This window comes from Carettochelys insculpta, chromosome 2 (genome assembly GCF_033958435.1).
Source record: "Carettochelys insculpta isolate YL-2023 chromosome 2, ASM3395843v1, whole genome shotgun sequence".
Lineage (NCBI taxonomy): Eukaryota > Metazoa > Chordata > Testudines > Carettochelyidae > Carettochelys > Carettochelys insculpta.
The window spans coordinates 5,635,183-5,702,427 of NC_134138.1; the positions used below are offsets into that span (position 1 = coordinate 5,635,183).

The following is a 67,245-nucleotide window of genomic DNA, read 5'->3' on the forward strand; positions in this document are numbered from 1 at the left end:
GGCAATGGGTTTTGTTGCAGGGAAAAGTTCCAGGATTAGTATTTCTGTGGTTCTTTGTGAGAACTTTCCTGAGGTTAGGTGGTGTTTGTAGGAGACGTTACCCAGGAAAGCTTATGACCTGATAAATGTGTTAATCTCGAAGGTGCCACAGGACTGCTTGTTCTCCGAGATTACTCTGCTTCGTTTAAGTTGGTGAAACACCGTGCAAAACCAGGCAGATGGCACCTTCTTCTACAGGCCTCTGCTACATTTGCCCAGTGTGTGCACCCTAAACACTCGTTTAAAAACTCATGACCAACCACCTGATGTTTTCCTGCCCTTTGCATATTCAGTGTTGTTGTTGCTGGTTTGCAGTTCTGTTTGCTCTGTGTTGCTTTATTACTGCTTTCGGCGTGTAACGTGTTCAATTGAGCGGACGTCCCACAGGAATTATATACGTCAGAGTGAATGCCTCTTGCTGTCTTTCCAGCATCAGAAAACACTGCATCCAAAATTTGTGATGAGAGCATGACTCTTTCTAGTTGATCCAGAGGTTTGTTCAGCATCTTAAAACTGAGCAACATAGGCAGATAACAGGCATGCAAGAGGAATAGTTTTGTGAACTGCAAAAGTCCAGAGCCTGGTAGCATTTTGGCAGAGGCTTCGGGTTTTGAGAGCAGCTTTCCTGGAAGAGTTAGTGGTCTGTGGTAGAAGTTGGTTATTAAACTGGGCCTCTGGCGGGCATTTTTATGTTCTCGCTTAATGGCCATGTCTGTATTTACAAAGCTGTTTTCAACATAGCACCTCTGGTGTGTTTACTAGCATGGTGTGATGGGGTTCGGGGGTCCCCATGCACTGCACCCCATCTGCAGGCAGGAGTGATTCTCACTCAGCAGGTGGAACAGGAAGTTTATGAGGCAACAGATGCCCATTTTCTCACAGAAGCGTCAGTACAGCAGTCAGAGACAGTCCTTCCAACCCGTCCTGGGGAGAGGAGCCCGAGGGGTGCCCCTCTGGGGTGTAGCTCTGCCCCTCGCCAGGCTGGCTGCCTTCCAGCTCCCTCTCCCCCCAGCTTCTAACTGCTGCCTCCAATTTAAACCCAGCTCGGCTCCACCCTGCTCTTTGTTCAGGGCTGAGGTGTTACCTGCCAGCCTGGATTATAGCCCCAGGGTCATCTTTACCTGCTGGGAGCTGCTCTGCTTGTCTCCCACATCCAGCCTGAGTCTCGCCCATGCACTCCCCCCACTCCAGCACACATGGGTCGTTAGGAAGGATGAAAACATACTTGTATGCCATGGGCAGTGTTCATTTTCTTTGTGGTTTCATGGTAAATGCTGTAAGCAGGGCACCTTGTGGCTTATGCCTTGTTGTAGCATTTTTCTTCCCTAGCTATGACCTTTTGAAAAGTTTATGTCAGTTTTGTTGGTGCCAATGGAGATAGTAGCACACAACACTGGTGCCCGTACCGAGATTCGATCTGCCCCCCTGACTGTAGAACATTAGGGGCAGCACTCCCCTGGGATCTGAAATATACGCCGGGTGACAGGGAGAACCTGCCAAAGCCGCCTGGGAGACAGGGCTTTGGAGGGGGCTGGGGGCTGCGGCCCATGCTGACAGGAGGGTGGAAAGGCGTCTTGTGGGAGGAGGCTGGCTGGCAGGTTTCCCTACCGCCAGGTCCTGTTGCAGTGTGAATGGCGGGTCGGAGCCGCTGACGCTTGGCTCGTTTGCCAAACTGCGGCCAAGACATTCGGCTTCCCCGTGCCTCGGTTTCCCCGTCTGCGAAATGGGGGCGACGAGGCTCACACAGGCGGGCTGGAGGGAAACGTTTGCAAGCGCTGGCAATAGCTCTGCCCAGGGAGCTGCAGAAGGCCAAGTGTTACGTATCCTTTTGGCCTTCAGCGTGTGCTCCATGGACTGCCTTGCTGCCGAGAGAGCTCGCTGCAGGGCCCCCGGGGCAAGGCCAGGACACATGCACACTCTGCTGGGCGCTGAGCGTGGTGCTGGGGCTCCGGCGTCATTGATCCCACAGAAACATCGTGTGCAACTGCTGAGGCTCCTGCCCAGCGACCTCCTATCGGGGGCTTCTCTGGGCAGAGACAGCCGGTTTCGCCCAGGTGGGGCGGCTGAGGCCTGCTGAGGCTGGGCAAATGGCCCCATCCAGCCTGAAGGAGCTGTGGGGGGGGCCTCATCTCAGGGACGCCCAGGGGGGCTTTGCCTTGGACTTCCCGGGGGCCCAGGTTTCACCCCCTGGAGCAGGGCAGCGGAGCCCTGCGGGCAGTCCCAGGACTCCCTGGCTCGCGACCGACAGCGACACCCAGCGGTCCCAGGCACATTGCCCTCCGGTGCAGATCGCAGTGTTACGGGAGGCTTAGCTCACCGGGTGCTGGGGCCGGCCAGCTTGTCCAGCCCCTCCTTCCATCACTGCCCCCCCGCAGTGCCCGGGAAGCACGAGGCTGGGACCGGTGCCCTGCCAGGCAGGTGCAAAGACAGCGGCTGCCTTGAACCCCCCTTCGCCAGCCCGGTGGAGGTGCATGGCGTGGGGCCTGGCTCCCAACAGAGCTGAGCCCTCTGCTGCGCCCGGCAGAAAGGGGATTTCCAAGGAGCACCAGGGAGCTGCCCCCTCTCACGCAGGACCCCATGTGCCCCCCCAGCCCCAGCTGGGAGCCCTGATTCGCCGCCAGCCCATAGAGCACAGCAGCCCCATGGCCCCTGGCACGGCTGCTCCCAGGCCCAAGGCGTGCGGGTGTCCTGCAGAAGAGCTCTCCTCCCCAGGGCTGGCCAGCAGCAGGGGGACAAAGAACGGGAGCGCTGCAGTATCCGGTGCAGCCCCAGCCCCAGGGGCCAGCCTCTCCTTCCAGAGAGGCACAAGGCTGCAGCCCTCTACAACCTCAGCAGGGACTGGTGAGCAGCGTGTTCCGGTGGCAGGGCCCAGGGTCTCTCCAGGCGCGGTGCTGCTGGGGCGGGTGGAGCTCAGGGCTCAAGCCAAGGCCCCAGCAGGCTGTTGACGCAGGAGACGGCCTCGCCAGGGCTCTCAGCAGCCACACACGCTGGGAGCGTCGGCCTCCGGCTGCAGCGCCTGGAGGCTGCTTCTCCGAGCCTCCCTCCTGAGGGTGAGCGGCTCCACCACGGCCTGCACGCACCTGGCCACGTTCTTTCCTGCAGGGCGAGAGGAGGCAGCGGGCAGCAGCAGCCCCATTCTGTGCCAGCCCCCCCGGCGGCAGCCCCTGGTGCTGGTGAGTTCCACCACAGGGTGGCTGCCTCGCTCCCCAGCATCCTGCACCTTGGGGAGGCAGCTCCTGCTGCGGGGAAGCTGCTCTGGGGAGTGGCTGGCCCGTTCCCCAGCCCCCATCCTCCACTCTCCATCACTGGGGCCCCCAGCCCCATGCTCCAATGGGGAGCAGTGACCTGGAACAGCAGCCATAGGGCACTGTGGTCCCTCGCAGCCCGGCCCTACCTGTCTTGGCCGACACGTGAAAGTGCCCGGCCAGGCTGTGCTCCAGCACAAACCGCTCAGCCGTGTCCTTGGGCAGGTGCAGCTCCAGGTCCGCCTTGTTCCCCAGCAGGAAGATGGGGGCTGCGGGGGCAGAGACGGGGAAGCGTGAGGCCTCGGGCCAGGCTGGGGTTTTCACTCTACGCGGGGAGGCTCAGGCAGGGCCCCCTGCCCAGCACACCCTAGGGAGCCCTGGGCGCTCGGTCACACTGGCATCCACACCCCAAACTGCCCCGGCCCTGCCTCAGCTCCCACGCCAGCCCCCTGGGGCCCACAGCTCAAGAGCCTCAGGGGCTTGGCTCAGGCTGCACCCCCCCGATCCCCGATGCCAGGTTCCAGCGGCTCACCTGGGAGCAGAACCCCGGGGACGGCGAAGCCCTGGTATTAACCCTGGGGAGGTGGGGGCCCATTCCTGCTCCTTCTGACAGTGCCCCCAGCGCCCTCGCTGCCTTGGGGAGCTGCAGCCGTAGCGAACGAGGCAGGGCGCTCAGCACCAGAGCTGGGGTTTGACCCTGCACGCGTAGCCTGCGGGGGGACCTGCCCCCCCCACCCACCTGGCCGGGCAGCTCCGGCACCGGGCGCTCACTCCTCCCACTGTGCTTCCTCCCTGCCGCCCCCTCGGCCGGCAGTGCCCCCTGAAATGGCCCTGCATGTCCCCCACTGGCCAGGGCAGAGCTGGGGCACCAAGGGCCAATCAGGTCCCTGGGCAGCCCCTGGAGGCCAGCACCCTGGCAGCCCTTGGGGATCTGTGCAGTGCCTGAGCCGGGCCCCGAACGGGGCCTGGGGTGCCCAGCCAGCGGCCTGCAAGCGCCGGCGATTCTGCCTCGTGGCGCCCGCTCAAGAGGCAGGCGCCCTGGCAGAGCCGCTCCTCAGGCCTGTCTGCCCCTGCAGCACCCAGCCGGGCCTGGGGAACCCGGGGTGGGGGCAGCACCCGCACCCAGGGCTGGAGCACCCAGCAGCAAAACCAGTGAGCGCTGAGGGTCTTGGCAGGCAGGAGGAGCTGGGGGGTGGGTGGAGCCTTGAGGAAGGGGCGGAGCTTCAGAGAGCGAGGTGGGGGTGATGCACCCGCCCAGAAGAAAGTAGGTGCTCAGGGCTCTGCCAGTGCTGTGGGGAGCTGTGCAGCGCACGCCGGCCCCAGCCCCAGCCCCAGCACTCCATGGCAGCAGGGGGCTGCAGACAGCAGAGCTGTGGCCGGGTGGCTGTTAATTGACAGGGTGTGCACACACCCCCGTGCACAGACCTGCACACAGACACCCATGTGCACATGCACGAGCACACCTGCACTCGCACACCCCCATGCACATGCCTGCACTTGCACACCCCCGTGCACAGAACCTGCACTCACACCCCCGTGCACATGCCTGCACTCACACACCCCTGTGCACACACCTGCCCATGCACACACCTGCACTCACACACCCCTGTGCACACGCCTGTACTCACACCCCCGTGCACACGCCTGCCCGTGCACATGCCTGCACTCACACACCCCTGTGCACACAGGCATTCTTTCAGCAGGGCGGCTGATTTGTCTTTAATGGGTTTCCTGGCTCTGTGAAAAGCTGCCAGTGGAGCCTTGTGCAGGACGTGGCCTGGAGCCCAGGGCTTCATGACCCGGGCCAGAGCACAGCCCAGCCTGCCAAAGACCTGGGTGGCACATGCTGTACACCAGCCCTCAGGGCGGTGCCTGGAGGCGTGCCCCATCAAGGGAGGGCAGCTATGGGGGGGGCTCCCCAAGGGGCTCAGATGCTAGGTCCCTCCCTGGGGATCCTCGGCACTGGTACAACGCTGGGGGGCACAAGGGTGGCAGAGGGGAGGGTGGGCATAGGTGCTGGAGTGGGCCGGAGCAGAGGCTTTGCTCAGGGGACCAGGACCTGGTATGTGGGGGGCAGAGCTGGTCAGTGGGGGGACACAGGGCACTGCGGGGCCTCCCTGGGATGGGCCCGATTTGGGTGCAGCATTGCCACTCACCTGCCTGCTGCAGAACCCCATGGCCGGGGCAGCCTGTGAGCCAACACAGAGCCGCAGCGGTGCCAGGCAGCCTGCAGACCCCAGGGCAGCTCTGCCAGGGACCAGGCGAGCAGGTGGCTGCCTCCAAGCCCCTGGTCCCCCAAAGGCAAGGGCAGCCCCTCAGCAGTGGGATTGGAGCCTGCCCAGTGGCTTCGCCCCCTCCAGGCAGTGCTGCCCGCCCAGTGGCCCCGCCCCCTTCCAGGCAGTGGTTCCCACCCAGTGTCTTCACCCCCCCCCCTCCAGACAGTGCTGCCCGCCCAGTGTCTTCACCCCCCCCTCCAGACAGTGGTTCCCACCCAGTGGCCCCGCCCCCTTCCAGGCAGTGGTTCCCACCCAGTGTCTTCACCCCCCACCCTCCAGACAATGCTGCCCGCCCAGTGGCCCCGCCCCCTTCCAGGCAGTGGTTCCCACCCAGTGGTCCCGCCCCCTCCAGGCAGTGTTGCTTCACCCAGTGGCTCCGCCCCCTTCCAGACAATGCTGCCCGCCCAGTGGCCCCGCCCCCTTCCAGGCAGTGGTTCCCACCCAGTGGTCCCGCCCCCCTCCAGGCAGTGTTGCTTCACCCAGTGGCTCCGCCCCCTTCCAGACAATGCTGCCCGCCCAGTGGCCCAGCCTCCTTCCAGGCAGTGGTTCCCACCCAGTGGCCCCACCCCCTTCCAGGAAGTCGTTTCCACCCAGTGTCTTTGCCCCCCCTCTAGGCACTGCTGCCCACCCAATGGCCCCACCCCCTTCCAGGCAGTGGTTCCCACCCAGTGGCTCCGCCCCCCTCCAGGCAGTGTTGCTTCACCCAGTGGCTCCGCACCCTTCCAGGCAGTGGTTCCCACCCAGTGGCCCCACCCCTACCTTCTGGGCAGTGCTGCCTGCCCACGCAGACCCAGTGGGGGAGGCTGTCGAAGGAGAGCTGGCTCTGGACACTGTAGAGCAGCAGCACGGCGTGGGCGCCCCGGTAGTAGCAGCTGCTCAGCGAGAGGAACCTCTCGTCGCCGGCCGTGTCCCACAGGGAGATCTGCAGGCAGCAGAGAGCACAGCCGGAGCCTCCGCCAGCCTGGGGAACTCCCCGCTGCAGGAAACTGGCCACACGCACCATGGCAGGGTAACGGTGGAGCTGTCCGGCTGCAGGGCTCGGACTGCCTGGCTCGTGGGGGCCATATGCTGCTTCGCCCCCCAGGCAGCACTGCCCAGACAGCTGGCCTCCCCCCAGCAGGACACCGGCTCGTTTATGGAGCATCAGGCTTCAGCTCCAGCCCTGGGTTTGCTCAGTGGGGACCACCCAGGCTCCCAGCCAACCTGAGCCAGGAGGGCGGGATGCTGTTGCCTAGCGACTCCCCAAGCTTAGCAGCCCTTTGGGGTGTCGCTCCCCAGGGCAGCAGGGCTCAGCCACGTGGTGCGGCTGCAAGAGGCCTGGCTGGGGCGGTGGGAGGGCCAGACCCGCGGCACCTACCTGCACCAGGCGGGGGGCCTGGGGGCGCCCGAGCTGCACAGTCTTCTCGCAGATGCCCATGTGCTCGTGGAGGGTGTGGGGCCCCTGCAGGAAGCGCCCCACCCGGATGCGGTGAAACAGGGTGGTCTTCCCCACCCCAAAGTCTCCCAGCAGGATTAGCTTGAACTCGGGGCCCGCCGGAGGCACAGCTGCCATCGCGGAGCAGGGGCTGTGAGCGGCCAGGCCTGGCCCATGGGCTCCATTCCTCAGCAGCCCCACTGGGGGATGCGGGCAGGCAGCCCTGGGAGGGCTGCAGCTGGCAGGAAGGAGAAAGCAGGAATGGAGCACGTTTCCCCGGCTGGGGCCTGGGCTCCTGTCTGCAGATCTCAGCCTGACAGATGGGGCTGGGGAAACCCAGGGCCACCCCCTGTTGGCTCCAGCCCTGGGGGCCCTGCTCACCCCATCCCAGGGAGCCCGAGAGGACTGCACCCATGGACAGCGTGTGCCGCTAGCTCCGCCCAGGGCAGGAGCAGGTTCCCAGCACCTCCCAGGACACCTCAGGGGTCCCTTGGGAAGGTGTCAGCTCCCCCCGAGCAACAAAGCTCCCTAGCACCACCCTGGAGCTAGCATGGCCTGCCGGTGAGAGCACCCCAGTCCGCTCCCTGCAGCCCATGCCTCACGCTCAGCCCCTGGCTCTGTGGGTCCCCAGGTGTACCATGGCAGGGCTCACACAGTCACCGCAAGCAGGGCCTGCACTGATCCGGCCTCTGAGTGGGGTGTGGCGATTCCAGGGGGAGGGGGCCGCGTGAGCTGGGTCGTGGCCTTGCCTGGCCCAGGCAGGTGCAGCTTTCCACTACAGGGACTGCGTGGGGGTGTGACGGGGCCCCCAGCCGGAGCGTTTGCCTTGTGCGTGGGGAGGGCTGGGGGGCTGGCCGGCAAGGGGACGCTCAGCAGAGCTAAGTGGGGTCTCTGACCTCAGCCAGGGTCTTGCTGCGCCCGCAAGGGGGAGCCAGGGCACTTGGCACTCCTGCCAGGCACTCACCATGCCGCGGGCGGGGCGGGTGGGAACACGGGCACAGATGCCCAGCCCCCCTTCTCTGTAAAGCCTTAACCGGCAGAAAGTCCAGGCTTCCCCACCCAACCCTGCCTCCCACTCCCCGGCCTGGGCCCGATCCTGCCCCGTGCCTCAGTTTCCCCAGTGCGACACGGAGACGACCCCATCCCACCCAGCAGAGCCGCATGAGTTAACACCCATCCAGCAAACAGCTCATGTCAGGGACAGGAGAGCTGCCACCCCCTGCACACTGGCTTGCCGGTCTGGCCGGTTGGACCAGGTGTGGGAGGGAGGTGATCAGCTGCCCCAGCACCCTGGGCCTTGCTGCAGGCAGCACCTCCCCTTGCTGTCAGGGAGCTGCACTCACACGCAAGAGTGCCTGCATGCGCCCATCCCATCCCCCTTGGTCTGTTCTTCTCCTGCCTTCCCCGCTTTGCCCTGGCACGGCAGGGAACCAGGTGATGCAGGACCTGCAGAGGCCCTGGAGGCAGCTGAGGCTGCAGCTCAGGCCTAGCACCTCTGCCGGGGAGGGGCTCGTGGTGCTGGCTGTTGCAGCAGGGATCAGCCTGTACCCCCACCCGCTGCCCTGCCCAGCTCTGAGCTGTTGCCCAGGCTAAGAGGCCTGTGTCACCCAGCCCCCAGTTTGCGCCACTTCTGGGTGGAGCAGGGCAGGAGACATGGGCTCACTGACCCCTCTGCGCCTGCCCTGGTGCGTCCCCGCACGCTCAGCCAGCCGTTGGAGGAGGGTGTCCAAACACGGTGTTCTCCGGGCAGCCGCTCTGCCAGCGCGCCCCAAGCGGGCCACAGGCTCGGGATAGGTGCAGCAAAGGAGTCCACTGACACTACTTCCTGCCCTCTTGAGCCAGGCAAGGCCTGGTGAAGGGCTGCCTTCCCCAGTCTGCCCCAGCGGGATGGGCCGAGAGGCGAGCGGCCACCCGGCTCCTGCCGGCAACACCAGCAGCAAATCCACCCCACGCTCAGCGCTGCTAATTCGGCTCCTTTGGCGCAGACGAGCGGCAACAGACAGCGACTTACCTGTCCTGTAACGGCTCTTCTCCCAGACGTGGCTGCAGAGCGGTTGCACTCAGGTGTGTGCGCCTGTGCACATGAGCCGGAACAGCTCACCTAGCGGCACGCCACTAGGCGGGGCTCTGGCCCTTTGCCTCACAGCCCCTCCCCAGCTCTAAAGCTGCTGCACCCCCTCTCAGGTCCTTGCACCAGCCCAGGCGGAGGCCCAGAGGGCACAGGGTGGGCCGTGGAACAATAAACTTCCTATTCTACCTGCTGAGTGAGAGTCACTCCTGCCTGCGGACGGGGTGCAGAGCTTGGGGACCCCTGAACCCCCCCACATACTCTCCTTTGCATTTCGCTCTGCTCCATTGAATGTCAATTATTTATCAGTTCAGTTATTTAATAAACATCACGCTTCCAAAAATCCTGTTGCAAATATGAAATGCGTAACGCGAGAAGGCGAAATCCAGACACCAGAACTGAACGCTGCGTGTGGAATAGATTTAGGGCTATGAATCGTTAGAAACAGCTGAGTTGAGCATATTTTGAACATGCATCTGTGCCGGCCCTTCAAGGCGGTGTGTTCTGTGGTGGATTTGCACCATGAATGCATTTGATCCTTGCTTGGTTTGTTGTGCGCTCTGCTATGTCACAAACCTCTCTCGTAAGACCGTAACCACAGTAAATGTAAGTAAATGTGGTGTGTGTGAGAAATCGAGCAAGCTGAAAGCAAGCATGCCTGCCGGGGAACTGTTAAGTCTCATTGAAGTGCACCGTGGTGCTGAAAAGCTTGGGAACCATTGGTGCAAGAGGACTGACTCCGCTTTCATCCGCTCAGCCTGAGATACAGAGGTGGCGAGCGAGCCCTTTTGAGACAACACACCAGCTCTGAGGGCATTGCTCTTCCATGCCCCTGGGACTGGGAACCACTACAAGTAAGGGAAGAGAGATCTTCCGGCAGACATTTTGCCTCTGGTTCAGAAGCAACCCGGTTGCTTTACGTTTCTTGTCTTTGAAGAACTGGGTGCAGTGGGGATCGACCATGAAGGTTTATAGTTCACTGACTAGCTTAGCCAATGCGATAGGTACAAGGAGGGCCATCCGCTGGGAAGCGGAACCAACCAGCACGTCCCTATTGGCTCAAGCACTCAGCACTGTTTCCTTCACGGGTGGAAAACGGCCGTGGCTCTTGGAGTTCGGTGGAGTGTGTCCTCGTGGGTCTTTGGTTCCGTTGACGATCACCAGAAGGCTGCCTGCATGTGTGTTCAGTGATATGGGCCCAATGATGGCACGAGGTTCCCCAAACACCACAGACCAGGTAAGAATCGAAGGTGCCTGGACAGTGTTCATTGCCAAGCAAGGTACAAATAACAGTTAAGCACCTGCAGCGATGGACTGACGCAGTCCATGGGAATCCCACTGCCCCCCTAGCTCAGACAAAGATGGTCATAAGAACTTAAGAATGACCAGTGGGGTCAGGCCAAAGGTCCATCTACCAGTGTCCTGTCTGCTGACAGTGGCTAATACCAGGTGCCCCAGAGGGAGGGAACCAAACTGGTAACGATCTCTCTCCTGCCATCCATCTCCAGCCTTTAACAGAGGCAAGGGACAGTATTCCTTACCCAGCCTGGCTAATAGCTAGTAATGGACCTCACCTCCACGAATTTATCCAGATCTTTTTGAAACTCTGTTACAGTCCTGGCCTTGACAGCCTCCTCTGACGAGGAATTCCCCAGGTTGACTGTGCACTGTGTGAAGAATAATTTCCTTTTATTTGTTTTAAACCTGCTGCCCATTAATTTCATTTGCTGTCCTCTAGTTCTTATATTATGGGAACAGGTAAATAATTTTTCCTTGTTCACCTTCTCCACATCGCTCATAATTTTAATATGCCTCTATCATATCCCGCCTTAGTCTCCTCTTTCCTAAGATGAAAAGTCCCAGACTTTTCAATTCCTCATCATAAGTGACCCATTCCAAACCCCTAATCATTTTAGTTGCCCTTTTCTGAACCTTTTCTTATACCGATATGTCTTTTTTGAGACAAGGTGACCATATTTGTATGCAGTATTCAAGATGTGAGTGTATCATGGTTTCATATAAGGGCAATAAGATATTCTCTGCCTCATCCTCTGTCCCTTTTTCATGATTCCTAACATCCTGTTTGCGTTTTTGACTGCTGCTGCACACTGCATGGATGTTTCCACAGAACTATCCAAGGTGACTGCAGGATTGCTTTCTTATTACCCATAGCTAAATTAGCCCCCATCACATTGTACATACAGTTGGGTTTTTTTTCTAACGTGCATTACTTTATATTTATCCACATTAAATTGCACTTACCATTTTCTTGCCCACTCAGTTTTGCGACATCTTTTTGTTATTCTTCAACTCTGCTTTCGTCTTAACTATCTTGAGCAGTTTAGTATCATTGGCAAACTTTGCCACCTCAGTCTACCCCCTTTCCAAATCACTATGTATAAGTTCAATAGGATTGATCCTAGGACTAACCCTTGGGGAACACCACTAATTACCCCTCTCCATTCTGAAAATTTACCATTTATTCCAACCCTTTGTATCCTGTCTTTTACCTAGTTCTCATTCCATGAAAGGATCTTCCCTCTTATCCCATGACAACTTAGTTTACGTAAGAGCCTTTGGGGAGACCTTGTCAACTGGATCCCCCTTATCCACGTGTTTCTTGACCCCTTCAATGAACTCTAATAGATTAGTAAGACATGAATTCCTTTTACAGAAACCATGTTGATTTTTGCCCAACAAATTATTTCTTCTGTGTGTCTGACAATTTTATTCTTTACTATGGTTTCAACTAGTTTGCCTGGCACCAATGTTAGACTTACTAGCCTGTAATTGCCAGGATCGCCTCTAGAGCCCTTTTTAAATATCAGTGTTACGTTAGCTATCTCCCAGGCATTGGGTACAGAAGCTGATTTAAAGGATAGGTTACAAACCACAGTTAACAGTTCCACAATTTCACATTTGAGTTCTTTCAGAACCCTAGGGTGAATGCCATCTGGTCCTGGTGACTTGTTACTGGTAAGTTTATCAATCAGTTCCAAAACTTCCTCGAATGCCACCTCAGCCTTGGACAATTCCTCAGATTTGTCACCTACAAAGGACGGTTCAGGTTTGGGAATCTCCCTGACACCTTCAGTCATGAAGACTAAAGCAAAGAATTCATTACGTGTCTCCACAATGACTTTGTCATCTTTGTGTGCCCCTTTGGTATCTAGGTCGTCTAGGGCCCCACTGGTTGTTTAGCAGGCTTCCTGCTTCTGATGTCCTTAAAAAACTTCGTTATTGCTTTTTGAGTTTTTGGCTAGCTGTTCTTTGAACTCCTTTTCGGCTTTCCTTATTACATTCTTACACTTAATTTGGCAGTGTTTATGCTCCTTTCTATTTTCCTCGCCAGGATTTGACTTCCACTTTTTAAAAGATGCCTTTTTATCTCTCACTGCTTCTTCTACATGGTTGTTAGGTCACAGTGGCTCATTTTTGGGTCTCTTACTGTGTTTTTTAATGTGGGGTATACATTTAACTTGGGCCTCTGTTATGGTGTCTTTGAAAAGTTTCCATGCAGCTTGCAGGGATTTTTCTTTAGACACTGTACCTTTTAATTTCTGTTTAGCTAACCTCTTCATAATTCCCCTTTCTGAAATTAAATGCTATGGTGTTGGACTGCTGAGATGTTCTTCCCACCACGGGAATGTTAAATGTTATCATATTATGGTCACTATTTCCAAACAGTCCTGTTACAATTGCCTCTTGGACCAGATCCTGCACTCCACTCAGAACTAAATCAAGAGTTGCCTCACCCCGGCTACATCTACATGTGCCCCAAACTTCGAAATGGCCATGCAAATGGCCATTTTGAAGTTTACTAATAAAGTGCAGAAATACATATTCAGCGCTTCATTAGCATGCGGGCGGCAGCGGCGCTTCGAAATTGACGTGGCTTGCCGCCGCGCGGCGCGTCCAGATGGGGCTCCTTTTCGAAAGGAAGCCACCTACTTCGAAGTCCCCTTATTCCCATGAGCTCATGGGAATAAGGGGACTTCGAAATAGGCGGGGCCCTTTCGAAAAGGAGCCCAGTCTGGATGCGCCGCGCGGCTGCAAGGCGCGTCAATTTCGAAGCGCTGCTGCCGCCCGCATGCTAATGAAGCACTGAATGTGCATTTCAGCGCTTCATTAGTAAACTTCGAAATGGCCATTTGCATGGCCATTTCGAAGTTTGGGGCACGTGTAGACACGGCCCCCTTGTGGGTTCCTGTACCAGCTGCTCCAAGAAGCAGTCTTTTAAGATATCGAGAAATTTTATCTCCACTTCTCAGTCTGAGGTGATGTGCACCTGGTCAATATGGGGACAAATGAAATCCCCTACCGAGTTTTTTTTAATTTTGATTGCCTCTCTAATCTCCCCTAGCATTTCATCGTTACTATCACTGTCCTGGTCAGGTGGTCAATAATATATCCCTACTGCTATATTCTTCTTAGAGCATGGAATTTCTATCCATAGAGATTCTATGGAACATTTTGATTGAGATTTTTACTTCATTTGATTCTACATTTTCTTTCACATGTAGTCCCACTCCATCACCCGCACCACCTGTTCTGTCCTTCCGATATATGTTGTACCCCAGTATGATCGTGTCTCACTGAGTGCCCTCATTCCATCAGGTTTCTGTGATGTCTATTGTACCACTATTCCCCTCTACCATAAGGCGCTCTAGTTCACCCATTCATTATTTAGACTTCTAGGATTTGTGTATAAGCACTTTAAAAACTTGTCACTATTTATTCATCTGCCCTTTCCTGCTGCATTAGATTCTTTTTGATGTGATTGTTTATTTTCCAGTCCAGCCCATAATTTATCCTTTTCCTCTCCTCCTGACTAAAACCTAGAAAATCTCTATCAATAGACTCTCAAACGACTCTCCTCTAAGAGCAGCCTCCGTCCAATTCACATGCTCCTCTGCAGTGATTAGCTTTCCCCATCTCTTAGTTTAAACACTGGTCTACGATCTTTTAATGGTGCCAACAGATCCCTCAGGAGTACCTGAGGAGCCACCGGGCCAGTCAGCACCAATCCCTGCCAAGAATGACTCTCTGCGAGCTGGAGCGACGGTGTTGCGATTTACAGGTGGTCTGGGTGATGCCCTCCAAGAGGTCACCTCTGAGCTCTGCCGCGGCACATTGCTGGGCTGAAGCTTTGAAGTCGGCGGAGGAGCCACTGTCATCTCCAGCGTTGACACGTTCCCATGGTCTCAAGTCCCTTGCTAACCCAACCTTCCCCTGCAGCACCTGTACTTGTGTGTCCCTCTTGCAGGTACAACAAACACTGCTGGGAACAGCCCCTCGCGTGATGAGCAATGCTGAAATCCAGGTGAAGACAGCTGAGCAACTAACCCACCAGTGCTGCCACTTAACTATTACCATGAAGTTCGCAACAACTCCGAGAGAAAAGGGCCACATTTGCTGTACTCAGCCGGTAGCTGCAGGTGGTGAGGCGCTGAAGGGAGTCAGGGTGACGCCGCTTGTATCTAGCCAGGGGAAGGGCTACAAGGCAATGGGGATAAGCATGTCTCCTTTGGGTGCTGCCGGGCTGTTTCTGTGATGTGGGTGCATTGGGCCTGCACACACTAGGGTGTAATGCCCATAAGTGCTGGAAGAACCCCGAAGAGCCAGCCAAGGCCTGTGCGGTTGGTAATGGAGCAGGAATCCCATCACTCCCATCAATCCCGCCTCTTATAAGAGGACTGGACTAGGCAGGGACTCATGCAGTGATCCTCTGGTGACTGGCAAGCTCAGCAGAGAGCACTCCACACCAGGCACCCCACGGGCAGAGCTGCAGGGAAGGGGCACGAAGTGGTGCAGAATTTGCCCGACTAATTTTATTGAGAGAAAAACTCAGTTGCTGCTCTTGATATTTAACCTTCTTTGCGAAGGAGAGAAGAGTTGTAACCTTCTTCCAAAAGCGTCGAACTGTCCCGTGAATACCCCAGTGGCAGGAACAACTGTACAAGTGAGACTTCTCTTTCCAGTATTCACTACAACTATAGACACACAACTGGATTGGGGCCACTTGGCACTCTCACCTATGCTTTGGGGGAGGGAGGTCCCGCCAGCTGCTCTCCCCCACCCTGAATGGGCAGCCTCGGCAAGGCCTCAGGACACAGCCAGCCAGCTGGCAGGACGCCCACTTCCCTGCAGTTGATTTAGAATTAAACCACAGCCCAAGTGCTTTAGGCGCTGGGCAGCCGAGGAGCCCATAAGAAAAGCAAAGCTGGCAGCAATGATGGCTGTTTGCACAGGGGGGTTTCAGGCTGGAGGAGGAGGGAGACACCTAGGTTCCCTACTCCTGCAGCAAGTCTCTTCCTAGTGTGAGTGGGCAGCAAGACTGGGGGAGAGGGGAGAGAAAGTGCAAAGGCTGAGGGAACAAGCCAGCACCGGTGCCCAGGCAATGACAAGGGGCTTGTCCCAGGCCCAGGGAAGCCAGGGGGAGGCCTGCATGCACTCCAGGGAGAGCTGGACCAGCCCCATGTCAGCTCTGGTACTCACGGACCACCCCGTCAACTGCCCCCTGCTGGATGTTCTGTTCTGGTTCATGTGTCCCATGATTTGCTGCTCGCTGGTGACAAGTCCTGCCCCACGGGGGAGCTGAAGCAGTGACGCTCTGGTCCTGGCCCCACTGATGCCTGGCACTTCCCCCAGCTCCAGCCACAGCCCTGGGGCCTTCTTACAGGAAAAGGCCAGGGAGAAAGTTCATGGGCCAAACTCACTGCTGGTGTAACTCCACCATAATGCATGGTGTCACACCTAGGGGGGAGTTAGCCCAGTGACTCTAGCTGAGCTAAGGAGAGGAGGTAACTGCAGAGCAGCAGCAATGTGCCAGGCTCAGCTGAGGCAGATCTTTCAGTCCAAGTCCTTGAGATCTTCCAGATGTTCTTCATGCTGGTTCGCCGCACCCAGAGGCCAAGCTGCCACAACAGCTTCCTTCTGAAGGTGCACACTGCATCCCGCTTGTCGGGTGTCTAACCAGAGAGCTGCGGCTGTGCAGCGCTTCGTCCAGCTCTCACCCAAGCAGAGACCTCCCGCCATGGGGCTTGTACGATTACAGAGATAGACACGCAGGGTGGAAGACACTTTATTTCAGCTACTTTTGTTTTTTTATTTGCCCTTTTCAAGGGAGGGAATGTAAAACCGCCTCGTGCCAGAGGCTTTACACACACGAGCTGGGGCATCATGAATGCAGTTCCCAAGGCAAGAGTGATGGGAAGTTACCATGCCATGTGGCCAACCAGGATGTCAGGGATGGTGCTTGGTCCTGCCAAGAGGGCAGGCAACTGGACTAGATGACCTCCCGAGGTCCCTTCCAGTTCTGGGAGATGTGTATCTCCAATTATCTTATTGTGGGGAGGGATCATTCAGTGGTTTGAGCACTGGCCTGCTAAATACAGGGATGTGAGCTCAGTCCTTCAGGAGGCCATTTAGGGATTGGGGCAAAATAGACGGCTACCCAGCACTCTGAGGCTGACAGTGGCAGGTGTTTGAGTCACACCTTGTGGAGTGGCTGAGTACATACAAGTTCCCCACATGTAACCCCGCTCCATTCTCATGCTTAATGCGAAAGGCTGCCAATGACTGGGCTAAAATTAAGCAAAGGTAAATGTAGGCTGGCCGGCAGGACCAATACCCTGAGTGCTGCCTGCCTCAGGGCCAGGCACTCTCACAACCTGCAGCTGCATCGTGCCGTGACCTGCTGGGAAAGGACTGGTAGGTTTTCCCATCACCAGATCCCTGGAGCCTACGACCGAATAGCCAGCATCTTCCCTGGGCAGAGACAGCAGGGGGTGCTTCACCAGCAGAAACTCAGTCACAGCACTGGAGGCCTGTAACTCCCTGGAAGTATGGTGTCAGCTGGATTTCAAGAGGGTACCACAGTCACCTAGTCTCTTCTTCCAGAGCCAAAGAAGGCATTCGCAGCAGCTGGCTGTTTTTCTGCCACACTGGGGCCCTCTCCAGAGAGTGACACCAGATAGGACAGCTCCAACATTTGGTATCCCCTTCTCCTCTGGCAAGTCATAAGCGGCTGCAGAAACTGACTGGGTGCCAGAGGGCTGCAGGGAGCGTAGACCAGACTGCAGCCTCAACATGAAGGTTAACTCTACATACTATAACTCTCAGCCCAAAGGCCCAGACCCACACTGGGAACTCCACAGATGGCACTTTGGTAAGTCCTCAGTCCAGCTCAAGGTGCTGTCTCTGTAAGGCCCATTGACAGGCTAAATTCCCTGCTGCCAGGAGACAGCTGAGCACAGCTTCCTTCCTGAGCATCAGCAGTCTCTCCGCCTTCACCCCCAGCAGGACACCAGCTGTGCTCAACGCCAGGCTGCCCAGTAGCCCACAGAAATCCATGGTGAAGAGGGAAAGGATGAGGATGGTTATGGAGGCCACCACAGCGACAGACTGAGCAAGCATGGCCCTGCTCTCCTCAGTGAAGTACCCCGAGCCCATGGCGAGCAGCAGAGCCCCTCCCAGGAGGATGTTGGCTGTGGAGTGGTCGCCATTCAGCCAGTGGAATCCAAAAGCCAGCAAAGGGAAGCCAATGACGGTGGAGACCCAGGTAGCAGACTGGGAATCTACTGCCACAGGAAGCCCCAGCGGTGTACAGAAGAAGCCAGCTGATCCCACAAATGATACCAGTGCCTGGAGGAGAAACCCTGCTGCAGCCCCACGATTTATCTACAAACACAGAGGCATGCAATGAGCCACAGGCCGTGGCCACAGGAAACTCAGAAGGACAGACACATGAATCAACAGCTTGGACGTGCAGGGTAAGAGCTTGAGGAAGCCGTACCCAGAGATGCATCATGCTGGCAGGGTCCCCTAGCTCAACTGCTTCCTTCCACACAAAGGCTGGAGGCCCATTAAGAAGAACCTCTTTGCTTGCTTCCCTTCCTACCACTAGCGTGACTGCAAAACCCCCTTCATTCCTCCGACAACCGCCCACCCCCAGTGCAGATTCTCCAGCCCCACAGATTCATCCTTCTTCCAGCTTCTGCAACCAAATCACCTGCAGCCCTCACAGAACCAAGAAGCGATCTGGTAAAGCAGAGCGCAATGAACTTGGCCCCAGGCCTCGTCAGACTCCTGACACTGATAAGCAATAAGCTAACTCACAATACAGTGCTGCAGCAAGAAACCTGGTGAGTTATCACTGGGTATGAAAATCTGTTTGTCCAGTAAACGGGGGGCAACGAGAAATGAACAAGAGACAATAGATGGCCTTGCCCTTGGCCGTGGAACTAGCACGCAATGCACGATTTGTTCTCTTGTCCGAGCTTTCCTTTCCTCTGTCAGGTGAGCGAACACAAACAGCCCAATTCAGCTGCCACCTGGGCAGGTCTACGGTAAGAGGTGCACCTTACTTTGTTCCAGAACCACCCACCTCCCAGATATGATGCTCAGTGTGGCCCCTGGCACACCCTTGCTCTCACCTGGAGAGTGCGAACAGCTGCAATCAGACACACAGTGCACAGCCCCAGGCTGGGAACAGCCGTGCTCCACTCAGCATGCTGGCCAGCCATGGGGCAGGGGCCTTACCAGCCTGAAAGGGAGAGGAGAAAGAAGTTACTCGAGCTTGCAGGTTCTCTGAAGTGGGGAGCAGGGCAGGGCACTGGGCCAATCTGACCAGGGATGGAAGAGACACTCATCCAGGCGGCAGGGAAGGCCGAGAAATAGGATGACTTCAACCCCATCCCCCTGGAAATACCCTCCCCCCACACTGCCGTTCTACCATCTAACCCCATGGGAATCCCCACCACCACTGCCTGGCTATCACCTCACCCCCCTGGAACCCCCTCCCCCCCACTGCCAGCCAGCCACCTCACCCCCCCCAGAACCCCCCCAACAGCCGGACAACAACCAGCTCACCCCCCCAGAACCCTCCCCCACTGCCAGGCAACCACCTCACCCCCCCCAGAACCCTCCCCCACTGCCAGGCAACCACCTCACTCCCCCCCCCACTGCCGGGCAACCACCTCACCCCCCAGAACCCCCCCCACACTGCCAGGCAACCACCTCACCCCCACCAGAACCCCCCCAACAGCCGGACAACAACCACCTCACCCCCCCAGAACCCTCCCCCACTGCCAGGCAACCACCTCACCCCCCCAGAACCCTCCCCCACTGCCAGGCAACCACCTCACTCCCCCCCCCCAGAACCCTCCCCCACTGCCAGGCAACCACCTCACTCCCCCCCCCCAGAACCCCCCCCCCCACTGCCAGGCAACCACCTCACCCCCCCCAGAACCCTCCCCCACTGCCAGGCAACCACCTCACCCCCCCAGAACCCCCCCCCACTGCCAGGCAACCACCTCACTCCCCCCCCCACTGCCGGGCAACCACCTCACCCCCCAGAACCCCCCCCACACTGCCAGGCAACCACCTCACCCCCACCAGAACCCCCCCAACAGCCGGACAACAACCACCTCACCCCCCCAGAACCCTCCCCCACTGCCAGGCAACCACCTCACTCCCCCCCCCCAGAACCCCCCCCCCCCCCCCCACTGCCAGGCAACCACCTCACCCCCCCCCCAGAACCCCCCCCCACTGCCGGGCAACCACCTCACCCCCCCCCCCCCCCCCCACTGCCGGGCAACCACCTCACTCCACGGACTGACGAGCGCCGCCGATGCCCTTCCCCACCGCGCGCCGGTCCATCCCCGAGGCTCCGCCCCCCTCGACCGCACTTCCGGCCCGGGCGGACCGCGGTGCTACGGAGTGCGGCCTAGAGAGGCGCAGCCCTCAGGCAGGGGCGCGCTCGTTGCCCGGGCCCAGGAGACACTGCGCTGGCGCCCCCTGCCGGAGCGGAGGAGTCATAGCCGCTCCTGGGCGCGAGGGGCCATAACTTGGGCGTAAGAGGGACCGGCTGCGGCACAGGGAGAGGGGCGGACCCCATCGCTCCTCCCCGGCACTAAGTGCCCCCCAGCCCGTACCACCTCCCCCCGGCATTGAGCGCCCCCCAGCCCCGGGGTCCCCCAGAGCCCTACCACCTCCCCCCGGCATTGAGCGCCCCGCAGCCCCGGGGTCCCCCTGAGCCCTACCACCTCCCCCCGGCACTGAGCGCCCTGCAGCCCCGGGGTCCCCGAGCCGTACCACCTCCCCCCAGCACTGAGCGCCCTGCAGCCCCGGGGTCCCCCTGAGCCCTACCACCTCCCCCCGGCACTGAGCGCCCTGCAGCCCCGGGGTCCCCGAGCCGTACCACCTCCCCCCGGCACTGAGCGCCCTGCAGCCCCCCTGGGCCGTACCACCTCCCCCCGGCACTGAGCGCCCTGCAGCCCCGGGGTCCCCCTGAGCCCTACCACCTCCCCCCGGCACTGAGCGCCCTGCAGCCCCGGGGTCCCCAAGCCGTACCACCTCCCCCCGGCACTGAGCGCCCTGCAGCCCCGGGGTCCCCGAGCCGTACCACCTCCCCCCTGCACTGAGCGCCCTGCAGCCCCGGGGTCCCCCTGAGCCCTACCACCTCCCCTCGGCACTGAGCGCCCTGCAGCCCCGGGGTCCCCGAGCCGTACCACCTCCCCCCAGCACTGAGCGCCCTGCAGCCCCGGGGTCCCCGAGCCGTACCACCTCCCCCCGGCACTGAGCGCCCCGCAGCCCCCCTGGGCCGTACCACCTCCCCCCGGCACTGAGCGCCCTGCAGCCCCGGGGTCCCCCTGAGCCCTACCACCTCCCCCCGGCACTGAGCGCCCTGCAGCCCCCCTGGGCCGTACCACCTCCCCCCGGCACTGAGCGCCCCCCAGCCCCGGGGTCCCCCTGAGCCGCACCACCTCCCCCTGGCATTGAGCGTCCTGCAGCCCCGGGGTCCCCGAGCCGTACCACCTCCCCCTGGCACTGAGCGCCCTGCAGCCCCGGGGTCCCCCTGAGCCCTACCACCTCCCCCCGGCATTGAGCGCCCCGCAGCCCCGGGGTCCCCCCGAGCCGTACCACCTCCCCCCGGCACTGAACGCCCCGCAGCCCCGGGGTCCCCCTGAGCCGTACCACCTCCCCCTGGCACTGAGCGCCCTGCAGCCCCGGGGTCCACCTGAGCCGTACCACCTCCCCCTGGCACTGAGCGCCCCGCAGCCCCCCTGGGCCGTACCACCTCCTCCCGGCACTGAGCGCCCTGCAGCCCCGGGGTCCGCCGGGCCGTACCACCTCCCCCCGGCACTGAACGCCCTGCAGCCCCGGGGTCCCCCTGAGCTGTACCACCTCCCCCCGGCACTGAGCGCCCTGCAGCCCCGGGGTCCCCCGAGCCCTACCACCTCCCCCTGGCACTGAGCACCCTGCAGCCCCCCTGAGCCGTACCACCTCTCCCTGGCACTGAGCGCCCCACAGCCCCAGGATCCCACAAGCTGCCTGCTGACCAAGAATTTGGGGGAAAAACAGGCAAGAAAGATGCAGGAAAAAAAACATTAGGAAGGGTCATTAAACAGGAGCTCAAAGGGGCTAAGCTGGGGCCAGAGAGATGCTCAGCTTCCTTCACTGAAGAGGCCAGGTCACAGTGTGCCTTGTTCCAGGCATGGAAGCTCACAGCCAGGCCCAGCTGCCCAGCACTAGAAGGGCTTTGGGTGTGTGCTGACGGTGCACAAGGAATGAAAGGCTCTACTGACACAGGCCAGGTTTCAGACCCTGTCTTACAGTTTGATGTGACCATTGGTTCCCAGCACATCTGCACCTGCAACTCACAGCCTGTGAAAGGAACCTGGTGCTGCTCTCACCCCATCCTCCTGGCAGTGTCTGAGTGGGCACTGGGGTGTACTCTTCCTGCGGCAGCCCTGACTCTGAGTGCCCAGTGGGCTGGGAGCTGGACTCCCCAGGGAGCTGGTCAGACGGCTGGGGATTGGGAACCTGCAGAGAGAGCAGGGCCTGGGGACAGTGCTGGGTCTGCGTGGCTGACCGCTGGCAGCCGGAGACAAGACCTCTGCAGGGCAGGTGCCCACAACCAGGTATCCCCGGTAAGTGTCACTGCCCCGTCGGCCAAACACTGAGCACCCGCTGCCTGGGGGCCCCAACGGCCTGTATCCCCCTCCAGGGGTACCCAGCAACCCCTGGTCTTAGGCTCCCCGGCAATGGGAGCTGCGAAAGCCGCCCCTAGCCAGGGATCCTCCATCCCAGGGAGCCTGCCCGGCCCCGGCCGCGGCTGCCGCAGCTTTTTCCCGTGCGAGCTGCAGCGCCCGGCCAAGGGGCTCCTCGGGCTGTCAGCGCTGCAGCCTCCGCGAGGTAACAGCACACGCAGCCCGGCCCCCCGTGCGCTCCGGGCCTGCGCCCTCCACCCGCCCGGCTCCCCGTGCGCTCCAGGCCTGCACTGCCCCCCGGCCCCCCGTGCGCTCCGGGCCTGCACCCTCCACCCCCACCCCCGGCTCCCCGTGCGCTCCGGGCCTGCACCCTCCACCCCCGGCTCCCCGTGCGCTCCGGGCCTGCACCCTCCACCCTACCCGGCTCCCCGTGCGCTCCAGGCCTGCACCGCCCCCCGGCCCCCCGTGCGCTCCAGGCCTGCACCGCCCCCCGGCCCCCCGTGCGCTCCGGGCCTGCACCCTCCACCCCCGGCTCCCCGTGCGCTCCGGGCCTGCACCCTCCACCCTACCCGGCTCCCCGTGCGCTCCCGGCCTGCGCCGCCCCCCGGCTCCCCGTGCGCTCCGGGCCTGCGGCCTCCCTCCAGCCCAGCCTCGGCTTCGGGTCCTGCCCCGCCCTGCTCCCCGTGCGCTCCGCCTCCCGGCGCGGCCCGGCCCGGCCCCCCAGCCCAGCAGCAGCAGCGGCAGGGCCGGCTCCGGAGGCTGCCAGTGGCCGCGGTCCCCCGCGCAGCCCCGGCTCCGAGTGAACCGGGAACCAGGAGCCGCTCTCGCTCCCGGCTGCCTCCTGCTCTGGGGAGAGTCTGTCCCCGTTTCCCCGGGCCCAGCTCCCGCGGCTCCTCTCCCAGGTCCCGGGCCGCTCCCCATCCGGACCCGGCGCTCGGGCGCCCCCATGGGCATCAGCCGGTTGGCGGATGTGATCAAGGGGGAGGCTGCGGAGGCGGTGAGCTCGTTCCCCCTGGGACAGTATCGAGGTGAGCAGGGCCCGACCGGGGGCAGGGATCTGGAGCCCAGAGGCGGGTGCGGGAGGCTGAGCCGGCTTGGGAATGGGGGTCGGGGTCACCCGGGAAATGGGGAGGAGATGACTGGGAAGCGGCCGGGGGGTGTAGGAAGATGAGGTGTGAGGCCCCTGCTTACAGCGGAGGCAGGCCTTTGGGGCGGGGGGTCAGGCCCAGTCCAGGGGGCCTAACCCGTCTGTTCCCCTGGGCTTCCCAGACCGCGTGGTAGCGCTGGACGCCTCCATCGCCATCTGCCAGTTCCGCACGGCCATGCCCAAGATCTTCAACCGCAACGGGGAGAACATCAGGTGAGCGGCCTGCACCCCCCTGCGCCTGGTGTCCCCACGGCTGCTCCTGCCTGGGCCCAGCGCTGGCCAGCAGGGCTCGCCTTGCTGTGCTGGCTCACGCGGGCAGGGCCCGCTGGGGTCAATTCAATGGTCCATGGCTTGTGCATGGGATCGGGAGCCAAGAGCCCTGCTGCTGGTTCCCTGGGTGGCTTTGGGCAGCCCTGGCCCCATCTGTGCTGCCGTGCGTGGGAACAAGGTGCTGGGCGCCTCTCCTGAAAGCTGGCAGGCGACCGTACCATCCCGGCCTGTGCCCGGGCAGAGCGGAGCCCACTGCCAGGCTGCCCGCCCCACACCACACAGGGGCTGCAGGCTGCCGGATCTTTGTCTCAGTCACTTGCAGGGGCTCTTTTACCGGACGCTGCATCTCCTGGAAAAAGGCATCAAACCGGTGTTTGTGTTTGACGGGCAGCCCCCGGCACTCAAACAGCCCCTGGTTGGTATCCGCGCTGGGCTGGGCTGGGCTGGGCTGGGCTGCTGGTTAGCACACAGGGTGAAGGAGGTTGGGTCTGGCTGTGCCTCTAGGGGCCAAGCTCCCCGGAAGGAGCGTGGGTGGAGAGCTCTTGTTATTAGGTCACTTACCTGCAAAAACAACAAGCAGTCCGGTGGCACCTTAGAGACTAACAGATATTTTGGAGCATAAGCTTTCATAGGCAAAGACCCGCTTCATCAGATGCATGAGTGAGGGGGGTCAGAGAAAGATTTAAAGAGGAGGGTCTCAGTTAAGGGGTGGGCCAGAGCTGACAAGGTCTAGTCAGTCAGGGTGGAAAGGGCCCATTATTGGCAGTTAATGTGGAATTGTGAACATCAAGAGAGCGGGTCCAGTGGAGGGCGACCAAAATAATTAGGGGGCTGGAGCATGTGACTTATGAAGAACGGTTGAGGGAATTGGGTCTGTTTAGTCTGCAGAAGAGAAGACTGAGGGGGGACTTGATAACAGCCTTCAACTTACTGAAGGGAGGCTGGAGAGAGGCTGTTCACAGTGGTCACGGATGGCAGAACACGGAACAATGGTCTCAAGTTGCAGTTGGGAAGGTCCAGGTTGAACATTAGGAAAAACTTTTTCCCTAGGAGGGTGGTGAAGCGTTGGAATGGTCTCCCCAGGGAAGCAGTGGAGCCTCCATCCCTGGAGGTGTTTAAGTCTCGCCTCGACAAAGCCCTGGCAGGGCTGATCTGATGGGTTTGGTCCTGCTCAGAGCAGGGGACTGGACTCGTGTAATGGAGTGGGGGGAGTGCATGTGTGAGTCAGGCTGGATGTCTGAGGCAAGCAGCAGCTCCCAGTGGCTAAGGATGACCCTGGGGCTACAACTGGCAGGTGACACCTCTGCCTGAACAAAGAGCAGGGAGGAGCTGAGCTGGGTTTTTGAACCGGGGGCGGCAGTTAGAGGTTTGGATAAGGGAGAGCTGGAAGGCAGCCAGCCTGAGGAGGGGGAAGCTACACCCCAGAGGGGCACCCCTCGGGGTCTTCTCCCCAGGACAGGTTGGAAGGACTGTCTCTGGCTGCTATGCTGTTGCTTCTGTGAGAAACTGGACATCTGTTGCCTAATAAACCTGCTGTTGTACCTGCTGAGTGAGAGTCACTCCTGCCAGCGGATGGGGTGCAGTGCAGGGGGACCCCTGAACCCCATCACACTGGTGTCAGAAGTGGGATGCACTGCACCCACGGATGAGCTCCCAGCAGTGGCTGACTGAGCACCAGAGAAGGAAGGAGTCTCACAAGAGCCAGAGGGGGAACAGAGCCATTCCTGCAGCTGCTGCTGGTGAGTGGATACCCTGGGAGATAGCGGGGAGATGGATTATACCCGACTCTTGAAGGCAGAGCTAGCGGGGCTGTGCAGAGAGAGGGGCCTGACCGTGGGGAAGGCGACCAAGGCCCAGCTGATTGCACAGCTGGAAGAGAATGACTGATCCGGGGGGGCAGAGCCTGTCCCGGCAGAAAGTGGCCGGTCAGCCTCGGGAAGCGTTTCAGATTCTCCGACAGGAGCAGGGGCTCGACGCCGTCAGACAGACGCGGTGCCCGCCAGGTCGCGCTCAGCTAGCGGTGGTCCATCGCGGGCAGAGTCCCCCGCCGCAGAGCTGCGACGGCTGGAACTCGAGGTGAAATTAAAGGAACTGGAGCACCAGGAACGGGAAAGAGAGCGTGAGCGCCAGGAACGGGAAAGAGAGCGTGAGCGTGAGCTCCAGGAACGGGAAAGAGAGCGTGAGCGTGAGCTCCAGGAACGGGAAAGAGAGCGTGAGCACGAGCGCCAGGAACGAGAAAGAGAGCGTGAGCGTGAGCTCCAGGAACGGGAAAGAGAGCGTGAGCGTGAGCTCCAGGAACGGGAAAGAGAGCGTGAGCACGAGCGCCAGCTACAAGAGAGACAGCGGGAGGAGAAAGAACGAGAACGGAAGGAGAGAGAGCGAGAGCGGGAGTGGGAGCGAACCATGGCAGAGGCGAGACGCCAAGAGGCCCCAGCTGCGGTAAGCGGGGAGAGGGCCAGACGGCTCGGGGTGGCCAGTCACTTGGAGACGCGTGTGCTGGCCCAGTGTCAGGACCCAGGGGACATGGACGAGTTCCTTACCGCCTTTGAGCGAGCCTGTGAGTTGCATGAGGTTCCCCCAGATGAGTGGCTCCGGCACCTCACCCCCTTGCTGGGCCAGAAGGCCACAGCGGTGCCCAGCCAGCTGGTGGGGCTGCAGCCTGGGGACTATGAACGGTTCAAACAGGCCCTGCTGCATAAGTTTGGGCTGACTCCGGAGATGTACAAGAAGAAGTTCCAGGAGGCGCAGAAGAGGCCAGAGGAAACCCATGTAGATACAACCGCCCGCCTGAAGCAATGCTACCAGAAGTGGGCGTTCGGAATGGGAGTCCAGTCCGTAGAGGACCTGATCGAGCTGGCGGTCGTGGAGCGATTCTACGAGATGTGCGCACCTGACCTGAGGGTGTGGCTCGTGGACCGGAAGCCAGGGGACTCACATGATGCAGGGAAACTGGCAGATGACTTCACAAACAGCTGAGCCAGGTTTGAAAGTGAGCCCCACAAAGAGAGGGAGTCCCGGAGGGAGAGGGAGTCCCCGAGGGAGAGGGAGTCCTGGAGAAACCGAGAATCTCAGAGAGACCGGTCCCTAACTGTACGACGGAGGGGACCACCTCTTGGGCAAGCCCAGGAAAGAGGGGCCAGCCACCCACCCCCCAGAGAGCCAAACAGAGCCCGGACAGAGCAGCCGGCCCGAGGGACACAACAAGACCCAGGCTGTTATCGCTGTGGGCGAAAGGGGCATAGAGCAGCCCAGTGCCCCAGGCTCCCAGACAGGTTGAGCAGGCCGGGAGGTCACGGAGTCAACTGGGTGGGGCCCCAGAAGCCAGAGGGGCTGGCGGCCAAGGCGGGTGGTGCTGACAATGGGCACTCGGATTGGGCTGAGTCCGCCCCACAGACCAGCTCCTCAGGGGGACCAAATGCTCAGAGGCCAGTTTACAGAGTGGGGGCGGCAATGCCTCTGTGGAGCAAGTGTCTCAAACACTTCGAGGTAGACGGGAAAAAGGTCACGGGGTTCTGGGACACAGGCGCTGACGTGACGCTGGCCCGACCCGGGGTGGTGGCACCGGGCTGCATGATACCCGATTCCCACCTGACGATAACAGGAATTGATGGGACCCCTTTCAAGGTGCCCGTGGCGAGGGTGCACCTGAAATGGGGCAAGAAGGAAGGCCCCAAGGAAGTGGGCGTGCACAGCCATTTGCCGGCGGATGTACTGATGGGGGCTGACCTGGAGAACTGGCAAGGTGAACGCCCTCGTGCCCTGGTCCTGACCCGTAGCCAAAGAAAACGAGGGGTGCGCTCCCCAGATTCAGGGGTTCAGGCCCAGCCAAAGTCACAGGAGCCACAGGGGCCAACCCTGAGAGAAAGGGGGCCCCCAAAAACCAGATCTCACAGGCCAGGGGTGCTGGAGCCAGGCAGGGATGGGGAAGTAGCATCCGCTCCTGCCCGAGCGGAAGAATTCCAGGCAGAGCAGCAGAGAGACCCCTCCTTGCAGAAGCTGAGGGAACTGGCCAGTCTCAGCCCAGCTCCACAGCTGGGGGAGGGCTGCAGGGAGAGATTCCTGTGGGAAAAGGGATTCCTGTACCGGGAATGGGCTCCCAGACGCAAAGTGGAGCCATGGAAGGTCCAGAGGCAACTGGTGGTTCCCCAAAAGTACCGGCGCAGGCTGCTGTACCTAGCCCACGATGTCCCGCTCGCAGGACACCAGGGGATCCACCGCACCAGAAGGTTGTTACAGAACTTTTTCTGGCCAGGGATCTTTGCAGCTGTCCGTCTGTATTGCCTGTCCTGCGATCCCTGCCAGAGGGTGGGGAAGAGCCGGGACAAGGGGAAACCTGCCTTGAGGCCACTGCCCATCATAGAGGAGCCTTTCCAGAAAGTGGCTATAGACATAGTGGGCCCCTTCAGCAAGGCAACGCGTTCGGGGAAGAAATATATTTTGGTAGTGGTAGATTTTGCCACGCGATACCCAGAAGCAGTGGCCTTGACCTCTATCGACGCTGACACCGTGGCAGATGCACTGCTGTCCATTTTCAGCAGAGTGGGGTTCCCCAAGGAGGTCCTCACAGATCAGGGGTCCAACTTCATGTCGGCCCTACTGCAAAGCTTGTGGGACAAGTGTGGGGTCCGGCACACCTGGGCCACAGCCTACCACCCGCAGACCAATGGGCTGGTGGAGAGGTTCAATGGGACTCTGAAGCAGATGCTGAGAACCTTCATGAATCAATACCCCCATGACTGGGACAAGTACTTACCCCACCTGCTGTTTGCATACAGGGAGGTGCCCCAGGAATCCACGGGGTTCTCTCCGTTTGAGCTGCTGTACAGAAGGAGGGTACGGGGACCCTTGGACTTGCTCAGAGAAGAGTGGGAGGGGATGGCCTCTCCTGAAGGGGAGTCAGTGGTACAGTATGTACTGACCTTCCGGGAAAAACTCACCGAGCTCATGGGCCTGGCCAGGGAGAAGCTCTCCATGGCCCAAAGGAAGCAAAAGGTCTGGTATGACCGTAACGCCAGGGCCCGAGCCTATGCCACCGGGGATCAAGTGATGGTCCTTATACCTGTGCGGCGGAACAAGCTGCAAGCGGCCTGGGATGGGCCCTTCAAGGTTGTCAAACAGCTAAATGACGTGAATTATGTGGTGGAACTGTCGAACCGGGCCCACAGCCACCGGGTCTATCATGTGAACATGATGAAACCTTACTGGGACAGACAGAACTTGGTGCTGGCCGTGTGCAGACACTGGGAGGGGCAGGGGGATGATCCCTTGGTGGATTTACTCACAAGGACTGGAGCCGGCTCCTTGCTGGAGTCTATTCCCCTCTCAGACCAGCTGACCCCTGCCCAGCAGACGGAGATCAAGGAGGTGCTGCGTTCGCATCAGCAGCTGTTCTCGGACAGACCCGGACGCACTGACCTGGCTGTCCACCGAATAGAGACAGGCACCCACGCCCCTATCAAGTGTGTGCCATTCAGAGCCACAGGGAGGACGGCTCAGGACATAGAGCGGGAGGTTGAAGACATGCTGGCTCTGGGGGTGATCCAACCCTCGTCCAGCCCCTGGGCCTCTCCCATGGTGTTAGTCCCTAAAAAAGATGGGTCTGTTTGGTTTTGTGTGGACTATCGCAAGCTTAACGCCATCACTGTCTCGGACGCCTACCCCATGCCCAGGCCTGATGACCTTTTAGACAACCTGGGGGGAGCCCGTTACCTCACCACCATAGACCTCACCAAGGGGTACTGGCAAGTGCCATTAGACCAAGATGCCCGGCTGAAGTCGGCTTTCATCACTCCTGTGGGGCTCTACGAGTTCCTGGTCCTGCCCTTTGGCCTCAAGGGGGCACCCGCTACCTTCCAGCGTCTGGTGGACCAGCTACTGAAAGGGATGGAGAGCTTTGCCCTGGCTTACATGGACGACATTTGCATCTTCAGCCAGACGTGGGAGGACCATGTGTCCCAACTCAAGCAGGTGCTGGACCGACTCCAGAAGGCCGGGCTGACTATCAAGGCAGGGAAGTGCAAGGTGGGAATGGCTGAGGTGACCTACCTGGGCCACAAGGGCTACGTCTACACGTGCACCCAACTTCGAAATAGCTTATTTCGATGTTGCGACATCGAAATAGACTATTTCGATGAATAACGTCTACACGTCCTCCAGGGCCGGCAACGTCGATGTTCAACTTCGACGTTGCTCAGCCCAACATCGAAATAGGCACAGCGAGGGAACGTCTACACGCCAAAGTAGCACACATCGAAATAAGGGAGCCAGGCACAGCTGCAGACAGGGTCACGGGGCGGACTCAACAGCAAGTCGCTCCCTTAAAGGGCCCCTCCCAGACACACTTTCATTAAACAGTGCAAGATACACAGAGCCAACAACTAGTTGCAGACCCTGTATATGCAGCACGGACCCCCAGCTGCAGCAGCAGCAGCCAGAAACCCTGGGCTAAGGGCTGCTGCCCACGGTGACCACAGAGCCCCGCAAGGGCTGGAGAGAGAGTATCTCTCAACCCCCCAGCTGATGGCCGCCATGGAGGACCCCGCTATTTCGATGTTGCGGGACGTGGATCGTCTACACGTCCCTACTTCGATGTTGAACGTCGAAGTAGGGCGCTATTCCCATCCGCTCATGGGGTTAGCGACTTCGACGTCTCGCCGCCTAACGTCGATTTCAACTTCGAAATAGCGCCCAACACGTGTAGACGTGACGGGCGCTATTTCGAAGTTACTGCCGCTACTTCGAAGTAGCGTGCACGTGTAGACGCAGCCAAGGTGGGCAGCGGCTGCTTAAAGCCAGAGCCAGCTAAAGTGGAGGCTGTCAGAGATTGGCCAACACCCCAGACTAAGAAACAGGTCCAGGCCTTCATTGGGATGGCGGGGTACTACCGGAGGTTTGTGCCCCACTTTAGCTCCATCGCAGCCCCCCTCACGGAGCTGTTTAAAAAAGGAAAGCCTGACAAGGTGGTCTGGACCGAGCAGGGCCAAGAGGCCCTCTGCGCGCTGAAGGAGGCTCTGGTCAGGGCCCCAGTGCTGGCAAATCCAGACTTCAACAAGCCCTTCCTGGTGTTCACCGATGCCTCAGACGTGGGGCTGGGGGCGGTGCTAATGCAGGTGAATGACAAAGGGGAGAAACACCCCATTGTGTACCTGAGTAAGAAGCTGCTGCCCCGGGAGCAGAACTACGCGGCCATAGAGAAGGAATGTCTGGCCATGGTGTGGGCACTGGGGAAGCTGCAGCCGTACCTGTTTGGACGGCGTTTCACCGTGTACACCGATCACTCAGCCCTGACCTGGCTGCATCACATGAAAGGGGCCAACGCCAAGCTCCTGCGGTGGAGTCTGCTCCTGCAGGACTACGACATGGAGGTGGTCCACGTCAAGGGGAACAACAACACCATAGCCGATGCCCTGTCACGCAGGGAGGGCCCCGAACTTCCCCAGGTCACTGGCTAAGTGACCCCGCTCAGTGCGGTCTGGAAGGGGGGAGAGATGTAATGGAGTGGGGGGAGTGCATGTGTGAGTCAGGCTGGATGTCTGAGGCAAGCAGCAGCTCCCAGTGGCTAAGGATGACCCTGGGGCTACAACTGGCAGGAGACACCTCTGCCTGAACAAAGAGCAGGGAGGAGCTGAGCTGGGTTTTGAATCGGGGGTGGCAGTTAGAGGCTAGGAAAAGGGAGAGCTGGAAGGCAGCCAGCCTGAGGAGGGGGAAGCTACACCCCAGAGGGGCACCCCTCGGGGTCTTCTCCCCAGGACAGGTTGGAAGGACTGTCTCTGGCTGCTATGCTGTTGCTTCTGTGAGAAACTGGACATCTGTTGCCTAATAAACCTGCTGTTGTACCTGCTGAGTGAGAGTCTCTCCTGCCAGCGGACGGGGTGAAGTGCAGGGGGACCCCTGAACCCCATCACAACTCGATGGCTTTTTTAGGTCTCTTCCAGCTCTATTGTTCTTTGATTCTATGACTGAGAGGAGAAACCAAGTCGGTTCAGTCAGGGGGGATGTGGCCCGTTGTCCCACTGTCAGTTGTTAATGTGGAGGTGTGAACATCAAGAGAGGTGAAACGGCTTTTGTAATGGACCGACCGCTCCCAGTCTCTGTTCAATCCTTGGCTGATGGAGTCAAATTTGCAAATGAATTGCAGCTCTGAAGTTTCTCCCTCCGTTTTAGTTCTGAAGTGTGTTTGCTGCAGGGCTGCTATTTTTAAACCTGTGACCGAGCGTCCAGCGAGACGGAAACGGTCTCCTCCAGGCTTTTGTATGTTGTATGTTTTGCCCACGGAAGCTCGTGCTCCAAAATCGCTGTGAGTGTAGAAGGTGCCACAGGGCTGCTTGTTGTATTTGAAGATACAGACCAACTCGGCTCCCCCGGGATACTTGTTACCTGCAGAAGTGGCCCCAGGTGCGGCGCTGGAAAACAGCGACAGCAAGCGCTGGGGGGCAGAGCAGACAGCAGAGGGGCTGTGGTGGTGGGCTCGGAGCAGGGGTGGGGATACACAGCTGATCGTTCTGTGCCCCAGCCAGCAGGGGGGATGTAGCAGTTGGGACGTGGGGGAGACATACAGCTGTTTGTCCCAGCCGGGGCTGCGGAGCCTGGGGTGAGAGGGCGATCGGAGGTTTACGTGCAGATGATTGTAACCGAGGTGCCTTTCCTTGCAGTTGGCCAGGCGAGCGGAGGCTGCCGGCGCTCGGAGAGAGGCTGCAGGTAAGCACGTGGGCCTGAGCTCATAGGATTCTGCCCTGCCACATTGCAAAGCAGCGGGGATCCCTGGCTCCCCTGCCCCCACCTTGCCGAGAGCTCCCTGGGTCTGGCTGGGGGACCGTTGCCTTCTCCGGCCACGAGAGTCACTTCCTCCCACCTGGCCCCTCGCAGGCCCAATGTCGGGACCTTCGCAGTCCGGTTCGGACAGGCAGTGCCCGTTTGCAGCAGCAAGGGGCGCTGTCAGCGAGCACAGAGGTGGGGGGATCCCCAGCGGAGCAGGAACCCCTGACGCACAAATCTCTGCTGCTTGCAGAGTCCCGCCTGCCTGAAAACCTGCCGGGGGTCCTGCAGCAGGACTGTGAGACCCTGCTGAGCTACCTGGGAGTGCCGTACGTGCAGGTACCCGGCGGGGAGCAGATGGGGTTGGGGGGACGAGTCCTGCAGCAGTGGGGCAGCTGTCTGAGCCCCCCGGGAGGGCTCCCGCCGGCTGCTAAGGCTGCAGTTTCTGTGCGGTGCAGGGCCGGCCCGGGGGGCCCTGCTGGCTGGAGGGTGCATGGCTGGGTGGAGCTGGGGGGTGTTTACAAAGGGCCTACGCAAACTGCAGGCCCTTGGCAGAAGCGAACGCTGGCCCTGCGGTGTAACAGGTGCAGCGACAGCTGGTGCAAGCCGGGGGGCGGGGGGGGCTGCCCCACGTGGCTGCTCACGGAGCTGCTCGGTCCCCGTGCGCAGGCTCCGGCAGAGGCGGAGGCGACCTGCGCCGCTCTGGTGAAGGCCGGCAGGGTGTGGTGCACAGCCTCGGAGGACATGGACGCGCTGCCCTTTGGCAGCCGCCGCCTCATCCGCCGCCTGAGCTGCAAGAACAAGTGGTGAGTGGCAGCTGGCCGCCGGCCGTGGCTGGCGTGGCGCCGGGCATCTGCTGCTCTGGGCAGGCTCAGCTGGCTCCCACTACGGTGGCCGGTGGCGCAGCTCTGGGGTGCCGCAGGGTAAGGCAGCTCAGGGCTCGGCAGGGGGCAGGGGCCCTGGGGGTCAGCAGGCGGGGGTGGGTCTGGGGCTCCCTGTGGGGGCTGGGGTTTAGTGGAGGGGGCAGGGCTCGGTGGGGAATGGGGGGGCTGGGGCTCAGCAGGGGATGGGGACCCTGGGGCTCAGTGGGGGGAGCAGGGCTTGGCAGGGGGGCCCCAGGGCTCGGTGGAGAATGGGGGGGCCGGGGCTCGGCAGGGGATGGGGGCCCTGGGGCTCGGCAGGGGGCAGGGGGGCCTCTGGGGCTCAGTGGGGAATGGGGGGAACAGGGCTTGGCAGGGGATGGGGGGCCCCAGGGCTCGGCAGGGAGTGAGGGGGCACCCGGCAGGCGGGGGGACCTCGGGGCTTGGCAGGGGGTGAGGAGGCACTTGGCAAGGGGTGGGGTCCCTGAGGCTCGGCAGGGGGTGAGGGGGCACTTGGCAGGGGGTGGGGGCCCTGAGGCTCGGCAGGGGGTGGGGGCTCTGAGGCTCAGCAGGGGGTGGGGGCCCTGAGGCTCGGCAGGGGGTGAGGAGGCACTCGGCAGGGGGTGGGGGCCCTGAGGCTCGGCAGGGGGTGAGGGGGCACTTGGCAGGGGGTGGGGTCCCTGAGGCTCGGCAGGGGGTGGGGGCTCTGAGGCTCAGCAGGGGGTGGGGGCCCTGAGGCTCGGCAGGGGGTGAGGAGGCACTCGGCAGGGGGTGGGGGCCCTGAGGCTAGTCAGGGGGTGAGGGGGCACTCGGCAGGGGGTGGGGGCCCTGAGGCTCGGCAGGGGGTGAGGGGGCACTCGGCAGGGGGTGGGGGCCCTGATGCTCGGCAGGAGGTGGGGGCCCTGAGGCTAGGCAGGGGGTGAGCGGGCACTCGGCAGGGAGTGGGGGCCCTGGGGCTCGGCAGGGGGTGAGGAGGCACTTGGCAGGGGGTGGGGTCCCTGAGGCTCGGCAGGGGGTGAGGGGGCACTCAGCAGGGGGTGGGGGCCCTGAGGCTAGGCAGGGGGTGAGGGGGCACTCGGCAGGGGGTGGGGGCCCTGAGGCTAGGCAGGGGGTGAGGGGGCACTCGGCAGGGGGTGGGGGCCCTGAGGCTAGGCAGGGGGTGAGGGGGCACTCGGCAGGGGGTGGGGGCCCTGAGGCTAGGCAGGGGGTGAGGGGGCACTCAGCAGGGGGTGGGGGCCCTGAGGCTAGGCAGGGGGTGAGGGGGCACTCGGCAGGGGGTGGGGGCCCTGAGGCTCGGCAGGGGGTGAGGGGGCACTCGGCAGGGGGTGGGGGCCCTGAGGCTAGGCAGGGGGTGAGGGGGCACTCGGCAGGGGGTGGGAGCCCTGAGGCTAGGCAGGGGGTGAGGGGGCACTCGGCAGGGGGTGGGGGCCCTGAGGCTTGGCAGGGGGTGAGGGGGCACTCGGCAGGGGGTGGGGGCTCAGGGCTCTCATGCTGCGCTCGGTCTCTTGCAGTGAAGTAGAAGAGTTTTTCCTGCCTGACATTCTGCAGAAGCTGGGGCTGACGCACGAGCAGGTGGGGTGAATGGTTGGAGCCCTTGTGCTGGGGGAGCACCGGGGGGCTGCAGGGGGATCGTCTCACTGTTCCCTGGGGCTGCCTATTGCATGTCACCCAGGTGAGGCCATGCTGGGCCAGCAGGTGACCATGTGGGTGAGGAGCAGAGGGCGGCCTGCCATGGCTCCGGACTGGGAGCGCCAGCCCCGGGGCAGCGTGTGGGGACCCGGCCCCAGCCCCCCGCTGGCTGCAAGCTCTGCACTTAGGTTGCACCCGCCGGTTACCTGGTCTGAGCTCCTCAGGCCCTACAGCAGCCGGACCAGGGAGTCCCGGCCAGGCCCTGGGGCGCTCTCTTGTCCCACCCGCCAGGGAGCCTGCCTGTGCGCTAGCTGGGCCCTTACGCCCAGGCTCACAGCAATGGCCAGGTCACCCCCAGCCCCAAAGGGCCAGTGACCCCAGGTCACCTGCCCCCTGAGCTCACAGCAAAGCCAAGCGTGTGGCCCATCCTCCAATAAATGAAACCCGCGTTCGTTCCCAGGCGAGGTCAGCGCAGGGAAGCCCTGGTACATCCAGGAGTTACGTCCCCTGGTTCCGAAAGGGCACAGAAGCTTAGGGCTCCTCCGGGGTGAGCATTGGGGATCCTTTGCTTATGCCCAGAAACCTGCCCCTGCACAGTCCAAGACAATCAGTTCCCTCTGTCCGGGGGTTTTACCCCCCTCCTGCCACGCGCTCTGAGCTGCAGACTCAGCTGGTGGGAGAAATTGCGGTGGGTGACCGGCTTGATCGGGGACACAGCAGGTGTCCTGTGGGGCAGGACTAACCCCCTTGCTGGAGACCAGCACTTCCCACAGGTTCACGTGTCACAGAGCGGGGGGTCCCCAGGCCTGGCCCCCCAGCTGCAGGCAGAGGTGACTCATTCACCAGGGAGAACAGGAGGTTCTCAGGCGACAGGGACCCGGCGCAGAACAGCCTTGTCAGCACAGACGCCAGAAGCCGTCAGTACCGTCCATCTCGGGCAGAGGGGTCCCCAAGCCGGGCCCTGGCCCCCTTTCTCCCTCCGCAGCCAGACCAGACCAGACTGCCCCTCCCCACCGCCCAGGTCCAATTCCAGCCAGCCTGGCCCCTCCTCCCGCCTCTGTCCAGGCAAAAGGTGTCACCAGGCTGTCTAGGTTAGGAAGGCCACGGAGGGTCACTGGGTAGGTGTGAGAAGTCAGCACCCCGGAACTCCCCTCACCAGCGTGTGCTGACGTTGTGCCTGGGGAAACTGAGGCACACACCTCCGGTTACTAAGCGACTGTGGGACACACGTACGACATAACGAGGGGAATAAAATCCTCACAGCCCCGACTTCAGCACATCCTGTCTCTCTCCCGGCTGGTGACTCTCGGGGTCAGAGGCTCCTGGCCAGCTGCACACATCTGTCCTTGAAGTGGGGGTGAATTCACCAGCCTCCCGTCCAGCTCCACAGGAGCCCCTGTCTCCCAAGGCCGACGCCTGTGTGAACAACCGTAGTGCAGGAGGGCCCGGCGGGTGCCAGCCCTGGGTTTGTTGGGGTTTGGCTGAGACGTCGGGGCTGTGGCACAAGCTGGGCCCTGCCCGGCCAGTCCCCCTGGGCTGTCCAGGGCCAGGTGGGAGGGGTGGCCAGGTGGCCGTCCAGCTAACCTCCAGTGACACTCATCTTCTGCTCTCATCCGGGGTGGCAGTTTGTAGACCTGTGCATCCTCCTGGGCTGTGATTACTGTGGGAAGATCTGGCGCCTGGGGCCCAAGAAGGCCCTCAAGCTGCTGCAGAAACATGGGACCATCGAGCAGGTTCTCCAGAACATTGACCCGCAGGTGAGCAGCAGGGGCGGGGCGGAGCAGGGAGGTGGGTGGCCCTTGCCGGGCTGGCAGGGGGTGATGGGCGGGGCGGCTAGGCAGTGGGCAAAGAGCAGGGCTGGCTGGAGGGAACGACCCCTTCCCTCCCTGGGCGACGGGAGCAGCCATGTACTCAGCAGCCTGCGGCCCGGTGCGGCTGGGCTGCCCTTGGTACAAGACCGAGCGCCAAGGCTCTGGCTGTCACCCCGCTGTCCTGGCTGCGGTGATTCTGTTCCCCTTCGCTTGCAGCCCCGCCCAACGCTGTGGCGTTGCTGTGTGGCGGGAACCGGTGGCTGGTTCCTCCCCAGAGGTGGGCGCGTTGCAGCGCTGGGTCCAGCCAGTCCTGGGCGGGGGCTTCAAAGCACGTGGGGGGCCCTGCGGGTGCGTCAGCTGCTGCTCTTGCAGAAGCACCCACTGCCCGCCAACTGGGACCTGCAGGGCGCTCGCAGGCTCTTCCTTCAGCCGGAGGTGGCCGACCCGGACCAGGTCACGCTGGAGTGGCAGGAGCCCAATGCAGAGGGGCTGGTGCAGTTCCTTTCCCACGAGAAGCACATGAAGTGAGTGCGGCACTGGTTGGCCAGGCGGGTGGGATGGCCGGGGCTGTGCTGTCCTGTGGGGTCTCAGTTCACCAGGAAGCTGCCCCCGTCTGACCGGCAGCCCACCATGGGCTGTGCGTCCGGCGCTGGGGTGTCAGCCGCATGGGAGGGGGATCTGGGGCGGGGCGAGAGGGGGACGTATGTGCGGTGCTCCCACCTGGGGGTGAACCCCAGCGTGCTGGCAAACTCACCCCCTTTGGGTGTCGGCAGTCAGCGGGCAAGGGGCTCGCATGCCCCAGGCCTGGGACCGAGCTGGGCTCTTGCTGCCTGGTGACTCACCCCTTCGGCCCAGCCCCAGCTTGAGGCTCAACACCCCAGGAGCTGGGCACGGGCTTCTCGATGGAGCAGATTTCTTGCTGTGACCCGGAGGGGCAGTGGGCACAGTGCTCGGGGCAGGGGGCCGGGTCAGCCAGAGCCCCCCCTGGCACCGCCTGGCCTAGGGGAGCTGGGAGCAGGCCTGGTGCTGAGCTGCTCCTGGCAGTGCAGGGGGCTCTTAGGGGATTCTCCCCCACCCCTTTAGTTTCTATTCCTCTTGCGGTGCCCCCAGTCCCCCCAGGCCCTGCCCCCTCCTCCTCTGCGCTGACCCGAGCTCTGTTCCCAGCGAGGAGCGGGTCTGCCGACGGCTGCAGCGGTGGCGGGAGGCCCAGCCCAAGCCTGGGGAGGCCCAGCCCGAGCAGCCGGCGCCCCAGGAAGGCAGGAGGCAGCGGACAGTGAGCGAGTTCTTCCCAGCCAGCAAACGGGCACGTCCGCTGGAGGTAAGGGGGGGTGCGTCATGCCCCAGGGACCGGGCAGGTTCTGGCAGCCAGCGCTGAGCAGAGGCCTCTGTTGAGCCAGACGGGCAGTGAGGAGCAGGCGCCTTGCTGCCCCCCCCCCCGGTTCCAGCAGGGGGCCTGCGCATGCCCTCTCGGCCGGGGGGCTGCCCTGGCACCCATGGGACCGAGGCAGCGAGAGGAGCTGGTCTGATCTCAGCTGCTTTCCTTCCCCAGGTGCCCGCCCCCCGGCCCAAGCAGAAGAGACAGAAACGGCTGGCGGAGGCGCCCGGGGAGGCGGGCGGCACCGAGACGGGGAAGTGAGTCGCTGGCTGATGCCCCCCTCTCCTGACCCAGCTCCCTGCACTGCTGGCTGCTCCCCCAGGCCTTCCAGCAGCCACACCCAGCGGGCAGCTCTGGTGCCATGACAGGAGCCCGGCGGCTGCACCTGCTGGGCATGGACAGAACCCAAATACAGCCACTCTCGCCGGCAGTGCCAGGAGCAGCGCAGCCCCGACGAGGCCCTGCATGCTGGAAGCTCCAGCCTCCGCCAGCTGCTCACGGGCCCGCCCCCTGGCAGGCAGCCGAGACGCAGTGAAGTGCAGGTGGTGATCGGGGGAGGGGAGCAGCGGCGGGGGGGTCAGGTTTGGGGGAATCTGGGACTAGAACAGTGGGGGTACCAGTGGAGCTCGGGGGGAGGGGTCTGGCCACGCAGGGGCTGTGGGTCGGGATTGGGAGCACCAGCAGAGCTGGGGAGCTGAGGACTAGAACAGCAGGGTGCAGTGGGTCAGGTTTGGGGGTCACCGTCAGAGCTGGGATGGGGCAGAAACACACAGCTCCTGCCCGCTTTGTGCCTGGCAGCAACCAGCTGAGGCCAAAGTTGGTCACCTTTCAGGTTTCTGAGGCCAGGCCCATCACTGTGGTGCCAGGGCCCCAGAGCCGCTAAGGGACTTGCCCAAGGTCACACAGGAGGCTGTGGCAGAGTCAGGCTTAGAGCCCTGCTCCCCTGAGCCGCTCACCAGCTCTCCCTGTTGCCTGCACCCAGTGCCTGGCAGAGGAGGGTGCGGGCGGGAGTTCTACAGGAGCCCTGGTGCCCCCAGGGGAGGCGGCTTGTTTTGGGTACAGGGAGCGGGGTGGGGGGTGCGTTATGGGACGGAGGAATTAGGGGAATGCTGGGAGATGGATCCAGCAGCGGGACTGTCACCAGGGACACTTGGGACCAGGCAGGACTGAGGTGCATCGGGGGAGGACACAGCATCCCGCCAGCAGCACATGGACCAGGCCGGCCGGCTAGCAAGAGAGAAGCGGTGCTGGGGGGGGAAGTCGGTCCCCTTCCCTTCCCTGCGCGCTCGGCTGAGCAGCCCCTGCCCTGTCCTGCATTGCTCATCACCTGGCCCTGGTTCTCAGCACGGCCTGGAGCCTCCCTGCTCCCGGGGGGGCTGTCGTGCGGGATGAGGCTGGTGCAGGGGGGAGCTCCGGCGTCTCAGCCGGTGAGCACAGGCTAAGAGGAATGAAGCCCAGCTATCACCTGAGCCCAGATGGGGGGCAGAGCCCTAGAGGGGCAGCAGAGATGGGAGGGGTGATATCCGACCTAAGCCTTGCACATGGGTCAGATGGGGCTGGCCCCAGCTGCTGCGTAGTCGTGCCCCCCGCGGGTGGCTCTGCCAATAGCTCTGCCTTGCCCAGCCGGGCACCAGGGAGCCATCTCCTGGTCCGGTTCTGCGAGCTCGGCAATAAAGTCCAGAGCTACTGGCGCCCTGGTTCCGTCTGGTTCTCTTGGTGAGGCCCGGTGTAGCCAAGCAATTCTGCAGCCGCTTCCAGCTCCCGACGCTGCCGGACGAGCCGGGAGCTCCCCCAGAGAGTGCTGTGCCCAGCGCCCCCTGCTGGGAGAGACCGGGGCTGCAGGAGCTGCCCCCAGCGCCCCCTGCTGGCAGAGACCGGGGCTGCAGGAGCTGCCCCCAGCGCCCCCTGCTGGGAGAGACCGGGGCTGCAGGAGCTGCCTCCAGCGCCCCCTGCTGGGAGAGACCGGGGCTGCAGGAGCTGCCCCCAGCGTCCCCTGCTGGGAGAGACCGGGGCTGCAGGAGCTGCCCCCAGCGCCCCCTGCTGGGAGAGACCGGGGCTGCAGGAGCTGCCCCCAGCGCCCCCTGCTGGGAGAGACCGGGGCTGCAGGAGCTGCCCCCAGCGCCCCCTGCTGGCAGAGACCGGGGCTGCATGAGCTGCCCCCAGAGCCCCCTGCTGGGAGAGACCGGGGCTGCAGGAGCTCCCAGCCAGTGCCCTGCCCCGCTTCCCCCCCCCCCAGCGCCCCCTGCTGGGAGAGACCGGGGCTGCAGGAGCTCCCAGCCAGTGCCCTGCCCCGCTCCCCCCCCCCCGGCGCCCCCTGCTGGCAGAGACCGGGGCGGCAGGAGCGGCCCCAGCGCTCCCTGCTGGGAGAGACCGGGGCTGCAGGAGCTCCCCCCAGCCAGCTCTCTGCCCTGCTCCCCACAGCGCCCCCTGCTGGGAGAGACCGGGGCTGCAGCAGTTGGGAGCTTCCCCCTGCGGCCAGTGCCCTGCCCCTCTCCCCACGGTGCCCCTTGCTGGGAGAGGCCGGGGCTGCAGGAGCTGCCCGCAGCCAGTGCCCTGCCCCACTCCCAGTGGTGCCCCTTGCTGGGAGAGGCCAGGGCTGCAGTATTTCTGAGCTCAGCCAGCCTGACAGCAGCGGAATGAAGTGGCGAGGCCCTGACCCCTTCGTACGTCCAGTCCCCCGGGGGATCGACGGGCGGGCAGGCGCTGGCCGGGATGGGCTCTGGCTTGGCTGCTGAGCTCACTGCTGGGGGACAAACAGCCTCATGGCTGGTAGCAGAAGCAGGTTGCTCCCCGCCTGCGCCCCAGGAGCCCTCGTTAGTTCCCTCCAGGCCCTGCTGCACTGGGGGCTGCTCAGAACTGGGGGCCTTGCTACTGGGGCCTCCACTGCGGGAGAGAGCAAGAGGCGCCGGTCCGGTTTGCAGCAGGGGGTTGTGGGGCTTCCCCTCACGGCAGGGGGGTGAGACTCCCCATGGAGTGCAAAGGCTCTGGGAACAGCGCCCACTCCTGGCACCCCCTTCCTGCCCTAGCACAGCACACCCCCACTGGGGGACCCTTCGCTGACCTGGGCTGCACAACCGGTTGGCATGGAGGGGCTCTGCTCACCTGGCCACCAGGACAGGTGCTGTGTCCGAGTGGGTGATTAACAGCAATGAGATGTGGTGCAGCTCTGTCGGGGAGGCCGAGAGATTGGGGGCTGCAGTCACAGAGGTAGCACACGCCTCCTGCCTTGTGCGGGGGGCCAGGTCAGCTGCCCCCACCCAGCAAGCCTGTGGGGGAGGTGGAGAAGCTGGCTTCTGCCCAGCCAGGGGGTGCTGCCGGGCCTTGGGGACACACCACAGTGGGGGAGGGAGGAGTAACACACAGCTGCCAGGCACAAAGGTAAGATGGGCTCCAGAGAGGGGTGCTGCAGGAACCCCTGGAATGAGGCTGCCTGATTCTTCCCTGGTTCTGCCCAGGTCCCAGCAGACGTCTGCTTTGTAGCTGGGGAGGCCCTTTCAGCTCAGCTGAGCTGCCTTGTCAGGGGTCACTGCTTCCCTTCCCTCCTCCTGTTACCTCGGGACGTAGGCTGCCTGCCAGGGTGGTAACAGACTGTGAAATTTCTCAGGGGTTGGGACCCACAGCACACGCAGGCCTGGAAACCTCAGGAGCTGCTCCATCCCCCTCCAGTCACAGGGCCTGGTTCTCGTGGGAGACTTTAATCATCCGGGCATTTGTTGGGAGACCAATACAGGAGCACACAGACAATCCAGGAAGTTTTTGGAGAACGTTGGGGATAACTTCTTGGTACAAGTGCTGAAGGAACCGACCAGGGGCCATGCACAGCTTGACCTGCTGCTCACAAACAGGGAGGAACTAGCAGGAGAAGTAGAAGTGGGTGGCAACCTGGACTACAGAGACCATGAGATGGTGGATTTCAGGATCCTGACAAAAGGAAGAAAACTGAGCAATAAAATAGAGACCCTTGATTTCAGGAGAGCAGACTTCGACTCCCTGAGAGAACTGATAGGCAGGATCTCCTGGGAAATGAAGACGGAAGGGAAAGGGGCACAGGAGAACTGGAAGTATTTTAAAGAAGTCTTACTGAAGGCACAGGAACAAACAACCCCGATGTGCAGTAAGAAACGCAAATCTGGTAGGCACCCAAGTTGGCTTACCATGGAAATCCTTGGTTAGCTTATACTCAAAAAGGATGGGTATGAGAAGTGGAAACTTGGACAGATGACTAAGGAGGTGTAGAAATAAAGGGCTGGAAAACACCAGGCAGTAATCAGGACACTAAAGGCACAATTGAAACTGCAACTGGCAAAGGATGCAAAGGGTAACAAGAAGGGTTTCTGCAGGCCTGTTAACAATAAAAGGGTTAGAGAGGATGTGGGCCCATTACTGCATGAGGGAGGTAATCTAGTGGCAGATGATGTAGGAGGCGCTGAAGTACTCAATGGTTTTTTTGCCTCAGTCTTCACAGACAAGGATAGCTCCCACACTGCGGTGACTCCGTTCCCCTTCGCTTGCAGCCCCGCCCAACGCTGTGGCGTTGCTGTGTGGCGGGAACCGGTGGCTGGTTCCTCCCCAGAGGTGGGCGCGTTGCAGCGCTGGGTCCAGCCAGTCCTGGGCGGGGGCTTCAAAGCACGTGGGGGGCCCTGCGGGTGCGTCAGCTGCTGCTCTTGCAGAAGCACCCACTGCCCGCCAACTGGGACCTGCAGGGCGCTCGCAGGCTCTTCCTTCAGCCGGAGGAGGCCAACCCGGCCCAGGTCACGCTGGAGTGGCAGGAGCCCAATGCGGAGGGGCTGGTGCAGTTCCTTTCCCACGAGAAGCACATGAAGTGAGTGCGGCACTGGCTGGCCAGGCGGGTGGGACGGCCGGGGCTGTGCTGTCCTGTGGGGTCTCAGTTCACCAGGCAGCTGCCCCCGTCTGACCGGCAGCCCACCATGGGCCGTGCGTCCGGCGCTGGGGTGTCAGCCGCATGGGAGGGGGATCTGGGGCGGGGCGAGAGGGGGACGTATGTGCGGTGCTCCCACCTGGGGGTGAACCCCAGCGTGCTGGCAAACTCACCCCCTTTGGGTGTCGACAGTCAGCGGGCAAGGGGCTCGCATGCCCCAGGCCTGGGACCGAGCTGGGCTCTTGCTGCCTGGTGACTCACCCCTTCGACCCAGCCCCAGCCTGAGGCTCAACACCCCAGGAGCTGGGCACGGGCTTCTCGATGGAGCAGATTTCTTGCTGTGACCCGGAGGGGCAGTGGGCACAGTGCTCGGGGCAGGGGGCCGGGTCAGCCAGAGCCCACCCTGGCACCGCCTGGCCTAGGGGAGCTGAGAGCAGGCCTGGTGCTGAGCTGCTCCTGGCAGTGCAGGGGGCTCTTAGGGGATTCTCCCCCACCCCCTTGGTTTCTATTCCTCTTGCGGTGCCCCCAGTCTCCCCAGGCCCTGCCCCCTCCTCCTCTGCGCTGACCCGAGCTCTGTTCCCAGCGAGGAGCGGGTCTGCCGACGGCTGCAGCAGTGGCGGGAGGCCCAGCCCAAGCCTGGGGAGGCCCAGCCCGAGCAGCCGGCGCCCCAGGAAGGCAGGAGGCAGCGGACAGTGAGTGAGTTCTTCCCAGCCAGCAAACGGGCACGTCCGCTGGAGGTAAGGGGGGGTGCGTCATGCCCCAGGGACCGGGCAGGTTCTGGCAGCCAGCGCTGAGCAGAGGCCTCTGTTGAGCCAGACGGGCAGTGAGGAGCAGGCGCCTCGCTGCCCCCCCCACCCCCCCCCCGGTTCCAGCAGGGGGCCTGGGCATGCCCTCTCGGCCGGGGGGCTGCCCTGGCACCCATGGGACCGAGGCAGCGAGAGGAGCTGGTCTGATCTCAGCTGCTTTCCTTCCCCAGGTGCCCGCCCCCCGGCCCAAGCAGAAGAGACAGAAACGGCTGGCGGAGGCGCCCGGGGAGGCGGGCGGCACCGAGACGGGGAAGTGAGTCGCTGGCTGATGCCCCCCTCTCCTGACCCAGCTCCCTGCACTGCTGGCTGCTCCCCCAGGCCTTCCAGCAGCCACACCCAGCGGGCAGCTCTGGTGCCATGACAGGAGCCCGGCGGCTGCACCTGCTGGGCATGGACAGAACCCAAATACAGCCACTCTCGCCGGCAGTGCCAGGAGCAGCGCAGCCCCGACGAGGCCCTGCATGCTGGAAGCTCCAGCCTCCGCCAGCTGCTCACGGGCCTGCCCCCTGGCAGGCAGCCGAGACGGAGTGAAGTGCAGGTAGTGATCGGGGGGGGGGAGCAGCGGCTGGGGGGTCAGGTTTGGGGGAATCTGGGACTAGAACAGTGGGGGTACCAGTGGAGCTCGGGGGGAGGGGTCTGGCCACGCAGGGGCTGTGGGTCGGGATTGGGAGCACCAGCAGAGCTGGGGAGCTGAGGACTAGAACAGCAGGGTGCAGTGGGTCAGGTTTGGGGGTCACTGTCAGAGCTGGGATGGGGCAGAAACACACAGCTCCTGCCCGCTTTGTGCCTGGCAGCAACCAGCTGAGGCCAAAGTTGGTCACCTTCCAGGTTTCTGAGGCCAGGCCCATCACTGTGGTGCCAGGGCCCCAGAGCCGCTAAGGGACTTGCCCAAGGTCACACAGGAGGCTGTGGCAGAGTCAGGCTTAGAGCCCTGCTCCCCTGAGCCGCTCACCAGCTCTCCCTGTTGCCTGCACCCAGTGCCTGGCAGAGGAGGGTGCAGGCGGGAGTTCTACAGGAGCCCTGGTGCCCCCAGGGGAGGCAGCTTGTTTTGGGTACAGGGAGCGGGGTGGGGGGTGCGTTATGGGACGGAGGAATTAGGGGAATGCTGGGAGATGGATCCAGCAGCGGGACTGTCACCAGGGACACTTGGGACCAGGCAGGACTGAGGTGCATCGGGGGAGGACACAGCATCCCGCCAGCAGCACATGGACCAGGCCGGCCGGCTAGTAAGAGAGAAGCGGTGCTGGGGGGGAAGTCGGTCCCCTTCCCTTCCCTGCGCGCTCGGCTGAGCAGCCCCTGCCCTGTCCTGCATTGCTCATCACCTGGCCCTGGTTCTCAGCACGGCCTGGAGCCTCCCTGCTCCCGGGGGGGCTGTCGTGCGGGATGAGGCTGGTGCAGGGGGGAGCTCCGGCGTCTCAGCCGGTGAGCACAGGCTAAGAGGAATGAAGCCCAGCTATCACCTGAGCCCAGATGGGGGGCAGAGCCCTAGAGGGGCAGCAGAGATGGGAGGGGTGATATCCGACCTAAGCCTTGCGCATGGGTCAGATGGGGCTGGCCCCAGCTGCTGCGTAGTCGTGCCCCCCGCGGGTGGCTCTGCCCATAGCTCTGCCTTGCGCAGCCGGGCACCAGGGAGCCATCTCCTGGTCCGGTTCTGCGAGCTCGGCAATAAAGTCCAGAGCTACTGGCGCCCTGGTTCCGTCTGGTTCTCTTGGTGAGGCCCGGTGTAGCCAAGCAATTCTGCAGCCGCTTCCAGCTCCGGATGCTGCCGGACGAGCCGGGAGCTCCCCGAGACAGTGCTGTGCCCAGCGCCCCCTGCTGGGAGAGACCGGGGCTGCAGGAGCTGCCCCCAGCGCCCCCTGCTGGGAGAGACCGGGACTGCAGGAGCTGCCCCCAGCGCCCCCTGCTGGGAGAGACCGGGGCTGCAGGAGCTGCCCCCAGCGCCCCCTGCTGGCACAGACCGGGGCTGCACGAGCTGCCCCCAGCGCCCCCTGCTGGGAGAGACCGGGGCTGCACGAGCTGCCCCCAGCGCCCCCTGCTGGGAGAGACCGGGGCTGCAGGAGCTCCCAGCCAGTGCCCTGCCCCACTTCCCCCCCCCCCAGCGCCCCCTGCTGGGAGAGACCGGGGCTGCAGGAGCTGCCCCCAGCGCCCCCTGCTGGGAGAGACCGGGCTGCAGGAGCTCCCACCAGCCAGCTCTCTGCCCTGCTCCCCACAGCGCCCCCTGCTGGGAGAGACCGGGGCTGCAGCAGTTGGGAGCTTCCCCCTGCGGCCAGTGCCCTGCCCCTCTCCCCACGGTGCCCCTTGCTGGGAGAGGCTGGGGCTGCAGGAGTTGCCCGCAGCCAGTGCCCTGCCCCACTCCCAGTGGTGCCCCTTGCTGGGAGAGGCCAGGGCTGCAGTATTTCTGAGCTCATCCAGCCTGACAGCAGCGGAAAGAAGTGGCGAGGCCCTGACCCCTTCTTACGTCCAGTCCCCCGGGGGATCGACGGGCGGGCAGGCGCTGGCCGGGATGGGCTCTGGCTTGGCTGCTGAGCTCACTGCTGGGGGACAAAGAGCCTCATGGCTGGTAGCAGAAGCAGGTTGCTCCCCGCCTGCGCCCCAGGAGCCCTCATTAGTTCCCTCCAGGCCCTGCTGCACTGGGGGCTGCTCACAACTGGGGGCCTTGCTACTGGGGCCTCCACTGCGGGAGAGAGCAAGAGGCGCCGGTCCGGTTTGCAGCAGGGGGTTGTGGGGCTTCCCCTCACGGCAGGGGGGTGAGACTCCCCATGGAGTGCAAAGGCTCTGGGAACAGCGCCCACTCCTGGCACCCCCTTCCTGCCCTAGCACAGCACACCCCCACTGGGGGACCCTTGGCTGACCTGGGCTGCACAACCGGTTGGCATGGAGGGGCTCTGCTCACCTGGCCACCAGGACAGGTGCTGTGTCCGAGTGGGTGATTAACAGCAATGAGATGTGGTGCAGCTCTGTCGGGGAGGCCGAGAGATTGGGGGCTGCAGTCACACAGGTAGCACACGCCTCCTGCCTTGTGCGGGGGGCCAGGTCAGCTGCCCCCACCCAGCAAGCCTGTGGGGGAGGTGGAGAAGCTGGCTTCTGCCCAGCCAGGGGGTGCTGCCGGGCCTTGGGGACACACCACAGTGGGGGAGGGAGGAGTAACACACAGCTGCCAGGCACAAAGGTAAGATGGGCTCCAGAGAGGGGTGCTGCAGGAACCCCTGGAATGAGGCTGCCTGATTCTTCCCTGGTTCTGCCCAGGTCCCAGCAGACATCTGCTTTCTAGCTGGGGAGGCCCTTTCAGCTCAGCTGAGCTGCCCTGTCAGGGGTCACTGCTTCCCTTCCCTCCTCCTGTTACCTTGGGACGTAGGCTGCCTGCCAGGGTGGTAACAGACTGTGAAATTTCTCAGGGGTTGGGACCCACAGCACGCGCAGGCCTGGAAACCTCAGGAGCTGCTCCATCCCCCTCCAGTCACAGGGCCTGGTTCTCGTGGGAGACTTTAATCATCCAGGCATTTGTTGGGAGACCAATACAGGAGCACACAGACAATCCAGGAAGTTTTTGGAGAATGTTGGGGATAACTTCTTGGTACAAGTGCTGAAGGAACCGACCAGGGGCCGTGCACAGCTTGACCTGCTGCTCACAAACAGGGAGGAACTAGCAGGAGAAGTAGAAGTGGGTGGCAACCTGGACTACAGAGACCATGAGATGGTGGATTTCAGGATCCTGACAAAAGGAAGAAAGGAGAGCAGTAAAACAGAGACCCTTGATTTCAGGAGAGCAGACTTCGACTCCCTGAGAGAACTGATAGGCAGGATCTCCTGGGAAACGAAGACGAAAGGGAAAGGGGCACAGGAGAACTGGAAGTATTTTAAAGAAGTCTTACTGAAGGCACAGGAACAAACAACCCCGACGTACAGTAAGAAACGCAAATCTGGTAGGCAACCAGGTTGGCTTACCATGGAAATCCTTGGTCAGCTTATACTCAAAAAGGATGGGTATGAGAAGTGGAAACTTGGACAGATGACTAAGGAGGTGTAGAAATAAAGGGCTGGAAAACACCAGGCAGTAATCAGGACACTAAAGGCACAATTGAAACTGCAACTGGCAAAGGATGCAAAGGGTAACAAGAAGGGTTTCTGCAGGCCTGTTAACAATCAAAGGGTTAGAGAGGATGTGGGCCCATTACTGCATGAGGGAGGTAATCTAGTGGCAGATGATGTAGGAGGAGCTGAAGTACTCAATGGTTTTTTTGCCTCAGTCTTCACAGACAAGGACAGCTCCCACACTGTGGTGCTAGACAGTGCAGTATGGGAAGGTGGACGGCAGCCCTCGGTAGGGAAGGAACGAGTTAAGAGCTGCTTAGAAAAATTTGATGTACATAAATCCATGGGTCTGGATTTAATGCACCCAAGGGTACCGAGGGAATTGGCAGGTATCGTTGCTGAGCCTTTGGCCATTATCTTTGAAGACTCTTGGAGATTGGGAGATGATTTCCAGATGATTGGAAAAAGGCAAACGTAGTGCCCGTCTTTAAAAAAGGAAAGAAGGACGATCACAGGAACTATAGACCGGTCAGCCTGACCTCAGTCCCTGGGAAAATAATCGCTGCGGTGACTCGGTTCCCCTTCGCTAGCAGCCCCGCCCAACGCTGTGGCGTTGCTGTGTGGCGGGAACTGGTGGCTGGTTCCTCCCCAGAGGTGGGCGCGTTGCAGCGCTGGGTCCAGCCAGTCCTGGGCGGGGGCTTCAAAGCACGTGGGGGGCCCTGCGGGTGCATCAGCTGCTGCTCTTGCAGAAGCACCCACTGCCCGCCAACTGGGACCTGCAGGGCGCTCGCAGGCTCTTCCTTCAGCCGGAGGTGGCCGACCCGGCCCAGGTCACGCTGGAGTGGCAGGAGCCCAATGCAGAAGGGCTGGTGCAGTTCCTTTCCCACGAGAAGCACATGAAGTGAGTGCGGCACTGGCTGGCCAGGCGGGTGGGACGGCCGGGGCTGTGCTGTCCTGTGGGGTCTCAGTTCACCAGGCAGCTGCCCCCGTCTGACCGGCAGCCCACCATGGGCCGTGCGTCCGGCGCTGGGGTGTCAGCCGCATGGGAGGGGGATCTGGGGCGGGGCGAGAGGGGGACGTATGTGCGGTGCTCCCACCTGGGGGTGAACCCCAGCGTGCTGGCAAACTCACCCCCTTTGGGTGTCGGCAGTCAGCGGGCAAGGGGCTCGCATGCCCCAGGCCTGGGACCGAGCTGGGCTCTTGCTGCCTGGTGACTCACCCCTTCGGCCCAGCCCCAGCTTGAGGCTCAACACCCCAAGAGCTGGGCACGGGCTTCTCGATGGAGCAGATTTCTTGCTGTGTCCCGGAGGGGCAGTGGGCACAGTGCTCGGGGCAGGGGGCCGGGTCAGCCACAGCCCCCCCTGGCACCGCCTGGCCTAGGGGAGCTGGGAGCAGGACTGGTGCTGAGCTGCTCCTGGCAGTGCAGGGGGCTCTTAGGGGATTCTCCCCCACCCCCTTGGTTTCTATTCCTCTTGCGGTGCCCCCAGTCCCCCCAGGCCCTGCCCCCTCCTCCTCTGCGCTGACCCGAGCTCTGTTCCCAGCGAGGAGCGGGTCTGCCGACGGCTGCAGCAGTGGCGGGAGGCCCAGCCCAAGCCTGGGGAGGCCCAGCCCGAGCAGCCGGCGCCCCAGGAAGGCAGGAGGCAGAGGACAGTGGGCGAGTTCTTCCCAGCCAGCAAACGGGCACGTCCGCTGGAGGTAAGGGGGGGTGCGTCATGCCCCAGGGACCGGGCAGGTTCTGGCAGCCAGCGCTGAGCAGAGGCCTCTGTTGAGCCAGACGGGCAGTGAGGAGCAGGCGCCTTGCTGCCCCCCCCCCCCCGGTTCCAGCAGGGGGCCTGCGCATGCCCTCTCGGCCGGGGGGCTGCCCTGGCACCCATGGGACCGAGGCAGCGAGAGGAGCTGGTCTGATCTCAGCTGCTTTCCTTCCCCAGGTGCCCGCCCCCCGGCCCAAGCAGAAGAGACAGAAACGGCTGGCGGAGGCGCCCGGGGAGGCGGGCGGCACCGAGACGGGGAAGTGAGTCGCTGGCTGATGCCCCCCTCTCCTGACCCAGCTCCCTGCACTGCTGGCTGCTCCCCCAGGCCTTCCAGCAGCCACACCCAGCGGGCAGCTCTGGTGCCATGACAGGAGCCTGGCGGCTGCACCTGCTGGGCATGGACAGAACCCAAATACAGCCACTCTCGCCGGCAGTGCCAGGAGCAGCGCAGCCCCGACGAGGCCCTGCATGCTGGAAGCTCCAGCCTCCGCCAGCTGCTCACGGGCCTGCCCCCTGGCAGGCAGCCGAGACGGAGTGAAGTGCAGGTGGTGATCGGGGGGAAGGGGAGCAGCGGCTGGGGGGTCAGGTTTGGGGGAATCTGGGACTAGAACAGTGGGGGTACCAGTGGAGCTCGGGGGGAGGGGTCTGGCCACGCAGGGGCTGTGGGTCGGGATTGGGAGCACCAGCAGAGCTGGGGAGCTGAGGACTAGAACAGCAGGGTGCAGTGGGTCAGGTTTGGGGGTCACCGTCAGAGCTGGGATGGGGCAGAAACACACAGCTCCTGCCCGCTTTGTGCCTGGCAGCAACCAGCTGAGGCCAAAGTTGGTCACCTTCCAGGTTTCTGAGGCCAGGCCCATCACTGTGGTGCCAGGGCCCCAGAGCCGCTAAGGGACTTGCCCAAGGTCACACAGGAGGCTGTGGCAGAGTCAGGCTTAGAGCCCTGCTCCCCTGAGCCGCTCACCAGCTCTCCCTGTTGCCTGCACCCAGTGCCTGGCAGAGGAGGGTGTGGGCGGGAGTTCTACAGGAGCCCTGGTGCCCCCAGGGGAGGCCGCTTGTTTTGGGTACAGGGAGCGGGGTGGGGGGTGCGTTATGGGACGGAGGAATTAGGGGAATGCTGGGAGATGGATCCAGCAGCGGGACTGTCACCAGGGACACTTGGGACCAGGCAGGACTGAGGTGCATCGGGGGAGGACACAGCATCCCGCCAGCAGCACATGGACCAGGCCGGCCGGCTAGCAAGAGAGAAGCGGTGCGGGGGGGGAAGTCGGTCCCCTTCCCTTCCCTGCGCGCTCGGCTGAGCAGCCCCTGCCCTGTCCTGCATTGCTCATCACCTGGCCCTGGTTCTCAGCGCGGCCTGGAGCCTCCCTGCTCCCGGGGGGGCTGTCGTGCGGGATGAGGCTGGTGCAGGGGGGAGCTCCGGCGTCTCAGCCGGTGAGCACAGGCTAAGAGGAATGAAGCCCAGCTATCACCTGAGCCCAGATGGGGGGCAGAGCCCTAGAGGGGCAGCAGAGATGGGAGGGGTGATATCCGACCTAAGCCTTGCGCATGGGTCAGATGGGGCTGGCCCCAGCTGCTGCGTAGTCGTGCCCCCCGCGGGTGGCTCTGCCCATAGCTCTGCCTTGCCCAGCCGGGCACCAGGGAGCCATCTCCTGGTCCGGTTCTGCGAGCTCGGCAATAAAGTCCAGAGCTACTGGCGCCCTGGTTCCGTCTGGTTCTCTTGGTGGGGCCCGGTGTAGCCAAGCAATTCTGCAGCCGCTTCCAGCTCCGGATGCTGCCGGACGAGCCGGGAGCTCCCCCAGACAGTGCTGTGCCCAGCGCCCCCTGCTGGGAGAGACCGGGGCTGCAGGAGCTGCCCCCAGCGCCCCCTGCTGGCAGAGACCGGGGCTGCAGGAGCTGCCCCCAGCGCCCCCTGCTGGGAGAGACCGGGGCTGCAGGACCTGCCCCCATCACCCCCTGCTGGGAGAGACCGGGGCTGCAGGAGCTGCCCGCAGCGCCCCGTGCTGGCAGAGACCGGGGCTGCAGGAGCTGCCCCCAGCGCCCCCTGCTGGGAGAGACCGGGGCTGCAGGAGCTGCCCCCAGCGCCCCCTGCTGGGAGAGACCGGGGCTGCAGGAGCTCCCAGCCAGTGCCCTGCCCCGCTTTCCCCCCCCCCAGCGCCCCCTGCAGGGAGAGACCGGGGCTGCAGGAGCTGCCCCCAGCGCCCCCTTGTGATGGGGTTCAGGGGTCCCCCTGCACTGCACCCCGCCCGCTGGCAGGAGAGACTCTCACTCAGCAGGTACAACAGCAGGTTTATTAGGCAACAAATGTCCAGTTTCTCACAGAAGCAACAGCATAGCCGCCAGAGACAGTCCTTCCAACCTGTCCTGGGGAGAGGACCCCAAGGGGTGCCCCTCTGGGGTGTAGCTTTCCCCCTCCTCAGCCTGGCTGCCTTCCAGCTCTCCCTTCTCCTCGCCTCTAACTGCCGCCCCCGATTCAAAACCCAGCTCAGCTCCTCCCTGCTCTTTGTTTAGGCAGAGGTGTTATCTGCCAGTTGTAGCCCCAGGGTCATCCTTAGCCACTGGGAGCTGCTGCTTGCCTCGGACATCCAGCCTGACTCACACATGCACCCCCCCCACTCCATCACATCTCTCCCCCCTTCCAGACCGCACTGAGCGGGGTCACTTAGCCAGTGACCTGGGGAAGTTCGGGGCCCTCCCTGCGTGACAGGGCATCGGCTATGGTGTTGTTGTTCCCCTTCACGTGGACCACCTCCATGTCGTAGTCCTGCAGGAGCAGACTCCACCGCAGGAGCTTGGCGTTGGCCCCTTTCATGTGATGCAGCCAGGTCAGGGGTGAGTGATCGGTGTACACGGTGAAACGCCGTCCAAACAGGTACGGCTGCAGCTTCCCCAGCGCCCACACCATGGCCAGACATTCCTTCTCTGTGGCCGCGTAGCTCTGCTCCCGGGGCAGCAGCTTCTTACTCAGGTACACGATGGGGTGTTTCTCCCCTTTGTCAGTCACCTGCATTAGCACCGCCCCCAGCCCCACGTCCGAGGCATCGGTGAACACCAGGAAGGGCTTGTTGAAGTCGGGATTTGCCAGCACTGGGGCCCTGATCAGAGCCTCCTTCAGCGCGCAGAGGGCCTCTTGGCACTGCTCGGTCCAGACCACCTTGTCAGGCTTTCCCTTTTTACACAGCTCCGTGAGGGGGGCTGCGATGGAGCTAAAGTGGGGCACAAACCTCCGGTAGTACCCCGCCATCCCAATGAAGGCCTGGACCTGCTTCTTAGTCTGGGGTGTTGGCCAATCTCTGACAGCCTCCACTTTAGCTGGCTCTGGCTTTAAGCAGCCGCTGCCCACCTTGTGGCCCAGGTAGGTCACCTCAGCCATTCCCACCTTGCACTTCCCTGCCTTGATAGTCAGCCCGGCCTTCTGGAGTCGGTCCAGCACCTGCTTGAGCTGGGACACATGGTCCTCCCACGTCTGGCTGAAGATGCAAATGTCGTCCATGTAAGCCAGGGCAAAGCTCTCCATCCCTTTCAGTAGCTGGTCCACCAGACGCTGGAAGGTAGCGGGTGCCCCCTTGAGGCCAAAGGGCAGGACCAGGAACTCGTAGAGCCCCACAGGAGTGATGAAAGCCGACTTCAGCCGGGCATCTTGGTCTAATGGCACTTGCCAGTACCCCTTGGTGAGGTCTATGGTGGTGAGATAACGGGCTCCCCCCAGCTTGTCTAAAAGGTCATCAGGCCTGGGCATGGGGTAGGCGTCCGAGACAGTGATGGCGTTAAGCTTGCGATAGTCCACACAAAACCGAACAGACCCATCTTTTTTAGGGACTAACACCACGGGAGAGGCCCAGGGGCTGGACGAGGGTTGGATCACCCCCAGAGCCAGCATGTCTTCAACCTCCCGCTCTATGTCCTGAGCCGTCCTCCCTGTGGCTCTGAATGGCACACACTTGACAGGGGCGTGGGTGCCTGTCTCTATTCGGTGGACAGCCAGGTCAGTGCGTCCGGGTCTGTCAGAGAACAGCTGTTGGTGCGAATGCAGCACCTCCTTGATCTCCGTCTGCTGGGCAGGGGTCAGCTGGTCTGAGAGGGGAATAGACTCCAGCAAGGAGCCGGCTCCAGTCCTTGTGAGTAAATCCACCAAGGGATCATCCCCCTGCCCCTCCCAGTGTCTGCACACGGCCAGCACCAAATTCTGCCTGTCCCAGTAAGGTTTCATCATGTTCACATGATAGACCCGGTGGCTGTAGGCCCGGTTCGACAGTTCCACCACATAATTCACGTCATTTAGCTGTTTGACGACCTTGAAGGGCCCATCCCAGGCCGCTTGCAGCTTGTTCCGCCGCACAGGTATAAGGACCATCACTTGATCCCCGGTGGCATAGGCTCGGGCCCTGGCGTTACGGTCATACCAGACCTTTTGCTTCCTTTGGGCCATGGAGAGGTTCTCCCTGGCCAGGCCCATGAGCTCGGTGAGTTTTTCCCGGAAGGTCAGTACATACTGTACCACTGACTCCCCTTCAGGAGAGGCCGTCCCCTCCCACTCTTCTCTGAGCAAGTCCAGGGGTCCCCGTACCCTCCTTCCATACAGCAGCTCAAACGGGGAGAACCCCGTGGATTCCTGGGGCACCTCCCTGTATGCAAACAGCAGGTGGGGTAAGTACTTGTCCCAGTCATGGGGGTATTGATTCATGAAGGTTCTCAGCATCTGCTTCAGAGTCCCATTGAACCTCTCCACCAGCCCATTGGTCTGCGGGTGGTAGGCTGTGGCCCAGGTGTGCCGGACCCCACACTTGTCCCACAAGCTTTGCAGTAGGGCCGACATGAAGTTGGACCCCTGATCTGTGAGGACCTCCTTGGGGAACCCCACTCTGCTGAAAATGGACAGCAGTGCATCTGCCACGGTGTCAGCGTCGATAGAGGTCAAGGCCACTGCTTCTGGGTATCGCGTGGCAAAATCTACCACTACCAAAATATATTTCTTCCCCGAACGCGTTGCCTTGCTGAAGGGGCCCACTATGTCTATAGCCACTTTCTGGAAAGGCTCCTCTATGATGGGCAGTGGCCTCAAGGCAGCTTTCCCCTTGTCCCGGCTCTTCCCCACCCTCTGGCAGGGATCGCAGGACAGGCAATACAGACGGACAGCTGCAAAGATCCCTGGCCAGAAAAAGTTCTGTAACAACCTTCTCCTGGTGCGGTGGATCCCCTGGTGTCCTGCGAGCTGGACATCATGGGCTAGGTACAGCAGCCTGCACCGGTACTTTTGGGGAACCACCAGTTGCCTCTGGACCTTCCATGGCTCCGCTTTGCGTCTGGGAGCCCATTCCCGGTACAGGAATCCCTTTTCCCACAGGAATCTCTCCCTGCAGCCCTCCCCCAGCTGTGGAGCTGGGCTGAGACTGGCCAGTTCCCTCAGCTTCTGCAAGGAGGGGTCTCTCTGCTGCTCTGCCTGGAATTCTTCCGCTCGGGCAGGGGCGGATGCTACTTCCCCATCTCTGCCTGGCTCCAGCACCCCTGGCCTGTGAGATCTGGTTTTTGGGGGCCTCCTTTCTCTCAGGGTTGGCCCCTGTGGCTTTGGCTGGGCCTGTACCCCTGAATCTGGGGAGCGCACCCCTCGTTTTCTTTGGCTACGGGTCAGGACCAGGGCACGAGGGCGTTCACCTTGCCAGTTCTCCAGGTCAGCCCCCATCAGTACATCCGCCGGCAAATGGCTGTGCACGCCCACTTCCTTGGGGCCTTCCTTCTTCCCCCATTTCAGGTGCACCCTCGCCATGGGCACCTTGAAAGGGGTCCCATCAATTCCTGTTATCGTCAGGTGGGAATCGGGTATCATGCAGCCCGGTGCCACCACCCCGGGTCGGGCCAGCGTCACGTCAGCACCTGTGTCCCAGAACCCCGTGACCTTTTTCCCGTCTACCTCGAGGGGTTTGAGACACTTGCTCCACAGAGGCATTGCCGCCCCCACTCTGTAAACTGGCCTCTGAGCATTTGGTCCCCCTGAGGAGCTGGTCTGTGGGGCGGATTCGGCCCAATCCGAGTGCCCATTGTCAGCACCACCCACCTTGGCCGCCAGCCCCTCTGACTTCTGGGACCCCACCCAGTTGACTCCATGACTCCCCGGCCTGCTCAACCTGTCTGGGAGCCTGGGGCACTGGGCTGCTCTATGCCCCTTTCGCCCACAGCGGTAACAGCCTGGGTCTTGTTGTGTCCCTCGGGCCGGCTGCTCTGTCCGGGCTCTGTTTGGCTCTCTGGGGGGTGGGTGGCTGGCCCCTCTTTCCTGGGCTTGCCCAAGAGGTGGTCCCCTCTGTCGTACAGTTAGGGACCGGTCTCTCTGAGATTCTCGGTTTCTCCAGGACTCCCTCTCCCTCCGGGACTCCCTCTCTCTCCGAGACTCCCTCTCTTTGTGGGGCTCACTTTCAAACCTGGCCCGGCTGTTTGTGAAGTCATCTGCCAGTTTCCCTGCATCATGTGAGTCCCCTGGCTTCCGGTCCACAAGCCACACCCTCAGGTCAGGTGCGCACATCTCGTAGAATCGCTCCACGACCGCCAGCTCGATCAGGTCCTCTACGGACTGGACTCCCGTTCCGAACGCCCACTTCTGGTAGTATTGCTTCAGGCGGGCGGTTGTATCTACATGGGTTTCCTCTGGCCTCTTCTGCGCCTCCTGGAACTTCCTCTTGTACATCTCCGGAGTCAGCCCGAACTTATGCAGCAGGGCCTGTTTGAACCGTTCATAGTCCCCAGGCTGCAGCCCCACCAGCTGGCTGAGCACCGCTGCGCCCTTCCGGCCCAGCAAGGGGGTGAGGTGCCGGAGCCGCTCATCTGGGGGAACCTCATGCAACTCACAGGCTCGCTCGAAGGCGGTGAGGAACTCATCCATGTCCCCTGTGTCCTGACACTGGGCCAGCACACGCGTCTCCAAGTGACTGGCCACCCCGAGCCGTCTGGCCCTCTCCCCGCTTACCGCAGCTGGGGCCTCTTGGCGTCTCGTCTCTGCCATGGTTCGCTCATGCTCCCGCTCTCGCTCTCTCTCCTCACGCTCTCGCTCTCTCTCCTTCCGTTCTCGTTCTTTCTCCTTCCGTTCTCGTTCTTTCTCCTCCCGCTGTGTCTCTTGTAGCTGGCGCTCGTGCTCACGCTCTCTTTCCCGTTCCTGGCGCTCACGCTCTCTTTCCCGTTCCTGGTGCTCCAGTTCCTTTAATCTCACCTCGAGCTCCAGCCGTCGCAGCTCTGCGGCGGGGGACTCTGCCCGCGATGGACCACCGCTAGCTGAGCGCGACCTGGTGGGCACCGCGTCTGTCTGACGGCGTCGAGCCCCTGCTCCTGTCGGAGAATCCGAAATGCTTCCCGAGGCTGACTGGCCACTTTCTGCCGGGACAGGCTCTGCCCCCCCGGATCGGTCATTCTCTTCCAGCTGTGCAATCAGCTGGGCCTTGGTCGCCTTCCCCACGGTCAGGCCCCTCTCTCTGCACAGCCCCGCTAGCTCTGCCTTCAGGAGTCGGGTATAATCCATCTCCCCGCTATCTCCCGGGGTATCCACTCACCAGCAGCAGCTGCAGGAATGGCTCTGTTCCCCCTCTGACTCCTGTGAGACTCCTTCCTTCTCTGGTGCTCAGTCAGCCACTGCTGGGAGCTCATCCGTGGGTGCAGTGCATCCCACTTCTGACACCAGTGTGATGGGGTTCAGGGGTCCCCCTGCACTGCACCCCGCCCGCTGGCAGGAGAGACTCTCACTCAGCAGGTACAACAGCAGGTTTATTAGGCAACAAATGTCCAGTTTCTCACAGAAGCAACAGCATAGCAGCCAGAGACAGTCCTTCCAACCTGTCCTGGGGAGAGGACCCCAAGGGGTGCCCCTCTGGGGTGTAGCTTTCCCCCTCCTCAGCCTGGCTGCCTTCCAGCTCTCCCTTCTCCTCGCCTCTAACTGCCGCCCCCGATTCAAAACCCAGCTCAGCTCCTCCCTGCTCTTTGTTCAGGAAGAGGTGTTATCTGCCAGTTGTAGCCCCAGGGTCATCCTTAGCCACTGGGAGCTGCTGCTTGCCTCGGACATCCAGCCTGACTCACACATGCACCCCCCCCACTCCATCACACCCCTGCTGGCAGAGACCGGGGCTGCAGGAGCTCCTAGCCAGTGCCCTGCCCTGCTCCCCGCCCCCCCCCCCCCCGCAGCGCCCCCTGCTGGGAGAGACCGGGGCTGCAGGAGCTGCCCCCAGCGCCCCCTGCTGGGAGAGACCGGGGCTGCAGGAGCTACCCCCAGCGTCCCCTGCTGGGAGAGACCGGGGCTGCAGGAGCTGCCCCCAGCGCCCCCTGCTGGCAGAGACCGGGGCTGCAGGAGCTCCTAGCCAGTGCCCTGCCCTGCTCCCCGCCCCCCCCCCGCAGCGCCCCCTGCTGGGAGAGACCGGGGCTGCAGGAGCTGCCCCCAGCGCCCCCTGCTGGGAGAGACCGGGGCTGCACGAGCTGCCCCCAGCGCCCCCTGCTGGCAGAGACCGGGGCTTCAGGAGCTGCCCCCAGCGCCCCCTGTTGGGAGAGACCAGGGCTGCAGGAGCTCCCAGCCAGTGCCCTGCCCCGCTTCCCCCCCGCCCCCAGCGCCCCCTGCTGGGAGAGAACGGGGCTGCAGGAGCTGCCCCCAGCGCCCCCTGCTGGGAGAGACCGGGGCTGCAGGAGCTCCCCCCAGCCAGCTCTCTGCCCTGCTCCCCACAGCACCCCCTGATGGGAGAGACCGGGGCTGCAGCAGTTGGGAGCTTCCCCCTGCGGCCAGTGCCCTGCCCCTCTCCCCACAGTGCCCCTTGCTGGGAGAGGCCAGGGCTGCAGGAGCTGCCCGCAGCCATTGCCCTGCCCCACTCCCAGTGGTGCCCCTTGCTGGGAGAGGCCAGGGCTGCAGTATTTCTGAGCTCATCCAGCCTGACAGCAGCGGAATGAAGTGGCGAGGCCCTGACCCCTTCGTACGTCCAGTCCCCCGGGGGATCGACGGGCGGGCAGGCGCTGGCCGGGATGGGCTCTGGCTTGGCTGCTGAGCTCACTGCTGGGGGACAAAGAGCCTCATGGCTGGTAGCAGAAGCAGGTTGCTCCCCGCCTGCGCCCCAGGAGCCCTCATTAGTTCCCTCCAGGCCCTGCTGCACTGGGGGCTGCTCAGAACTGGGGGCCTTGCTACTGGGGCCTCCACTGCGGGAGAGAGCAAGAGGCGCCGGTCCGGTTTGCAGCAGGGGGTTGTGGGGCTTCCCCTCACGGCAGGGGGGTGAGACTCCCCATGGAGTGCAAAGGCTCTGGGAACAGCGCCCACTCCTGGCACCCCCTTCCTGCCCTAGCACAGCACACCCCCACTGGGGGACCCTTGGCTGACCTGGGCTGCACAACCGGTTGGCATGGAGGGGCTCTGCTCACCTGGCCACCAGGACAGGTGCTGTGTCCGAGTGGGTGATTAACAGCAATGAGATGTGGTGCAGCTCTGTCGGGGAGGCCGAGAGATTGGGGGCTGCAGTCACACAGGTAGCACACGCCTCCTGCCTTGTGCGGGGGGCCAGGTCAGCTGCCCCCACCCAGCAAGCCTGTGGGGGAGGTGGAGAAGCTGGCTTCTGCCCAGCCAGGGGGTGCTGCCGGGCCTTGGGGACACACCACAGTGGGGGAGGGAGGAGTAACACACAGCTGCCAGGCACAAAGGTAAGATGGGCTCCAGAGAGGGGTGCTGCAGGAACCCCTGGAATGAGGCTGCCTGATTCTTCCCTGGTTCTGCCCAGGTCCCAGCAGACATCTGCTTTCTAGCTTGGGAGGCCCTTTCAGCTCAGCTGAGCTGCCCTGTCAGGGGTCACTGCTTCCCTTCCCTCCTCCTGTTACCTCGGGACGTAGGCTGCCTGCCAGGGTGGTAACAGACTGTGAAATTTCTCAGGGGTTGGGACCCACAGCACGCGCAGGCCTGGAAACCTCAGGAGCTGCTCCATCCCCCTCCAGTCACAGGGCCTGGTTCTCGTGGGAGACTTTAATCATCCAGGCATTTGTTGGGAGACCAATACAGGAGCACACAGACAATCCAGGAAGTTTTTGGAGAATGTTGGGGATAACTTCTTGGTACAAGTGCTGAAGGAACCGACCAGGGGCCGTGCACAGCTTGACCTGCTGCTCACAAACAGGGAGGAACTAGCAGGAGAAGTAGAAGTGGGTGGCAACCTGGACTACAGAGACCATGAGATGGTGGATTTCAGGATCCTGACAAAAGGAAGAAAGGAGAGCAGTAAAATAGAGACCCTTGATTTCAGGAGAGCAGACTTCGACTCCCTGAGAGAACTGATAGGCAGGATCTCCTGGGAAACGAAGACGAAAGGGAAAGGGGCACAGGAGAACTGGAAGTATTTTAAAGAAGTCTTACTGAAGGCACAGGAACAAACAACCCCGACGTACAGTAAGAAACGCAAATCTGGTAGGCAACCAGGTTGGCTTACCATGGAAATCCTTGGTCAGCTTATACTCAAAAAGGATGGGTATGAGAAGTGGAAACTTGGACAGATGACTAAGGAGGTGTAGAAATAAAGGGCTGGAAAACATCAGGCAGTAATCAGGACACTAAAGGCACAATTGAAACTGCAACTGGCAAGGATGCAAAGGGTAACAAGAAGGGTTTCTGCAGGCCTGTTAACAATCAAAGGGTTAGAGAGGATGTGGGCCCATTACTGCATGAGGGAGGTAATCTAGTGGCAGATGATGTAGGAGGAGCTGAAGTACTCAATGGTTTTTTTGCCTCAGTCTTCACAGACAAGGACAGCTCCCACACTGCGGTGCTAGACAGTGCAGTATGGGAAGGTGGAGGGCAGCCCTCGGTAGGGAAGGAACGAGTTAAGAGCTGCTTAGAAAAATTTGATGTACATAAATCCATGGGTCTGGATTTAATGCACCCAAGGGTACTGAGGGAATTGGCAGGTATCGTTGCTGAGCCTTTGGCCATTATCTTTGAAGACTCTTGGAGATTGGGAGATGATTTCCAGATGATTGGAAAAAGGCAAACGTAGTGCCCGTCTTTAAAAAAGGAAAGAAGGACGATCACAGGAACTATAGACCGGTCAGCCTGACCTCAGTCCCTGGGAAAATAATCGCTGCGGTGACTCGGTTCCCCTTCGCTAGGAGCCCCGCCCAACGCTGTGGCGTTGCTGTGTGGCGGGAACTGGTGGCTGGTTCCTCCCCAGAGGTGGGCGCGTTGCAGCGCTGGGTCCAGCCAGTCCTGGGCGGGGGCTTCAAAGCACGTGGGGGGCCCTGCGGGTGCGTCAGCTGCTGCTCTTGCAGAAGCACCCACTGCCCGCCAACTGGGACCTGCAGGGCGTTCGCAGGCTCTTCCTTCAGCTGGAGGTGGCCGACCCGGCCCAGGTCACGCTGGAGTGGCAGGAGCCCAATGCAGAAGGGCTGGTGCAGTTCCTTTCCCACGAGAAGCACATGAAGTGAGTGCGGCACTGGCTGGCCAGGCGGGTGGGACGGCCGGGGCTGTGCTGTCCTGTGGGGTCTCAGTTCACCAGGCAGCTGCCCCCGTCTGACCGGCAGCCCACCATGGGCCGTGCGTCCGGCGCTGGGGTGTCAGCCGCATGGGAGGGGGATCTGGGGCGGGGCGAGAGGGGGACGTATGTGCGGTGCTCCCACCTGGGGGTGAACCCCAGCGTGCTGGCAAACTCACCCCCTTTGGGTGTCGGCAGTCAGCGGGCAAGGGGCTCGCATGCCCCAGGCCTGGGACCGAGCTGGGCTCTTGCTGCCTGGTGACTCACCCCTTCGGCCCAGCCCCAGCTTGAGGCTCAACACCCCAAGAGCTGGGCACGGGCTTCTCGATGGAGCAGATTTCTTGCTGTGTCCCGGAGGGGCAGTGGGCACAGTGCTCGGGGCAGGGGGCCGGGTCAGCCACAGCCCCCCCTGGCACCGCCTGGCCTAGGGGAGCTGGGAGCAGGACTGGTGCTGAGCTGCTCCTGGCAGTGCAGGGGGCTCTTAGGGGATTCTCCCCCACCCCCTTGGTTTCTATTCCTCTTGCGGTGCCCCCAGTCCCCCCAGGCCCTGCCCCCTCCTCCTCTGCGCTGACCCGAGCTCTGTTCCCAGCGAGGAGCGGGTCTGCCGACGGCTGCAGCAGTGGCGGGAGGCCCAGCCCAAGCCTGGGGAGGCCCAGCCCGAGCAGCCGGCGCCCCAGGAAGGCAGGAGGCAGAGGACAGTGGGCGAGTTCTTCCCAGCCAGCAAACGGGCACGTCCGCTGGAGGTAAGGGGGGGTGCGTCATGCCCCAGGGACCGGGCAGGTTCTGGCAGCCAGCGCTGAGCAGAGGCCTCTGTTGAGCCAGACGGGCAGTGAGGAGCAGGCGCCTTGCTGCCCCCCCCCCCCGGTTCCAGCAGGGGGCCTGCGCATGCCCTCTCGGCCGGGGGGCTGCCCTGGCACCCATGGGACCGAGGCAGCGAGAGGAGCTGGTCTGATCTCAGCTGCTTTCCTTCCCCAGGTGCCCGCCCCCCGGCCCAAGCAGAAGAGACAGAAACGGCTGGCGGAGGCGCCCGGGGAGGCGGGCGGCACCGAGACGGGGAAGTGAGTCGCTGGCTGATGCCCCCCTCTCCTGACCCAGCTCCCTGCACTGCTGGCTGCTCCCCCAGGCCTTCCAGCAGCCACACCCAGCGGGCAGCTCTGGTGCCATGACAGGAGCCTGGCGGCTGCACCTGCTGGGCATGGACAGAACCCAAATACAGCCACTCTCGCCGGCAGTGCCAGGAGCAGCGCAGCCCCGACGAGGCCCTGCATGCTGGAAGCTCCAGCCTCCGCCAGCTGCTCACGGGCCTGCCCCCTGGCAGGCAGCCGAGACGGAGTGAAGTGCAGGTGGTGATCGGGGGGAAGGGGAGCAGCGGCTGGGGGGTCAGGTTTGGGGGAATCTGGGACTAGAACAGTGGGGGTACCAGTGGAGCTCGGGGGGAGGGGTCTGGCCACGCAGGGGCTGTGGGTCGGGATTGGGAGCACCAGCAGAGCTGGGGAGCTGAGGACTAGAACAGCAGGGTGCAGTGGGTCAGGTTTGGGGGTCACCGTCAGAGCTGGGATGGGGCAGAAACACACAGCTCCTGCCCGCTTTGTGCCTGGCAGCAACCAGCTGAGGCCAAAGTTGGTCACCTTCCAGGTTTCTGAGGCCAGGCCCATCACTGTGGTGCCAGGGCCCCAGAGCCGCTAAGGGACTTGCCCAAGGTCACACAGGAGGCTGTGGCAGAGTCAGGCTTAGAGCCCTGCTCCCCTGAGCCGCTCACCAGCTCTCCCTGTTGCCTGCACCCAGTGCCTGGCAGAGGAGGGTGTGGGCGGGAGTTCTACAGGAGCCCTGGTGCCCCCAGGGGAGGCCGCTTGTTTTGGGTACAGGGAGCGGGGTGGGGGGTGCGTTATGGGACGGAGGAATTAGGGGAATGCTGGGAGATGGATCCAGCAGCGGGACTGTCACCAGGGACACTTGGGACCAGGCAGGACTGAGGTGCATCGGGGGAGGACACAGCATCCCGCCAGCAGCACATGGACCAGGCCGGCCGGCTAGCAAGAGAGAAGCGGTGCGGGGGGGGAAGTCGGTCCCCTTCCCTTCCCTGCGCGCTCGGCTGAGCAGCCCCTGCCCTGTCCTGCATTGCTCATCACCTGGCCCTGGTTCTCAGCGCGGCCTGGAGCCTCCCTGCTCCCGGGGGGGCTGTCGTGCGGGATGAGGCTGGTGCAGGGGGGAGCTCCGGCGTCTCAGCCGGTGAGCACAGGCTAAGAGGAATGAAGCCCAGCTATCACCTGAGCCCAGATGGGGGGCAGAGCCCTAGAGGGGCAGCAGAGATGGGAGGGGTGATATCCGACCTAAGCCTTGCGCATGGGTCAGATGGGGCTGGCCCCAGCTGCTGCGTAGTCGTGCCCCCCGCGGGTGGCTCTGCCCATAGCTCTGCCTTGCCCAGCCGGGCACCAGGGAGCCATCTCCTGGTCCGGTTCTGCGAGCTCGGCAATAAAGTCCAGAGCTACTGGCGCCCTGGTTCCGTCTGGTTCTCTTGGTGGGGCCCGGTGTAGCCAAGCAATTCTGCAGCCGCTTCCAGCTCCGGATGCTGCCGGACGAGCCGGGAGCTCCCCCAGACAGTGCTGTGCCCAGCGCCCCCTGCTGGGAGAGACCGGGGCTGCAGGAGCTGCCCCCAGCGCCCCCTGCTGGCAGAGACCGGGGCTGCAGGAGCTGCCCCCAGCGCCCCCTGCTGGGAGAGACCGGGGCTGCAGGACCTGCCCCCATCACCCCCTGCTGGGAGAGACCGGGGCTGCAGGAGCTGCCCGCAGCGCCCCGTGCTGGCAGAGACCGGGGCTGCAGGAGCTGCCCCCAGCGCCCCCTGCTGGGAGAGACCGGGGCTGCAGGAGCTGCCCCCAGCGCCCCCTGCTGGGAGAGACCGGGGCTGCAGGAGCTCCCAGCCAGTGCCCTGCCCCGCTTTCCCCCCCCCCAGCGCCCCCTGCAGGGAGAGACCGGGGCTGCAGGAGCTGCCCCCAGCGCCCCCTTGTGATGGGGTTCAGGGGTCCCCCTGCACTGCACCCCGCCCGCTGGCAGGAGAGACTCTCACTCAGCAGGTACAACAGCAGGTTTATTAGGCAACAAATGTCCAGTTTCTCACAGAAGCAACAGCATAGCCGCCAGAGACAGTCCTTCCAACCTGTCCTGGGGAGAGGACCCCAAGGGGTGCCCCTCTGGGGTGTAGCTTTCCCCCTCCTCAGCCTGGCTGCCTTCCAGCTCTCCCTTCTCCTCGCCTCTAACTGCCGCCCCCGATTCAAAACCCAGCTCAGCTCCTCCCTGCTCTTTGTTTAGGCAGAGGTGTTATCTGCCAGTTGTAGCCCCAGGGTCATCCTTAGCCACTGGGAGCTGCTGCTTGCCTCGGACATCCAGCCTGACTCACACATGCACCCCCCCCACTCCATCACATCTCTCCCCCCTTCCAGACCGCACTGAGCGGGGTCACTTAGCCAGTGACCTGGGGAAGTTCGGGGCCCTCCCTGCGTGACAGGGCATCGGCTATGGTGTTGTTGTTCCCCTTCACGTGGACCACCTCCATGTCGTAGTCCTGCAGGAGCAGACTCCACCGCAGGAGCTTGGCGTTGGCCCCTTTCATGTGATGCAGCCAGGTCAGGGGTGAGTGATCGGTGTACACGGTGAAACGCCGTCCAAACAGGTACGGCTGCAGCTTCCCCAGCGCCCACACCATGGCCAGACATTCCTTCTCTGTGGCCGCGTAGCTCTGCTCCCGGGGCAGCAGCTTCTTACTCAGGTACACGATGGGGTGTTTCTCCCCTTTGTCAGTCACCTGCATTAGCACCGCCCCCAGCCCCACGTCCGAGGCATCGGTGAACACCAGGAAGGGCTTGTTGAAGTCGGGATTTGCCAGCACTGGGGCCCTGATCAGAGCCTCCTTCAGCGCGCAGAGGGCCTCTTGGCACTGCTCGGTCCAGACCACCTTGTCAGGCTTTCCCTTTTTACACAGCTCCGTGAGGGGGGCTGCGATGGAGCTAAAGTGGGGCACAAACCTCCGGTAGTACCCCGCCATCCCAATGAAGGCCTGGACCTGCTTCTTAGTCTGGGGTGTTGGCCAATCTCTGACAGCCTCCACTTTAGCTGGCTCTGGCTTTAAGCAGCCGCTGCCCACCTTGTGGCCCAGGTAGGTCACCTCAGCCATTCCCACCTTGCACTTCCCTGCCTTGATAGTCAGCCCGGCCTTCTGGAGTCGGTCCAGCACCTGCTTGAGCTGGGACACATGGTCCTCCCACGTCTGGCTGAAGATGCAAATGTCGTCCATGTAAGCCAGGGCAAAGCTCTCCATCCCTTTCAGTAGCTGGTCCACCAGACGCTGGAAGGTAGCGGGTGCCCCCTTGAGGCCAAAGGGCAGGACCAGGAACTCGTAGAGCCCCACAGGAGTGATGAAAGCCGACTTCAGCCGGGCATCTTGGTCTAATGGCACTTGCCAGTACCCCTTGGTGAGGTCTATGGTGGTGAGATAACGGGCTCCCCCCAGCTTGTCTAAAAGGTCATCAGGCCTGGGCATGGGGTAGGCGTCCGAGACAGTGATGGCGTTAAGCTTGCGATAGTCCACACAAAACCGAACAGACCCATCTTTTTTAGGGACTAACACCACGGGAGAGGCCCAGGGGCTGGACGAGGGTTGGATCACCCCCAGAGCCAGCATGTCTTCAACCTCCCGCTCTATGTCCTGAGCCGTCCTCCCTGTGGCTCTGAATGGCACACACTTGACAGGGGCGTGGGTGCCTGTCTCTATTCGGTGGACAGCCAGGTCAGTGCGTCCGGGTCTGTCAGAGAACAGCTGTTGGTGCGAATGCAGCACCTCCTTGATCTCCGTCTGCTGGGCAGGGGTCAGCTGGTCTGAGAGGGGAATAGACTCCAGCAAGGAGCCGGCTCCAGTCCTTGTGAGTAAATCCACCAAGGGATCATCCCCCTGCCCCTCCCAGTGTCTGCACACGGCCAGCACCAAATTCTGCCTGTCCCAGTAAGGTTTCATCATGTTCACATGATAGACCCGGTGGCTGTGGGCCCGGTTCGACAGTTCCACCACATAATTCACGTCATTTAGCTGTTTGACGACCTTGAAGGGCCCATCCCAGGCCGCTTGCAGCTTGTTCCGCCGCACAGGTATAAGGACCATCACTTGATCCCCGGTGGCATAGGCTCGGGCCCTGGCGTTACGGTCATACCAGACCTTTTGCTTCCTTTGGGCCATGGAGAGGTTCTCCCTGGCCAGGCCCATGAGCTCGGTGAGTTTTTCCCGGAAGGTCAGTACATACTGTACCACTGACTCCCCTTCAGGAGAGGCCGTCCCCTCCCACTCTTCTCTGAGCAAGTCCAGGGGTCCCCGTACCCTCCTTCCATACAGCAGCTCAAACGGGGAGAACCCCGTGGATTCCTGGGGCACCTCCCTGTATGCAAACAGCAGGTGGGGTAAGTACTTGTCCCAGTCATGGGGGTATTGATTCATGAAGGTTCTCAGCATCTGCTTCAGAGTCCCATTGAACCTCTCCACCAGCCCATTGGTCTGCGGGTGGTAGGCTGTGGCCCAGGTGTGCCGGACCCCACACTTGTCCCACAAGCTTTGCAGTAGGGCCGACATGAAGTTGGACCCCTGATCTGTGAGGACCTCCTTGGGGAACCCCACTCTGCTGAAAATGGACAGCAGTGCATCTGCCACGGTGTCAGCGTCGATAGAGGTCAAGGCCACTGCTTCTGGGTATCGCGTGGCAAAATCTACCACTACCAAAATATATTTCTTCCCCGAACGCGTTGCCTTGCTGAAGGGGCCCACTATGTCTATAGCCACTTTCTGGAAAGGCTCCTCTATGATGGGCAGTGGCCTCAAGGCAGCTTTCCCCTTGTCCCGGCTCTTCCCCACCCTCTGGCAGGGATCGCAGGACAGGCAATACAGACGGACAGCTGCAAAGATCCCTGGCCAGAAAAAGTTCTGTAACAACCTTCTCCTGGTGCGGTGGATCCCCTGGTGTCCTGCGAGCTGGACATCATGGGCTAGGTACAGCAGCCTGCACCGGTACTTTTGGGGAACCACCAGTTGCCTCTGGACCTTCCATGGCTCCGCTTTGCGTCTGGGAGCCCATTCCCGGTACAGGAATCCCTTTTCCCACAGGAATCTCTCCCTGCAGCCCTCCCCCAGCTGTGGAGCTGGGCTGAGACTGGCCAGTTCCCTCAGCTTCTGCAAGGAGGGGTCTCTCTGCTGCTCTGCCTGGAATTCTTCCGCTCGGGCAGGGGCGGATGCTACTTCCCCATCTCTGCCTGGCTCCAGCACCCCTGGCCTGTGAGATCTGGTTTTTGGGGGCCTCCTTTCTCTCAGGGTTGGCCCCTGTGGCTTTGGCTGGGCCTGTACCCCTGAATCTGGGGAGCGCACCCCTCGTTTTCTTTGGCTACGGGTCAGGACCAGGGCACGAG

The 67,245-nt window shown here is 62.3% G+C and overlaps 3 protein-coding genes across 9 annotated transcripts; 1 reads left to right on the plus strand and 2 right to left on the minus strand.

The window, feature by feature from the left end:
* Positions 1-871: 871 nt before the first annotated feature.
* On the minus strand, positions 872-9,038 carry LOC142009066 (ras-related protein Rab-26-like). The gene is made up of 5 exons (XM_074986505.1): positions 8,986-9,038; positions 6,918-7,212; positions 6,320-6,482; positions 3,434-3,553; positions 872-3,135 (listed from the first exon to the last, which is right to left on the minus strand). The coding sequence occupies exons 2-5, from the start codon at positions 7,110-7,112 to the stop codon at positions 3,011-3,013; spliced, it is 603 nt and encodes a 200-aa protein (XP_074842606.1). The 5' UTR covers positions 7,113-7,212; positions 8,986-9,038; the 3' UTR covers positions 872-3,010.
* Positions 9,039-16,120: 7,082 nt separating this feature from the next.
* On the minus strand, positions 16,121-22,698 carry TMEM276 (transmembrane protein 276). Of its 6 annotated transcripts, XM_074986515.1 has the most exons (4): positions 22,607-22,623; positions 21,741-21,870; positions 18,480-18,589; positions 16,121-17,724 (listed from the first exon to the last, which is right to left on the minus strand). In XM_074986515.1, the coding sequence occupies exons 3-4, from the start codon at positions 18,567-18,569 to the stop codon at positions 17,221-17,223; spliced, it is 594 nt and encodes a 197-aa protein (XP_074842616.1). In that variant the 5' UTR covers positions 18,570-18,589; positions 21,741-21,870; positions 22,607-22,623; the 3' UTR covers positions 16,121-17,220. The 6 variants fall into 6 exon arrangements, with proteins under 6 accessions (XP_074842616.1, XP_074842612.1, XP_074842618.1 ...); XM_074986511.1 differs by lacking the exon at positions 21,741-21,870 and having other exon boundaries at positions 22,607-22,698; XM_074986517.1 differs by lacking the exons at positions 21,741-21,870; positions 22,607-22,623 and adding an exon at positions 22,300-22,316.
* A 149-nt stretch (positions 22,699-22,847) lies between these two features.
* LOC142009068 (putative flap endonuclease 1 homolog) lies at positions 22,848-44,101 on the plus strand. Of its 2 annotated transcripts, none has more exons than XM_074986509.1 (13): positions 22,848-23,065; positions 23,307-23,397; positions 23,767-23,869; positions 32,106-32,151; positions 32,462-32,547; positions 32,878-33,014; positions 34,580-34,640; positions 36,323-36,454; positions 36,881-37,032; positions 37,673-37,826; positions 38,058-38,425; positions 43,346-43,499; positions 43,739-44,101. In XM_074986509.1, exons 1-11 carry the CDS (start codon positions 22,984-22,986, stop codon positions 38,142-38,144), a joined length of 1,131 nt encoding a protein of 376 aa, XP_074842610.1. In that variant the 5' UTR covers positions 22,848-22,983; the 3' UTR covers positions 38,145-38,425; positions 43,346-43,499; positions 43,739-44,101. The 2 variants fall into 2 exon arrangements, with proteins under 2 accessions (XP_074842610.1, XP_074842611.1); XM_074986510.1 differs by having other exon boundaries at positions 36,914-37,032.
* Positions 44,102-67,245: the final 23,144 nt, after the last annotated feature.

Coding starts and splice junctions, on each gene's coding strand:
- LOC142009066 (XM_074986505.1), bottom strand. CDS start 7,112: ATGGCAGCTGTGCCTCCGGCGGGCCCCGAGTTCAAGCTAATCCTGCTG. Junction 6,483..6,917: donor AGGCCCCCCGCCTGGTGCAG/GTAGGTGCCGCG, acceptor TGCTGCCTGCAG/ATCTCCCTGTGGGACACGGC. Junction 3,554..6,319: donor CAGGCAGCACTGCCCAGAAG/GTAGGGGTGGGG, acceptor CTGCCCCCGCAG/CCCCCATCTTCCTGCTGGGG.
- TMEM276 (XM_074986511.1), bottom strand. CDS start 18,569: ATGGCTGGCCAGCATGCTGAGTGGAGCACGGCTGTTCCCAGCCTGGGG. Junction 17,725..18,479: donor CAGCTGTTCGCACTCTCCAG/GTGAGAGCAAGG, acceptor CTGTGTTTGTAG/ATAAATCGTGGGGCTGCAGC.
- LOC142009068 (XM_074986509.1), top strand. CDS start 22,984: ATGGGCATCAGCCGGTTGGCGGATGTGATCAAGGGGGAGGCTGCGGAG. Junction 32,152..32,461: donor CGCTCGGAGAGAGGCTGCAG/GTAAGCACGTGG, acceptor TGCTGCTTGCAG/AGTCCCGCCTGCCTGAAAAC. Junction 33,015..34,579: donor CTGAGCTGCAAGAACAAGTG/GTGAGTGGCAGC, acceptor GGTCTCTTGCAG/TGAAGTAGAAGAGTTTTTCC.